The sequence below is a fragment of the Ostrea edulis genome, chromosome 10, assembly GCF_947568905.1.
Source record: "Ostrea edulis chromosome 10, xbOstEdul1.1, whole genome shotgun sequence".
NCBI lineage: Eukaryota > Metazoa > Mollusca > Bivalvia > Ostreida > Ostreidae > Ostrea > Ostrea edulis.
The window spans coordinates 24,355,169-24,427,257 of NC_079173.1; the positions used below are offsets into that span (position 1 = coordinate 24,355,169).

The 72,089-nt window shown below is 36.2% G+C and overlaps 2 protein-coding genes across 4 annotated transcripts; both read right to left on the bottom strand.

Annotated features, from left to right (window-relative positions):
• Window positions 1-1,276: 1,276 nt before the first annotated feature.
• LOC125665599 (uncharacterized) lies at window positions 1,277-45,575 on the bottom strand. 3 transcript variants are annotated; one of them, XM_048898312.2, is made up of 6 exons: window positions 45,319-45,575; window positions 35,464-35,540; window positions 30,655-30,772; window positions 29,232-29,306; window positions 9,544-9,883; window positions 1,277-6,247 (listed from the first exon to the last, which is right to left on the bottom strand). In XM_048898312.2, exons 5-6 carry the CDS (start codon window positions 9,836-9,838, stop codon window positions 5,484-5,486), a joined length of 1,059 nt encoding a protein of 352 aa, XP_048754269.1. In that variant the 5' UTR covers window positions 9,839-9,883; window positions 29,232-29,306; window positions 30,655-30,772; window positions 35,464-35,540; window positions 45,319-45,575; the 3' UTR covers window positions 1,277-5,483. The 3 variants fall into 3 exon arrangements, with proteins under 3 accessions (XP_048754269.1, XP_056008304.1, XP_056008305.1); XM_056152329.1 differs by lacking the exons at window positions 29,232-29,306; window positions 30,655-30,772; window positions 35,464-35,540; window positions 45,319-45,575 and adding an exon at window positions 24,262-24,448; XM_056152330.1 differs by lacking the exons at window positions 29,232-29,306; window positions 30,655-30,772; window positions 35,464-35,540; window positions 45,319-45,575 and adding an exon at window positions 14,235-14,345.
• Window positions 45,576-60,475: 14,900 nt separating this feature from the next.
• LOC125665305 (uncharacterized) lies at window positions 60,476-61,012 on the bottom strand. The gene has a single exon (XM_048897956.2). The coding sequence runs from the start codon at window positions 61,010-61,012 to the stop codon at window positions 60,476-60,478; it is 537 nt and encodes a 178-aa protein (XP_048753913.2).
• Window positions 61,013-72,089: the final 11,077 nt, after the last annotated feature.

Sequence of the window (72,089 nt, forward strand, 5' to 3'; positions counted from 1 at the left end):
TCTACTTTTTGGAGAAAACAGTTTTCCGGGCTTTTTTCATTATGGACACAAATATTGCCCAGATATTTAGTCATAGGCTTCCTCTAAGAGGAATACAAGTTCAGTTTGCATTTCAGCTGGATTGGTCCATCCTTGACCTACGTTTGGACTAAAAATAGGTCAGACAGTTTTCCGGGCTTTTTTTTCATTACGGATACAGATATTGGCCTGATATTCAGCCAAAGGCTTCCTCTCGGTTTAGTCACAGGTATTGCTCTGAAATTTAGTCACAACCTCCCTTTTAGAGAAATACATAATAAGTTCACATTTCAACCTAATTGGTGCACCATGACTTACTTTAGGGCTAAAAGTAGATCAAATGGTTTCCTGGACTTTTTATCATCATAGATAGATATTGCGCCAACAATTTGTTTCAACCTCACTCTCGGAGAAATACATAATCAGTTCACATGTCAGATGGATTTGTGCACCATGACCCACTTTTAAGGCTTTTTTATTCAGAATGTGTGTTGTATCAATTCAGAGTGCACAATATGCTTCCAGGTTGAATTTCATTGTCCGACGGGCGTATATTATACCGTTTGCGGTACTCTTGTTGCATAAATTTTGCTTCATATGAATATAAAACCAGGCCATCTAACAAAGGAGCGCAATTCGTGCCCATGGGGATTCCAACAGACTGTTGGAAGACCTGATCACCAAAGACCACGAAGATATTGTCAATGAGGAACTCCATATTTTTTATTTCAACTGCAGAGTCTAATATAGTGTTGTAAAAGACTAATCTCGGCTGAGATTCGGTTCGCCTGAATATTTTGACTGCCGCCTTCTAGGAATATCGGTATCTAGTGAAAGTTTATTTTATAGGATTTACATTCTGAGACGGTAACTAATGCAGCATTACATGTAATAGTGATAGACAGTTAGTTTAGCATTCAAATCACTTATTTTGAAGCAAACAGTAGTGTCACTTAAGTGCATAGTAATTGCTAGAGCCGGCCGAAGCTGAAAGTAAATTTCCAGACATGAATTATGAAGAACTGCTCCAAGATTCGGTGAAGGCGTCAGTCCAAACATTCAACCGAGCCGAGATGAGTGAAGGACGAGAAAGTGCCTGCAGTGAATGCATTATATAGCCAAAACATGTGATTCTTAATTTATACAATAACGGCAAAAGACCGCTTGAACTAAAGCAACAAAGACATATACTGTAAATATAACGCACTTGGGTTGTAGGAGTTGTCTTATTCAACAAGAACAACAGAAATTGAAGAAATGCTTTTAAAATCCATCATTTATTACTTGTACATCAGAAACAAAACAAATGTATCAACTAAACAATTACAAGTCCTCTTCCTGCTCAGTTATGTACGGGTTCATACATCTGATATCATTTTTGCAACGCTATATATACCGACCTCTATGTGTTTTGAGGTTGTTGGATTCAGTATACATAATGAAAGGTGATGCAGTGTTCCGTTATTCACATCAGGAGCTCTTAATTATAATCGTATGCTCCCTGAATTTTTTTCGTGGGAACATAGAGTCGCTGTTGTGACTGTCCGTCCGTCCGTCCGTCCCAGCTCATACATGTATCTTTTAAAACCTCTATCAGAAATTGATCACAATTATTCATTGGGACAGGGACTTTAGGGCCAAGGTCATTTTGGAAAAGTCAATGTCACGCAGACCACATACCTTTCTTGAACAGGTATTGATCATTTATCACGTAAACAGGTATCAGGCAAATGGTTTTCAGACAAAGGTCAAAGTCAATTTGTAACGATCAAGGTCACTCAGATGATATATCATATTTATAATCAATATTTCAACAGTTATTGACCATTGTGCGAGTCATTCGTCGTATGAAGTAGTTCATTTCTTAGATGCAGTTTGCAAAACATACATGTTTTGCTGATGTTCTTATAGTTTCAAAAATTCAAATATCAATGAACAGGGATGTGACTGAATTCTCCAGAAATCAGAGGGAAAACTGGTCAAAATGAGAGGAAAACACCTCACCCTACCTGGAAAAATATCATTTTCTGTCACTTAACATGAAACCCAGAATGTTACATTTTTTCAAAAATTGAGCAAATCAGAGGATTTCCTCTGAAAAGAGGAAAAATCACACCCCTGAATGATTGTTTGAACACAAAATCACGGAATTTAATTCAGACGAAATTTAATGTTTGATACTATACCATGACATACTATTTCCACGAAATTTAACCGTATAACAGGGTTTTTTCGCGGGCCTAAAATTTGGCGATTTGCTGAATCAAAGGTATGCTAATAATTTGAGCGGAATCAATTTTGGCGGATAGGGAAAACTATCTCTCTTACAAATACTGAAATCGTAATTGGGTGGATATTTGGCGAGTGAAATTTTGGCGGAAAGATCTCTAACCGCTAAAATAAGCCAAGTTTATCACCCCACGGAAAAAACCGCTATACGGTAAATATAGGATTTGAATGGTTGCCTCGGCTCATATCTATAAATGTAATTTTTTCATAAATCTCATCTCCCGATATCAAATGATGAAAAGTGAAGACAACGAACAGTGATCAATCTCATAACTCCTATAAGGAATACAAAATAAAGAGTTGGGCAAACACACACCCCTGGATACCAGAAGCGAGACCAGGTGTCTAGGAGGAGTAAGCATGCCCCGTCGACCAGTCACACCCGTCGTGAGCCTTATATATCTTAAACAGGTAAACGGAATAATCCCTAGTGAAATCAATGTGCCAAGAACGGCCTAACAATCGGTATGAAACTCGACAGGCAGCAATGACAGCGAAATTACCAGGCGCATGTTGGAAGCGAGATTCCTATTCTTTTAACCGTACTATTTCATTTAGCTTTTCTGATCGCTTAACTACACCTAATGGTGTGCATACTTTCGGAGAAAAGCAGAAGGTGAAATATTACATGCAAACGTTTGGCGGGGTTCTCCCAAAGTAAAGGAGAAGAGGCCATTCATGTCGAGGGAGATTTTAGACCTGCGTTATGTACATAATTCATCGGCTAATGGGAGTACACGAGAGACATACCGAACCCGGCCGATAAAGTACACTAGCAAGCACACCTCCCTTCTTCATAGTTTACCTTTCTTTAACTTTTTTACCATTAGACGAGCACCTTTTACTGATTAGTGGAGTTTCAGAAATTTACGACGAATATGAGAAACGAGATCGATCTAAATGATCACGTTACATTATCACTGTGTTGCATTGTTTAAGTTGAAATTATGTAAGATCAGGAATTTTGTCCATGTCACGAAAGTGAATAAAGCGTTCGTCAATGAGGATTTACCGATGAATTTGAAATCATGTTGATTTCATTAAAATGGTTTCCTTATTTGGCAATAAGTAATGATGCGCATGTGATTATGATAAACAGAAACAATATAATACGAACATGATATAAACTGAACAAATTTATACGCAGTACATAAGAGCATAATTACCCCTTGTTTTTGTTCCTTTTAAATGAAAAATGATGACCCCCCAATTACAAAAATATTTGTTACAGGTACCATGTACACAATTTTAATTTGTTGTAAAATTATGCTGACAAATTAAATTTAGATAGTCTCAATGAATGCAAAAATGTTGAATAATTACCTTTAATTTTATCTGATGTCTAATTAAATCAAGTACTAAACGGGTAAAATGACACAGACAAAAAATAGTTTATGCATTCAGAGCAAATTGTGTTTTTACCAAAATCATGTTTCCCTGTACAACAGGCCAGGAAAGATTGCGAAAATAAAGTATTGTAAAATATATATCTTTTACATTACAGAATATAAAACTGCAATGTGTTTGGTACACTTCGTCTCAATTCTATCCATCTTTCATTTTTGATGACCACCTTACTATTCAATGCATGCTTTTAGTGTCAACACCCTATCTTCTGAATTTTGTTTTTCTTTATTTTACGTCTCTTCAGATATCCTTGAAGACGTCTTCAACTGTAGATAAAGGGGCACAAATTTAGACCTATGCATGACGCAAGGGGCTGTAGCAGTGAGGTGGGTTTTTTTTTTTTTTTACAGTGCCAACACCTATCGGATTCGAGTTAAGGAAATACTAGTTGGAGCAAACATATAATAATCGCCATCTTGCGTATCATACATGTATATATATATATAGTATCACATAAAACAATTCCATTCATAAAATGGGTATATAATCATAAAATTCAGAAATTCTTCTGTAACAAATAATATCATTAGAATAACACCGGCAAACATTTCAATGTCAATAAATAATCGTGATGAATATCCCAAGAAGGATGTCTTTAAACATGACCTAAAACGATTTTCATAAAATAAAAGCTAACCTAATGAACGAATGCAACCTTTTAGCAATATATGATTTAAAAATCGTAATTGCATTTCCCAATCCATAGTAAGGATATGTTGTGAAACCTAAGCTAAGAAATTACGTTTCAGTGACTTTTAATGTAACGAAAGAGCTACGGCTTGGCGCCGTCAAACTGGAGAGTAATACAGACTTCGTGACAGTCATCATGGACGTTACATGGTGGTGCATTGATTGCGCATGTGCGTATACGTGTCAATAACCGATGTAATATCAACATCACATGTGCTTGCCATCGGATAAATGCCATTATCTTTATTTAATGCGTCACTTAAAACGAATTGTGGAATATTTTGCAAACATTTAGAAGGGCAGATAAGTTCGATTTAATTTTCAGAAAAGAATCGCCTTCCAAAGAGCAAACTGCGTGTGAAATTGTCCGTGAGAAATTAAAGTGTTTTTTCTTTTCTTTTTTGTGAGGTGTCTTTTAATCGTTTCCCACCAATAATAAAAGATTTTGTATCACAAGAGGTGACAGTCAGGTCTGGACCATGGGAAATATAAAGCAGTGGCCAACACCACGTTCTCTAGGACACATTGAATTCAACGTTTTGTGTTTGTAGAAAATAAACTTAATTAAAAGACGAACATTGCAAAAAAGATTGTGATTGACAAATAGATACCAGTCTATCAACTACAATGTGAAAACTAAATGAAAATTGTGTAAAATCATGATTATTCGGTAGAATAGCAATGAAGCTGAGTCATTGTATAAAAACTGTAAACACATTCCGTCACCTATCACAATAATACAGACGCACGAAATACAATAAAAATAGTACTTCACGTTGGCATACAGAATCTTAAAAAAATAGCAACATGTACACTTGGAGAACACTTTGAGCCAACAGTATATGTGTAACAAATGTAAAGTGACAGAGATAATTCGGTAGTTAATACAACAACTTTCACCTCGGGGAGATTCACTTCAAGTGCGTATGAACAACATTTAACATTTCAAGGCAACCGTCCAATCACAACATGTTATTTATCCGCGGACTCCAGAGAGTTCCACACACACAGACACACCCAAACAAACAATACTGTATATGCAATTACCCGTTAATGCAAACAAATCAAACTAATACTTATCATTGTATATGACACTGACATTTGGTTACTCTAGCGTTTGGTATAGCTAGAGTGAATTCTATGCCATCTTTATACTTTATATTCAGATTAAGAGGTTTCTTTTCCACTGAGTTACATGTAGTGGGATCATTTCCGGCACTGTAGCTCTGCAACATGACGTTATTTTTCTCACAGGTCTGTGTGCATTCTTCATAAGTGAAACCGTTGGGAAATGCAACTTCATGAGGTAACTGTAAACTACTAAATGGAACAAAACGGGCATGCTTACAGCATTTACAGTCATTCAACGTATGTCTGCGATTTCTCACAGAAGATTCTACTCTTTTGGAAAACAATAACAATCTTGGTCGATTTTTTCTCAATTTTCGTTTTCTCATTTTTCGACCACGTGACTTCTTCTTTCGTCTTCTCTTGGATCTTATTTTCAATGGAAACTCCACCCTCACCTTTCTGCACCGGATACAACGTATACACACTCTTAAAACCCTCATCCTCCTCCGCTGTATAGATTTGATTAAAACTGATGGGAGATGAATATTTTGCCATTCTGTTTTTCTCAGCTTAAATTTTCTACTGGCTATTACAGTTTGATTACTGCTGTCCTCAATGAGCGACACCTTTAGAGAAACCTTTCGTTTTCTCCTATTTTTTCGTTTCTTCACTTTTATGAAAACTTGAATATCTCCATCACCTAGTTTCACATTTGGGTCCAGATAATCGATTGGTATGGGGAACTGCATACAGCTAGTATCGTTTGTAAAATCTGGTGGGAAAAGAGACAAAATATCAACATCTAGTCTTCCTATTATTATGATCAGTGTACGAGAAGGAGGGAAAATATGTTACTAAATTAAAATGACCAATAACATACGTACACTTTACACAGCCTAATTATGTTCCCCAAATAAAGTTTGGGGAACATATTGCTTTTACTGTTTCTCATTATGTTGTTATTATTAAGGTCTTTCTCTTCCAACGCTTGGTAGGGCTCGAAAAAGTGCAGTAGACATAATTTGAACAGATATATAGGATAAAAGTTGTAGATAATGACAACACCTGTACAACGAATCGCAAGGTGTCAAAAGTATTGTATAAATATCTTTAAAACTAAAGAGAGTTGGTAAAACATTATTGAAGCAAAGTTGCTTGTGTTAGCGTTTTGCTGATGACAGCAAAATAATCACTGATTACGTAAACAAAAAAAACAAAAAAAGAATTTCGTAGGGAATGAATTGTGCGAAACGTTGATGTTTCTATCTCTCTTGTAAAGCATTATAGAAAATAATTTGACAGAATGTGACTCTCGAAATATGTCATCTTCAAATTTTATCTTGCGTGAAAAATGAAGATAAAGAAGAGCGATCAATCTCATAACTATACAAAATAGAGAGTTGGGCAAAGACGGAGCCCTGGATATAGCAGAGGTAGGATCAGGTGCCTAGGAGGCGTAATCATCCCCTGTCGATCGGTCACACCCGCCGTAAGCCCTATATCTTTATCAAGTAAACGAAATTACCTCTTCACCATCCACTTGTTTGTCAGTGGCCTGCTTCGATTAAAAAACTGACCATACGCAGAACAAGTTCTTGCGTATCGAATCAGTTGAGAGATGTAAACACCATATGCAGGTAATAATGGAATATTGCTACATAAATGTGGGAAGTTGACGATGGAGAAGTTGAAATCATCCCGTTTGTCATAAAGTTAAGTTGTTAGTTTGCCGTTGATATCTACTTTCAATAAAATCCATTTTAAGGAATGCTGGCGATGACTTGTAAAAGTGAATATCCAATGTATTTTGAGAACTAAACACTTTTTGTTAAACGTATAAGAAAAGTTGTAGAGGAGAAAGAGCTACTCCATGATATCAAGTTTTAGGGCCAGCCCCTTCAAAGAATCAAAAATACTTTCTAATTATCTCACAAACCAAAAATCCCGTGGGTATCCGGGTTGGAATAAGTCCTCAGTACCCCCTTTCTTGTCGTAGAGGCGTCTAAATGGGGCGGTCCTTCGGATGAGACCGAACAAACCGAGGTCCCGTGTCTCAGCAGGTGTGGCACGATAAAGATCCCTCCCTGCTCAATAGCCTTAAGCGCTGAGCATAGGCCTAAGTTTTGCAGCCCTTCACCGACAGTGGTGACGTCCTCATATGAGTGAAGTATTCTCGAGCACCCCGCTCAATATTCAATCAATCAAAAACCAAAAAGAATTTGTGAAATGTTATTAGAGCAAAAGTTGTTTGTTTTGACGTTTTGCAACTGCTGATGTAAGCAAAATGAACATCAATTGCGTAATAACTGATTATTATTAATAACTAATAATAATAAGGAATAATGAAAGAAACTTGGATGCTTTCTATCTTTTAAATGAAAAATATTTTGTGAAGTTTTATAGAACAAAAACTGCTCCGAATGTTATTCTAAACTAAATGACACTTTTATTTGTTTTCCTTGTGATTCCGGTGCCAGCTCTTTAAACTGAATATCCTAAGTTTTGTAGACTTGTTACTGGCTTTTAGTGTATAGCATGTTTTAAGGACCAGCCCATCATATAAGGGACCAGGAGGGGTCAAGAGTATGTCCTTTACATATCCCAAAATCTAAAACGAATTGGTTAAGCATTTTTAAAAGTAAAGTTGTTCGTTTTGATCTTCAATTCTGATATTATCACAAAGATCATTGATTACGTAATAAAAGATGCATTGTAATAGTGGAATAATGTTCGAAAGTTTAATGCTCTGCATCTCTTCAAAGAGGAATATTTTCCAAAGCATTATCGAGCAATAATTGTTCAGAATGCTATTATAAATGATAATATGCAAGCTTCAAACTTATTTTTGTTACTCCTTTAAAGGAATTATGGGGTCGGACCATAAGGTTGAATATCCAAATCATTTCGTGAAACGTAGAACAAACGCTATATTGATTGTATATTGATTGATTGTATATTGTTTAACGTCCGACCCGAAAAGTTTGCACTCATATGGAGACGCAAACATTGTAGATAATGACAAGACTTATTGGATAGAATGGTGGACGGCACCTCCACACCACCTTAAAGTTTACATTCAAGTTTCTTATTTATGTAGATGAGAGTACTACACTCATGAAAACATCTAGCATAATAATACAACAATGTAGCTAAAGTATTGCTGATCACCAACATTTTCCAGTTCATTGACTTGGTTAAAGACCTAACCCTAGTTATAAATTTGTCTTTTGTTCTGGTCTAGTCTTTGTATCTAAATTGTAGTTGATTTCCAACCATTTCTATCCTGGTTCCCCAATTTTCCCCTTTACCATAACTTACACAAGGAACTTTGGACATTGTTGCGGTCCATTGATTTTTACGACCGGTAGGGGACTATGTATTGCCATGCAATACTCTCAGAATGCTTGTTAAAGACTTAGATAAAATCAATGTTTGTGTACAGGTTTACAATATAATTGCCTAATGAATGGTGTGAACCAAAGATGCTAAATCAAATTTGCGTGTGCATGAATGCTCGTACATTGTTATTTTTAATTTCTTTTATCTGGTATTAATCTGTAATATTGCGAGATTTCAATGTGTGGCAGATTTCTAGTCAGTAGCAAAAATCACACATGCGCGTTCAATTTCGACGGCTAATTTTTAGATAAACTATAACTGAATGAGAAAAAAATGGAATGATATTGCAATCATAAGTACACTTTACAGAGTACAAGCAACTTGATTGTATGACGATTGATTGTACTGAAGCACAATGACACCACGTTTTTGGTTTTTTGTTGTTATTGAAATGGAGGACGTTTGGGGAACATCCTTAACGGTCTCCGGTACAATTAGAACTAGTTTCCGTTTTAGGATAAATTTACTCTTTTCGCTATGTACAGACCAAAAACCGTGAAATTTAAACTGCAGGGAATGTAACAAAATTACAGCAGATTATCGAATACAAATAAAAAAGCGAAGTTAATACTGCGTTAAAATTGTTTGAGAGAATTGTACAAATGACGAGTAGGAATTGTGAGGAAGTATTTCTTTATCGTGTTAATCTATTCTTAGAAATAAGGATACCTGCAGGCTCGGAGAGAATAGGATTATCAGCTATGTTGTCCTTCGGCACAGGCGGTTTCAGAGTTGAAGTTGGAGGAGGTGGTCCTGCTTTTGAGTTGCATTGCAATATATGACAGATCTGTCGCCTAATGTAGTCTTTCCTGCGCTCAGCTTCTAGAAAGTTGTGAATATTGACGGTATTGGAATGATTTGAGTTGGCTCTTCCGTCTTTCGTCAACCTGAACAATTGCTCGTGTTGTGATATTGCCAAAGAGCAGAGCTCCAGTATGCACCATAAAGGAACAAGTTTTCTCATTTCTTAATGAAGACAATCCTTACAGTTAGGTTAGGTTTTCTTTGCCTGCAAAAAAAAAATAATAAAAAGGAATCAGTATATATTCCTGTATGTGAAAATCAATGTACATAGAATGAACCAAGGACACCAGGATGAAATGTCATCCCAATATATTGTCATTTTGAATATCTTTTAACGACGACGAAAAGGAACAAGTGCATATTGTTTAACGTCCTTCCAGAGAATTTTTCACTCATATGGAAACGTCACCATTATCGGTGAAGGGCTGCAAAATTTAGGCCTATGATCGGTAAGTCTTTGAGCAGAGAGGGATCTTGATCGTGCCATACCTGCTGTAACACGGGACCTCGGTTTTTCCGGTCTCATCCGAAGGACCGCCCTATTTAGTTACCTCTTACGACAAGAAATGGGAACTGAGGACATATTCTAAACCGGGTCCCCACGGGATCCGAAGAAAAGGAAGCATGCACTAAATTCATTATAGATGTATACAAAAAGGTCGTGGATACAAGATATTTTTCTCTTTATCATCCGTTCCGTGTAGATCAGGGTTAAATAGGTCCTGAGGATGTTTACTACTCCTAGGCACCTTACCCTACCTCTGGCATATCCAGGGGTCCGTGTTTGCCCTACTTTACCTTCCTTACAAGAAAGGTGAAGGTAACGAACAGTGATCAATCTCATAACTCCTATAAGCAATACAAAATAGAGAGCTGGGCAAACACGGATCCCTGGACACACCAGAGGTGGGATCAGGTGTCTAGGAGAAGTAAGCATCTCCTGTCGACCGGTCACACCCGCCGCGAGCCCTATATCTTGATCAGGTAAATGGAGTTATACATAGTCAAAATCAGTGTGCCAAGAATGGTCTAATAATGGTGTGAATCTTGTCAGACAGCATTGACTCGATGAGAGGTTGTATTATATTATTATAACGACCATAGAATTTGCGGAATGCTGACTTTAAACGAGACTGTTGAAACCCCTGCACCATCAACTTGTTTGGCAGTAGCCTGCTTCGATTTAAAAACTGACCATACGCAGAACAAGCTCTTGCATATCGAATCAATTGAGAGATGTAAACACCATATGCAGGTGATAATGGAATATCGCTACATAAAAATGGAAAGTTGACCATGGAGAAGCGGAAATTATCCCGTTTGTCATAAAGTTGAGTTGTTAGTTTGCCGTTAGTATCTTCGTTTAATAAGATATCTAAGTATGAAGCAGAAGTGGACGACTCTGTCGTGTCTTATTTTGAGGTCACAGGGAGATATCGAATCGACATATGAATGAGAGTTATTATTGTTAATGGATACAACGACGTCGATATATCTAAATTAAAGGCAACAGCAAGATAGGTTTTTTTCTCATGTAGAAGTTTTTGAATAAATTCTGCTTGATAGGAATATAAAAACAAGGGAGGACACTTCGTGCCCATGGGAATTCCAACAGACTATTGAAAGACCTGATCACCAAAGACTACGAAGATATTAATCAGGGGCATGTCATTGGTACAAGTATTGCAGTCGTTAACTAAAGTGAACGTTGTCTGATACCTATTATACCAATTATTAAACCTTTAGTCATGAAATTGATCATTGTCTGTTATTTTGACCTTTTCATTCAAAATGACAAATCACTATCCACGAAGATTTTGAACAGTCTTCGTACAAAATTCCTGTACACGTACATTAGCATCTGCCGGCACATCGCAATTCGCTGATAGAGCAAACAACTGCTAACATAATTCAATAACAAGAAATATTCATCAATTCTTTATATCGATGGAATGTACATTGTATAGTACGTTTTATTTAATATAATTAGGTCACAAGGATCCATATGTGAACATTTGTGTACATGGGCACCTGATTCCAACTCCACTGTCCAAATGTCCGTGTTTGCCCTGTTTTAGATTTTGTATTATCTACAGGACTTGGGAGATTGATCACTGTTTGTTTTCTTCTTTTTTGTCATATTAGAAAATATTGTGTGTTGTTTCACACTGATTTTGAACCATGCAAGGCGAAGATAACGAAGAGTGATCAATCTCATAACTCCTATAAGCAATATAAAATAGATAGTTGGGCAAACACGGACCCCTGGACACACCAGAGGTGGGATCACGTGCCTAGGAGGAGTAAGCATTCCCTGTTGTTTGAGATTTTGGAATTCTTGTTGGAGTTGGCAATGAACAATATTGTTTTATGAAAACTACGCGCGCAGAAAAATACAGAAACTAAGTCTACTGTATCTCTATATAATGATTGGGTGTGTGTCATTCGAAGACATGTACATATATTAAAGTCGTTAACTAAAGTGAACGTTGTCTGATATATTTTATACCGATTGTTAGACCTTTCGTTTTGTACTGATTTTGAATAGGGATTACTCCGTTTACCTAATCAACACGAAGGACTCACAACAGGTGTGGCCGTTAAACTGGAAAGCTTACTCCTCTTAGGCCCCTGATCCAACCTCAGGTGATTCTAGAGTCCTTGTTAACCTTGTCCTCGATTCTGTATTCTCAATAATTATAAGATTTACAAGATTTATCACAGTTCGTCGTCTTGACGTTTTTCATACGTAATCGGTGATGATTCAGTCTTAAGATATATGCATACATTTCTGATACACAAAATTAAGTAGTAAAAACTTATCCACAAGTTTTGCATGCAATGCAAAAAACGTCGACCAGTGATGAAGTACTACTAGATGAATAAGAATTTATTGCATTCAATTTCACTACCGTTTAGATATATGTACAGAACATTGGTTATGTGAATCTTCGAACACAGAATAGAATATTTTTTGTTAAATAATGGTTAAAGTATGTTCCCAAAATGAAAGAAATGTCAAAACAGTTAGAAAAATGAATACTTTTCATATTAAAAAATCAGTGCAGCACAATAATCATTTGAAATAATATCAACAGCTGATATTATTTCAAATGATTATTGTTCCAATTCCGGTACCATTAATACTAATATTTTATGATTTGGAGTAAATATACAATGTAGCATTTATAAAGAATATATCACGTTTTCGAGAAGTATTACTTCTATTAGATACCATGCAGCTTTGATCAGTGATGTCACAGAACCACGCCCCTGTATTGCAGGTCAAGCAGTGCGCCTGCGTTTGCGAAAACCATCCAAACATTAAATAACCCATTAATAAATTGTGCAAACATTTAAACTAATCACGTGTGTGTTTAGGATATTAGACAAATCGTTAGGTAACTCCTGACGTATGATAGCAATATGTAGCAAACGTAATCAAACATTAAGTAAATGAACACGTGTGCACGAACTAAACATTAGGTATATCAACACGTGTGCATGAATCAAACATTAAGTAAATCAACACGTGCGGGTCATAGCAAACGAACTTGCCACTAAGTAAATCAGCACGTGCTGGTCATAGCAAACGAACTAACCACTAGGTAATTCAGTACGTGCGGGTCATAGCAAACGTGAGTTATCAAATATCACCCAGTGATAAAGTAATCCATGATGTTGGTTTTCAGCAAATAAACTGGTATTTCGTCACCTAAACACTGAAGCAAATTGTCCAAAGAGTATGTGCTCATCACATACAGGGTAGGTATTTAATTAATATACTAATATTAATATATATGTCTTTATAGTTTACACTGTGCAATATTGTATATTTTTATTTTTTATTTACAATACACAATGGAACGGAAAATGTTTTTTTTTTAAAATAGGCAAAATATATATGAATGCATATGCAAGACAATGCATCATTACCTATAGAACAATTTGACGATGTATATCTGAAACAGAAGTTTGAGCATAGTGAAATGACACATCATGCGAGATGTAAGATGTCTGTTTTCTAGTGGGGTGATGCGATTCTGAATCATTTGCTGTGGTTAGATTAGACCAAGGACATGTTATATCTCTCTCTCTCTCTCTCTCTCTCTCTCTCTCCATCACGGCGTAAATGTGCCACTTCTTATATTTCTTCTAATGCATGTATCTCGAACCCTAATAGAACTATAGCTTGTCTGAAATTGGGGGAGGGTCCTTTTGAAGTATATCAACAAAATATGTCCTAAACCAAATATTTTTTCTTTAAAAGCTAGGCTTTGGGTATATTGTAATAGTATTATTTTTCAAGCCAAAATCATCCACATATTTTCCAGGATTACAATAATGTGACTTCATTAAAACAGATTTATACGGTATCAGTATTGGCCTGTCCCTCCTCTCATTTTATCGAAATTACTTGAAATTTAATTTCCCTCTTTTACTAAGTATTCGCCATGATATACAAACAATTCAAAATGCTATTGCACATTTTAAACCACAGATAATTAATAGAAGTACAATATTCATGGTTACATACATGAATCTCTTAACCATACCTTTGATAGAATAAATCCAAATTACAAGAGCAATCCTACAATAGATCCCAGAATATAATTTTAAAAAACTTTCTCGTAAAATGTCTTGAAAATTCTTTTCGATCCATTATATAGCACGGCGATAGCTATAATCAATGCTGTAGTACTGGGGCTGAATTTTTATCAATGGACGTTAACCATAGTATCGATCCGTAGGCGTCCAAACCCGAAGGACCTTGAAAATTTAAGAACCAATCATCTCTTTCTTTCGCGACGATGACACTGCATCCCTTTCCCATCCAGTTTTAGTAGTATGGATCATTACTCTTTTATTCAATTTTAGTATTATTTAACTTTGGCTGTACAGTCAAATTGTTTAATTACCGCAACGCCTTTGTTTGCAGTCATTTATGGGAAGGAATATTTGCTAAATCCTTTTAATTCTTATGTAATCCGCACACTTAGATCAATCATTGCTGTGTACATAATTGTAAATTTGATACATCATTATACTTAAAATACTTTTACAATTAAAATGTGTATATATTATTTACATGTAGAACCAGAAATAATAAAATGCGATAATAAAGAATAAGGTAATGGAGCTATTTTAATTGAGCACAAATAATATATAAAATTTCATGTTTGTGGACTCCTCTTCAAAGTCAACATAATTTCATTCATAATTCTAAATTACGTGATCAATACATGGATTTTAGTGTTTAAGTTTACAACTCTACTGTTAAAATCTTTGGACGTGGCCTTTAAAATGACGGTGCTGAGTCACAGCGGACGCTGACTCGGCTGGGCGTCAATCAGGTCCAAACTTTGTGGTACTTCGGAGTAACAACTTCTCGAATATCAATAAACAACCCCACCCCACCCCACCCCCAAGAAAATAAATATTTACAGTCGTATATTTTCTGTGCTAGATTTGATTTGGCAGCATCGTCGACAAAAAATTACTCGCTATTAGATAAACGTGTACTAAATGTTATGCGAAGAAATAAAATACAGAATGTACATGTATGGAAAATTTAATGAAGAAAATGTCCTACAAAATTAAACAGTGACCTGGGGATTTCTGGCCCTGGATTTCGAACAGTCTCTCATTTCTCTGCAATGCAGTAATTTACACGGTGATACAGTGTACTTCGAAAACTGGATTCGACTCCTTATACGTAACAGTCCCATGGGGATCCGGGTTAGAATAGGTCCTCAGTACCCCCTTGCTTGTCATAAGAGGCGACTAAATGGGGCGGTCTTTCGCAAAATCCGAGGTCCTGTGTCACAGCAGGTGTGGCACGATAAAGATCCCTCCCTGCTCAATGGCCTTAAGCGCCGAGCATAGGCCTAAATTTTGCAGCCCTTCACCGGCAGTGGTGACGTCTCCATATGAGTGAAATATTTTCGAGAGGGACATTAAACAATATTCAATCAATCTTATAGGTAACATCACAAAGTCAGTATTTAAAGAAATGTAATATCAGTCATTGGAATAGAAACCACGAGTTACGTGTGCCGATCAAAATGTTCATAAAATTTAAGATATTGATATCTTCGCGATGCCGTGCGGCACAATGTCTTAGAATCTAAATCGTGGTTAAAGCTATAATCAGACCCGTAATTCTAACATCACATTGATGCAAAAACAAAATTATCATTATTTATGTAGTATTGAATTACCTTCAGGATTAGGCCCGAATTAGATTAGTCCTGATTCAGTTATGGCTAAAAGTCCATAAAGTACAACCCTGTGACTATACAAGTATATATTTTCTTTATAAATATCAATATAATGATAATGGATTTGATATAGGCCTCATCTTACAACAACTTTACTTGGTATACCAGTATTAACTCTGTCTTTATTTTAAGTGTAACTAAAGGTCAAATATGGTTCTCAACATACACATTGTCCTTTTTATTTTAATGTATCACTGCCGTCTCAGAATTCTTTCAATGTAATTTTGTGGATGTTGGAAATTCAATGTTGAAAATAGTTTGTTTTCAACTTGATCAATGAAATATTAATGTAACAAGGGACTACAAAATATTCGAATTTGACAAACGATTTTAGTTCTGCGTTTTTATACGAGATAATGCAGGAACTGCATAGGGATTGCGTTGAAAGTCTGTCTGTCTTTTTTTTTATTTTAGAGAAGTGCTTCGATCGTGCTCAGCTTCCATTTACTGATGAATTCTATATATTTTCATATAAGTACAAAAAATGAAGTTCTTTCTTTCTTTCAGACATGTCATAAAATTTTCATTAAACCTATGGTTATCTTGACATAGACCATAAGGCCCCATCGACAATTGTTCCTCTTTGTTATCAAATTAACTACATATTGTAAATGTATACTGAAAGTGTACATTTGGCGGTGCATTCTTTTTAGCGCCGTCGGTAAATGGAAACTTCCGCTCGATGAAGTGCTTTTGTAGTACTACATGTAAATGTACATGTAGGTGCATATGTATGGGAAAACATCTAAATGCGCACAGTAAATCGCCGGAAATCCGTTCTTCACCGAAATTTCAATTTATACACACTAAACCATTGCGATAGAGTACATGAGAAGTAAAATTTACTTACCGAGATATTTTTTTTTATCAAAAGATGTTCTTAAAGCAAACATTAATTATGGACAACGATCTTCCACAAATCAAAGAAAAGAGCTATTTCGTTCACTTGTACTAAATACACGATAATGTAAGTGCGACATCTCATGCTGTGAGATCTAATATCCTACCACAAATTCCGGACAATCCTGAACTTTAAAAAAACCCACCATTTTATTCGTATTTCACACCATACGTAAGTTAATGATGGATATAGCCGTAAAACGTCATTACATGTACACGCGATCCGGTATTTCAGCATTGATCTGTACTATTAACGTGCAGTGTACTAATAATCGCGCTGGATTAAAATGATGAATAGCGTTCAAATTATTTTTTCTTAAAAGCGTCCACATATACCGTATAACTGCATAGGAAATGTGATCCCAATGGGTAGGACCTAAATGGACTAGAGCTATTATCTGGGTGTTTTTAATGACTCCGGATTTTAAATATAGACTGTGTTTTTATTAAGCTTGCATCCTGCATTTTTATCTAGGGTTAGATTGCTACACTGATCTGATACATATCCTGTGAAATGATGGTGCCTACACGAGATAATGGTACTGTAGGCCCTTTGAAAAAAGGGATTTGAATGTCCATCTCCATGTTATGTAAAATGTTAATGGATTCAAAAAGCTTCTAAATTCTGTAATGGTTTTCATATTTTCTTGCCATCGATGTTATCATCATTCGATTAGTTTTGTAATTTTATTAAATTTTGGAAATCCTGGAAAACGTCACGTTTGTTATCACTAACCAATGATATTGAGACATTGCATATCGACACCGCTAAGTGGTCGCTGGGTTAGAAATGATTTGAATGATATCCGGTTTACGTCCTTTAATTACATAAAAACACCAATTTGTACTACTGATCTTTTATTTACTTGCGTTAATTCTGTTTATCGCACAGGTATCAACAGCATAAAATGTCAAAAACATGTAAGATTAATATACATGATTATTAAAAGTTTTTAAAATAGTTCACTAGGTCACCAGAGTGACTCTGGTGACCTACTTCTATTCATCTATATATCATGTAAAAGTTGGTTTTATTTGTTTAAACTGATTGATTGATTAATTAATTATGGTTTTACGCCGTTTTGGCAAAATTTCAGCCATTTTACGGCGGATAGTATATAAAAACTAAATGCATATTTAGGAGAAGAAAGGGATGTAACAAAATTGTGAATTTCGTAACCCCAGGGGTAGAGGTTACATGTCAGGGTAAATAGGGTATTTAACATTATTATTTCATAGTACCCAGGACCAGTGATTCCTTTAGCTAATATTCAGGTGACCGATAAGGCGTTTGAGCTTCTTGTTCCGTATCCCACTTATGTGCATGCATGTTTTGTCAAGGGAATGTACATTGTATGGGCTACATGTAATATTACTTCTTCGGTTTGATAAATATTTTATTATGTACCAAAAATGATTGAATAGCAGTACCAAAAATGATTGAATAGCACGACTATGAAAGGTGTAGACAACGAACAGCGATTAATCTCATAACTCATTTAAAGAATACAATTAGCTAAAGAGTTGGGCAAATACAGAACCCTGGATATACCAGAGGCGGGATTAGGTGTCCAGGAGGAGTAAGCATCCCCTGTCGACCAAACTATAAAAGGATTAAATAGCAGGATAGGATCTTATAAAAGGTTTGAATAACAAGTTATGAGCCTATGAAATATTGAATAACAGGGTATGTGCCTATCAAATGATTGAATAACAGTCTACGAACCTATATAAATGTATGAGTAGAAGTCTATAAATGGATTGGATAAACCGACACTGAGCCTATATACTAAGTACACTTACCTCTCAATACTACCAATATATCTTTAATACACAACATAAGGTTTAGCAATACATTTAAACAGTGGAAAGAAGACAAGTCCTATGAAAGAATGACATCGTAAACTTCAGATAACATAATCCTTTAGTTTTAGAACCATATAGCTATATAGTTTGATGTTGGAATTAAAGAATGCAAGGTGAAGATAACGAACAGTGATCAATCTCATAACTCCTACAAGCAATACAAAACAGATAGTTGGGCAAACACGGACCCCTGGACACACCAGAGGTGGGATCAGGTGCCTAGGAGGAGTAAGCATCCCCTGTTGACCGGTCACACCCGCCGTGAGCCCCATATCCTGATCAGGTAAACGGAGTTATCCGCAGTCAAAAACAGTGTGCCAAGAACGGCTTAACGATCGGTATGAAACACGTCAGACAGCATTTAACCCAATGCGAGGTTGTATTGACGAACTAGATCGTTATAACGACCATAGAATTTGCGAAATGCTGACTTCAATCGAGACTGTTGAAATCCCTGTACCATAAACTTGTTTGTCAGTAGCTTACCTCGATTTAAAAACTGATTATACCCAGAACAAGCTCTTGCATATCGAATCAGTTGAGATATATAAACACCATATGCAGGTGATAATGGAATATTGCTACATAAATGTGGGAAGGTGACGATGTAGAAGCTGAAATCATCCCGTTTGTCATACAGTTGAGTTGTTAGTTTGCCGTTAATGTCTACTTTCAATAAAATATCTAAGTATGAAGCAGAAGTGGACGACTCTGTGGTGTCCTTTATTTCGAGCTCACAGGGATATATCAAATCGACATATGAATGAAAACTATCATTGTTAATAGACAAAACGTCATCGATATATCTAAAAGTCGAATTGAAGGTCACAGCGAGAGATTGTTATCTTAGTTCTGAGCATGCTGTAGTTGGCTTTCCACATATTGCAATCATGTAGGTCGAGACCCACTATTTGAAGATGTAGATGATGAGAAGGTGAAGGCATAACTCAGACAAGGAATATAAAATAGAGAGTAGGACAAACACGGACCCCTGGATATACCAGAGGTGGGAACAGGTGCCTAGAAGGAGTAAGCATACCCTGTCGACCGGTCACACCCACCGTGAGCCTTATACCTTGATCAGGTAAACGGAGTTACCCGTAGTCAAGATCAGTCTGCCAAGAACGGCCTAACAATGGGTATGAAACCCGTCAGACAGCATGTGATGAACATGTTTTTGTCCATTCTACGCCAGATATGGTTCAGCAAACAGCTATCAAAATTTAAAGTAGATATCTACTGTTATCATTTACTATTTGTTAAGAAACATTCGTTTTAGTTCAGTTAGTAATTTGAAAAGGTAAAGATAACGCATATCTCCTACAGGAATACAAAATTAAGAGTCGGGCAAACACAGATCCCTGGACTTACCAGAGGTGGGATCAGGTGCCTAAGAGTAAGCATCTCCTGTCGACCGGTTCCTCACAGCCAGAAGAGATACGTTTGAGAAAAAAAGAGGTGGGATTGTCTTAAATACCTTAAAGCTGTATGACCCGATGTCCATGTTGTTGTTTTTTTGTACATAATTACTTTAAAGCAGATTAATTACTTTATAAAGTTATTAACTTTCCCTTAACTACATGCTTGAAAACATCTGCATGTAAAAGAAAACAGTGCGAATATTATTTAAAAAGTAAATATAGTGGCTACATACATAAATCATTCCATAATAGGCGTCTATAAATAGACCCACGCGCGTCAGGGGAATCCCAACATGATGTATTAACTCATACGCAACTGTCTAGTTTTAAGGCTGAAAGACCGCAAAACAACGAATTACTAAGAGGTATTTGATATTTTTATTTCTATTAAACTTATGGTACGGTACTGTTATAACAAAATACACAGCTTTACACAGATAAGACCACCGATGATCTGAAAGTTTGAACTGGTCACGTGACTGTCACTTGAAATGGCAGAGTGACGCGGTTATTTGTAAACATCGATTTAAAATCAAATTATTTGGGTTAAAACAGGTGAAATAATTTATGATATGTCGTACAGTCTCATAACTACATACGTGCGATGATTTAATAGCGTTTTTACGAGATGGAAAAAAATATTGTAATTCGGACCATACAGCTTTAAAGTATCATACAGGTAATTTTCTACAATTTCATACTTAACCAACGAACTGTCGGACATATGAGTATCTTCTAACCATTTAGTTCAAACTAATTTACATTCTAATGATACTGATTTCAGCATCATTTTTCTAATGTCTTACACAGAAACCTTACAGCGCCGCAGTAATTAGTCATTTTGCAGTTAATGGGCCGTACCGCTCACAGGGAAGGTGCCTTCTCGCTGGTGTGGTTTTATTTATATTTGCAGACTGAATATCTACACCCAGTTCTTTTACAAATCCGCTTGTCTTTATACCACTTTTAAAAAAATATATCGATTAATTTTAAGCATTTTCGTGTACATTGCATGAAATACAATAGCAACCTTTTAGTGATCTAATTTATAAATCATAAATATGTTTTTTGCTTGTAGATCGATTCTACGTTTCTTATTTTTCCTTGCTCTCAGATTTAATGAATTGATTTATTCATTATATACACTGTACATTTTACCATGAGCAAGCCCATCCAGACGAAACGTACAGAACTTTGAAAAAATAACACCATAGTTGTGTTCGAAAACAACCTTTAAAAAGAATCCTCTATTTGTGATCTCAGCTTTTTAAAAGCCCTACGGTCATTTGGATCCTTGCAATAACCTGACATTTTATAGGGACGTTAACACTAGATCCAGAATACCTTACCGTCTATCAAATTGTTCCTGGGTAAGATGGCATTGACTGTACCGTATATTCGATATGTCCCTGATTTTACACCTGAAAAATCGACTTGGGGAACAATACGAAATAAGTATCGTGCAACCATACCATATACATGTATGATATGAATACAGTTCGACCGGATTTAACGTTTATTTTGCTTGTTTCCAATGCTTTACGATTTCAGTCGCTTGTAGCGTGTGAGGATTGAAATTTACACGTGCAGTGAATGCCAGGTGCACTTAGCGACAATTCAGAGTGCTCGTGTCAATTTCAGTAATGCCAAGGTCAACTCATCACAACAAGGTCAACCATCACAATGAGCCATCAAAAACGTAACACTAAATCCGGAAGTGCAATGCATTCAGATTTATATTTTGTACGCTGTGGACTTCATTTGCATCCATCAGATTTGTTCCTGATTGAAAACAATTAAATGTAACGAAGACGAGGTGTAGATGTAACTAAATGAAAGAATGAAAGTCTAATTTCACAATATGGGGTGTCGGATGGTTCATTAGGGCTCGATAGTATGAAAAGTTGACGGTGGATGGTGAAGTTTGGAGAGAGTAGATTCACTGCCAAAATTAAACCACCTGGCATATGGAAATGAGGGGGCTATTTCAATTTACATTATTGATGTGATATTTCTGATATCTGTTAGTCATATGAACCCAGATGTAGAGTAACTGGAAAATAAAATTCCACACAATGCTATGTCTACAAATGTCCACCATCTCCACACATTGAAGTGGGAATAATTAATGTATATATGTGAAAAGTAGAACAAAATTATATAAGTGCAAGGTATGACCCAGGTAATTATTAAACTCATGCTTTGTTGCGATTCTATTGTATGAAGTATAATCGAAACAATGACAGTTTGGGTGATTAAAATGAAGTCAAAGTCCATAGCTTTTAGCCAACCATTATATATGCCGTCGAAGGCAGAATAGCACAAGCAAAGTATACAATGAGTGTGATATAGACTTTACAAAGACCGATACCTTGTGTAACAAGTACCAGATATGGTGATTTATATATATATATATATATATATTTAACCACTTGATGGAGTTGATGTTTTGGTTTGATTTTATACTGTTTAATGTCCCTCTCGAGATTTTTTTTATTCGTAGGGAGACGTCACCATTGCCGAAGAAGGGCTGCAAAATTTAGGACTATATTCGGTGCTTACGGCCGTAATCTTTATTAGGGAGGGCTCTTTATCGTGCCACACCTGCTGTGACACGGGGCATCGGTTTTTGCGGTCTCATCCGAAGGACCGGCCCATTTAGTCGCCCTTTACGACAAGCAATGGGGTACTGAGGACGTATTCTAACCCGGATCCCCACGAGAGTTGAATAATCAGAATAATTGTATAACCCAATGTTTATATTATCAATCAGTAACACTGTAAACAATACATATCGTAGTGATGACAAGCATCACGAAAGGGAATCGCTTTGGGGCGTTATTTAAGGGAGACTCAAAATTGATATGTAACCCATTGGCATATATAAAGTTTCTATTCAATGTAATAAAAGTAAAAAAAATTAAATACGCGGACACACACACTGCGGCCGCAGACTGCCTGATCAGCATAGGACCCAAATTAGTTCACAAGAGGGTCCGGATGTTTTAATTAAAATTTGGTGTAGTCTACACAAAGTTTCTAAATTTTTCACTTTGCAGTTTTATTTGTTGAAGTAGCATTTCCAGCTTCATTCTGCGCGATTCCCCCATCTGGTTTGAAGACAGGACAGCACCATTAATTATTTTGTAAAATTACAACACCGTCATACAGCCTTACATGCCCTGATCATGACCGAGTGCAGGTTGCATAAAAATTCCAGGAGTTTGAATGTAAGGTCTTAACTATGATTGAAATTGACCCCGCTCCTACATGACGAAGTTAAGCAAACTGAATATTGAACTGAATTGTCTACCGCCAAGGTGTCTCCATAGCGGGGAATAGTGGGTTCGAGTTCCGTTCACACCTTCTCCATACTCTAACACCCATGGTCATCATTTTACATTACGCTATTCATTACACCGTGTTTGGAGAGTGGGAGTAAAGGAGCGGGACCGTGGGATTGGAACTTGTGTTAAGTACGTCAGCATAAAGTGCGTGGTATATTTATACAGGTAGATTGTTTGAACACTGGCTGATATACTAATACATGTATATAATTCAACGGACCCGATTAAATTTCATGTCAAAATTGATCAATAAATAAATTAATGACATGGTTAATCCCGGCTTAATTAACAGGGACAGTGTACATCTTCCTTTGGTACACACATACATCAACATCAGCAAGGAGTTTGTATGTAGCTTGAAAAAAAGTTCAATCACCAAAAGGAAAAAAAAACATAATTCATATCATACATGTATAATATATTCATCATTAAATTCTATAAAATGGCAGTGTGTGTGTGTGTATGCGAGCTCTGATGATTATTGCTGCAGTGAATTATTGCTGTATAATGCTTTTAGCATCTGTAAGAAAGAGTTTAATATCATGAACTATATAATAATGAACTTTTATGGACTTCCCAAGGCTATTGTTCTTAAGCACGGGAAGTTCCGTTTCAGCTACCTTCTCTGTGTGAATCTGTTAATATTTCATCTGTGATTGTTTTAAATGCCCCCTCAAAGCTTATGATCCTAATCATGTAACGCGATCCTTGTGTCACAATATATTACAATAAAAATGCTAACTGGAAGATCAATACGACCGGACCTACCCTGTGATATACTTCCTTGTATGATCGAATCCCAATGTATCACCACAAAGCTAAAGTTCAATACACAAGAAAACAAACTTATTGTTTTGGTTTCAAATGTATCCGTATGTTTGTGAAGTTGATGGACGGGGCTTATCTCTAAGTCTGGTTGTCGTAGTCCAAATTCCGTCTGGATAGCTTCATCAGCCATATACACAGACGATGGCAATCACCATCGAGACCAATCAGTATGAATTGCACTGGTTATTGTTCAATAATCATTTCTCCAGTTTTCAATGTCATGAACAATCGATATAGAAAAATATCGCAATTAGCCGACAACTGTCGGTCATATTGACCTTGGAAGATAACGAGAGAATGAGGAATTATATTATGATATTGGTCGTTTATATCTACAGTCACGTAGCTGAATTACTGGCCAATAAATCTCAGCAAGCCTTTCCTCTTAAAGGACCTAGATAAAGAAGGCACAATCCGATGAAATCAAACTATTTGAACACAGCATGAGCCGAACATGAAGTACAAAATATTTCACCTATCTTTAAGTACTCGGTGCAGGAAGGTTACACTGTGCGTGTCAGCACTTTGCCTTTCGGTGCTTCGAACTTTTCATCCAAGATATGAAATGAACATATTTCAATAAAGGGTAACAAGGCATGCTAGAGAACTTTAATTTGATATTACACTGCTAATTTGATATATCTAGCGAAATTACTGTCAGATGATAAAAAGGTACACTTAGCGAGGACTACCGTTTACAGCTTCTACGAAAAGGACGACCATATTCCGCTTAGAGGACGTTTTATTTCCTTTTATAACCGAGCCAAATGATTTAGGCTATTCTACATGACGTAAACGCGAACTTTAGCCTCGTTTTACACTTACGGTTTTCTTTAGTTTTAACTGCAAAACAATTGAACGATGGACACTCACAGTGTAAGCATGCCCAGGTAATGTTTTTAAAGGTAGCATCACTCGAGTTGGCCACGATTTGTTGTTCCAACAAATGTCACGAGGATTAAATTAACTAGACAGACGTTATATATTGTGGGGGTGCGTGTTTAAAGAAAATCAATGATTAAATTGTCATTACGTTAAAAGAAATCATTTCGCAACGTTTTAGACTCCTCAACACTACATGTATATTAAAGTTTGTCACGAAAACACTTTTTTCTACCAGTACATGTATTACATGTAATTTACAGTTTTATGTCTGAAAATACCTTATACATTTCCATGATTATACGATCCTTCGAAAATTGACAAGACTTTTTAAAAATATACAATTATATTTCCAATATTTTTCCCCCTTTGACATCTTTACAAATTGTAATGATAGTCATTTTCTCATGAATGCGCTACAGCTGTAAACGATGCGCGTATGAAGACTGAAATAGGTTTTCCAATTGTAATGAATACTATGACCTTGGCCTTTGACCTTGAAAAACAATAGGCATATTCCTCTCATCATGGTAATCAAATGTACCACGTTACCTGTAGCGTATGGTTCATTTTGCCAACAAGGTCCGGACGGACGGACGACGCCATACCATTGTACGGTCCCGTATTTGACGGACTGTGTATAAAAAGGTGTGTAAAGTATTAAAATGAGTACTGATTGTACTTTAAGTGGCCGTAAATTGTTTCGACCTGATTTCTTCTTCTCCAAATAGAAAGGAAGGTGATTCACGACATTGTATGTCAGAAGGTCAATCTAACTTCTATTACGAGACAAAAAGAATGAATGTATATTTTACATAAATAACCATATTGCATAAGGGTAGTACGAATTTCTACCATGTGATTTACCCATTACAAATGTAACTTGGTTTAATGAGTGGCACGGCCTCCGACACTCACGGGGGGGGGGGGGGGGGGGGTGCAGGGGCGGATCCAGGAATTCGCCACTGGTGGTGTATTCGTTCGATCGGGTAGAGAACTACACGAGTGATCCTGCTCGTTTGCTGTTCGAAGATCTCCAGTAGTAGATCTCTTCCGTCTACTTCTCAAATAGTTAGCTATAGTAGAGGCTGGGTATATACTGGCAATATACCCTGGACCAGTTCTGGAGATGGGAAAGAAACCTTACCCTTTGGCTGTCCCTACTTCAGCGAAAGTGGGTCATTTTTATACGCCCGTCTTAGGACGGGACGTATTATGTTATGGCCTTCATGTCCGTCCGTCCGTCTGTTAGCTTTTTCGTGTCCGGCTCATAACTTAAGTACTATGAGGCCTAGAATAATCAAACTTTGTCAGATGATGCATCTTGGGTAGAAGGTGTGTCACACATTAAAACCAGGTCGCTGTGACTTTTAATTAAGAAGATATGACCAAATATGGCAAAACCCTGTCCGACTCATAACTTGAAAACTATGAAACCTAGAATCACCAAACTTGGTCAAATAATGCATCTTAGGTAGAACGTGTGTCACACCCTACTTTAGGGTCAATGTGACATCTAATTAAGGTGATTTGTTTTTAAAAAGTGTATGTTTTAATGGGTACAATCCCTTCTGATCTAATGGTTTTTGAGTAACCTTATTCAAAAATGTTACATCAAGAAAATACATATTTTTAAAGATATACTGTACAGTTTTTTAAGCCTTTATAATGTTTCGTTTGTTTCTAACAGTAACAAGAGAAATTCCACTTGTCCCATGGGGGTAGCATGCAAAGGGCATTTTCATAAGATTAATTAATGGGTTTAGTGTAAGAAGACTGTCTTAATCACTTCTGGTAGAGCATCTCTGATCAAGCAGGTATTATCTATACCTCTAGGGAATTGGGCAGAAGGAATCTAAGCCTCTTAATTAGTAGTGATCTGTCTTGGTGGCTAGCCTTTATTTTCAAAATGAAGTTATCAAAATTAATTTGACATTGTACAATATAATTTTTTATTTTTTTTTCTCTTAGCAACCAACATGCAGAGTGTCATTTCTGAGTAAGATGAACAGATGGTTGCAATATGTATATAGGCATATTTTAATGATAAGTAATTTGATGTTTTATCAAGATGTGGCAATAAAAAGATATACAATGAGCAAAGCTGCAGATTTGGCATTTGTTTAAATCCAAAACTATCAGTTGAAAAAATATATAAATGCACTATTTGTTTTCATTAAAAAACTACAGCAGAGAGAAGTACATTTAGCATTATGAATGGAAAAATCATTTTAGATCTTTTTACTATTAAAGTTTGACATGATTTTCTTTCATCCACTCTTCTCTGTTTTGTGATAAGTAAATAATGATTGACGGGCATATCATGTGCTGTGGCGATGCACTTTTTTTTTTACCTGTTGACTCTACGTCAGTATATCTCCATCGGTCCGTTCGTTTGTCTGTCAAATTGATTTCCGAATGTTATCCCATATACTGCTGAGGAAATTTTGTACTTTCAGTATGGATCCCGACAAAAAGCGTGAAAAATTGTAAGTTAAACAATAAGTGCACTTAATTAAAAACATTATTGAAAGGTGAAGATAACGAACAGTGATCAATCTCATAACTCCTAGAAGCAATACAAAATAGATAGTTGGGCAAACACGGACCCCTGGACACACCAGAGGTGGGGTCAGGTTCCTAGGAGGAGTAAGCATCCACTGTCGAGCGGTCACACCCGCCGTGAGCCCCATATCCTGTTCAGGTAAACGGAGTCATCCGTAGTCAAAATCAGCGTGCCAAGAACGTCCTAACAATCGGTATGAAACACGTCAGACAGCATTTGACCCAATGATATGTTGTATTGACGAACAACAACCATAGCATTTGCGAAATGCTGACTTCAGTCGAGATTGTTGAAACCCCTGTACCATCAACTTGTTTGCCAGTAGCTTGCCTCGATTTAAAAACTGACTATACAGAGAACAAGGTCTTGCATATCGAATCAGTTGAGAGATATAAACACTAACACTAATTGTACTGCTTGATTGAGATCTGTGACCTAGGCAAGATTCTAGATGTTCTAATTTTAGAAAGATGTAATACCCGTTTATCTCCATTATACATTATTTACAATAAGGGATTGTTAGGAAGTTTACTTTAGTATAAATAGACTGTAACTTTTGCGATAATAAGCACTCTATCTTTTGCTTCTGGGGACTGAATATTGGAATCAATGGCTGATTTATGGCAAATTATTCTCATGTGTGAATTCATCTCGGCGATAAACAAACATTGGCCACTTTTTGTGAACTTTGATTTAGTCATTTTTATGAGTATATTTTTCTGTAAATAATTGTAAAAGTAAATATGACGGCCAGGGATCATTCCATAACTCCTGTAAAGAGTTCGGCAAATACGGACCTCTTGTTCAGTTGTCTAGGAGTAAGCATCCCTTATCGACCGGTCACACCCACCGTAAACCCTGTATCTCAAACAGGTAAAAGTAGTAATCCGTAGTCAAAAGATATGTAAAGAACAGCGTAACAATGTACCAGTATGAAGCATGTCATACAGCATTTGAGCCAATGATAGGTTATAATATATAAACGAGACTGTTCAAACCCCTGTAACATCAACTTATTTGACAGCCTGTCTCGATATAAAAACTGATCATATGCAGAACGCGCTCTAGCGCATAGAATCAGTTGAGAGATATAAACACCATATGCAGGTGATAATGGACCATTGCTACATAAATATGGGAAGTTGGTGATGGAGAAGCTGAAGTCATCCAGTTTGCCATAAAGTTAAAGTCTTAGTTTGCCGTTAACGTCTATGTTCAATAGGATATCTAAGAATGAAGCAGATGTGGAAGACTTTGTGGAGTATTTAATTTCAAGTTCACTGAGATATATTGAATCGACATAAGAATGAAAATTATTGTTCGTAATAGATAAAACATCGTAGACATATAAAAATGTCGAGTTGAAGTTGCAAAAAAAAAATTGATAAATCTTTAAATTGTTTGTGATTGGTATCTGCTGGTTTTCGGATTAATTCTGACCAATAAAAGAATAGAGACATACCTTAACTTCCGGAGTTCAGCAAATGTCACCTGGCCCCTGTCTTCACTGAGACACATTCATCTGTTCCTTTCATATCTGTCCATATCAAGTAAGAAACATTTATTGCCAATTCTGCAGCATTGATGAAGGACTAGATTCGACAACAACTTCCCCGAACTTGAATATTAGACACTCTGTGATTCTCTGTAATGCACTGTGAAACGAAATCTAAATTCTGTCATGAAATAAGTGATGTCCATTTTCCTCGAAAATTGTGTTAAACGATGTAAAATTATCAGCAATTCATCGAATAGAACCCATGAATCGCACATTTTGAGCAAGTCCATTTTCATTTACACATTATATATATTATTGAGATAAGATAATTAGATACATTAATTCACACTTTTAGAAGCAAAGTAACTTTGCAAATTGGCATTTTTATGTCATGTGCTAGAAAATGGCGGGAAATGCACTACTTATACTTTGTAATTCGTCATAGTAAATTCATTGGTGGCTACTAAAATTGTAATTTCTTTCGTATATTCGAGATGCATGACAACATATTTATATACACCCTTCTGTTATTAAGTTAGTTTGTATTTCGGTCAGCATTAGAGTGAACTAAACTGCTAGTGAAGCTAATTCCTTCAGGGGGGGGGGGGGTCACAGTTTTTCATCATGAGCTCATTTGAATATATAATAAAAACAAATTTCTAGAGAATAGCCCAAATTTAATTAATAGCCTTACGTAGATAAGGATACAAACATTTTCAATTCAATTACAATAAATTCTACAGCCCAGTAGCTAAGTACTTCGCTACTAGCTTGAAAATACGGATGTATATTTAATTGCTGTTATAAAATTTAGAAATTCATTTCAAAATTAGGATTATCTCCCTCATGCATATCTCTTATCCTTGGACGAATTTGGCTCCACTTTTTTTGGCACGCTGTTTTTGGCTATCTTTAGCTCTAAAACTTCATAGTTATTTCGGATTTCAAACATTTCGGTTGAGCATCACTGAAGAGACATTATTTGTCGAAATGAGCATCTGGTGCATCAAAATTGGTACCGTATAAGTTTTACATAGTATACACGTGGTGATGAATGAAAAGCATTTTCTATTGCCTTAATCATAACATTAATTAAATATTTAAATTAACTGAAGTACAATTTACATAATGTCAAGAAGGATTGAAGATGCATATATTTTCTTAAAGCTTCAAATTACAAAGTACCCTAATTACAATTAATGTATTAGTGTAGTATTGAAGAGACAAGTATTTTCTTTAGATTACCTTGATTACAATAACGATACGAATGTAATTAAAGATTGGGGATACACATACTAATTAATATTTTCTTTAAATTACAAAGTATCTTGTTACAATTAATGCATTTCTTTAGATAAGAATTGCACAAACATTTTCTTTAAGTTACCTTAATTACAAACACCCAGATGTTTGTTTTCTTCCTATCAATCACAAAATGGCCACGGCTACCCCTAGTGTGGACTGGAAACAGACAACCTCCAGCGCGTAAAGCAGTCCCATACAACCTACGTACAAAAAACAGATTGTTGTTAACGATATGAGTATTGTATTATAGCAGTGGTTTGAGTGAAACAGTCTCCGCTAATGTGTAATGTCTACGTGTTCGTGGTTAAAGTGTTCTTATATTACATATTTTTCTTCATGGTTGTCTTTTTGTTATATATTGCTGTTCATGATTGACGTGTTTCAATTTTGTTGTATTAAATGAAAGATTAAGATAACGAAAAGCGATCAATCTCATAACTGCTATAAGGAATACAAAACAAAGGGTTGGGCAAACACGTACCCTTACACATACCAGAGGTGGGATCAGGTACATAGGAGGAGTAAGCATCCCCTGTCGACCGATCACATCCGTCGTGAGCCCTATAACTTGACCAGGTAAATGGAGCAACCCGTAGTCAAAATTAATTTGTCAAGAACGGCCTAACAATCGGTATAAATTACATCAGACAGATTTGACCCAATAATAGATCGCATTAGCTAACTAGATCATTATAACAGTCAAATAATTTGGGAAATGTTGACTTCAAATGAGACTGTTGAAACCCTTCTAACATCGACTTTTTGTCAGTAGCCTCCCTCAATTTAAAAACTGATCATACGTAGAACAAGCTCTTGTGTATCGAGTCAGTTGAGAGATATAAACACCATATGCAGGCGATACCGGAATATTATTACATAAAGATAGGAAGTTGGCGATGGAAAACCTAAAAGCATCCAGTTTGTTATAAACTGCAGTTGTTAGTTTGCCTTTAATATAAATTTTCAATAAAATATCCAAGTACCAAACGGATGTGGAGGACTCCGTGGTGTCTTTTTGTCTCGAGTTTACGGGGATATATCGAATCGACATATGAATGAAAATGATTTTTTGTTATGGGCGAGATCAAAAGTTCAATGTTTGACAAAAACTAGATTTACAGTTTTCACCCCCACCCCCTTTAAAACTAAATATGATGAATGTTGAAACTAATCGATTAACAAGTAAAAACATACAATTATAAATGACACTCTGTATACCTTTTCTACTGTTTATTCATAAGTAAAAGTTAAAACTATTAAATGTTCATTAAAATGTTATCTTATTGTAATATTATTGTGTGGTTTTTACAGTCGCGTATTTTTTCCCCACTAACGAGTAAATGATTTCGGATGACAGAAACGTACGGGAAATTTTATCCCCCTCCCCCTAAATATTTGAAATTATATTTTTATCTGACCTCGATATTTTGATCTCGCCCCTAAATAAAGCGACGTCAATATATCTAAATGTCGAGTTGAAGGCCACAGCTAGAAATGTTTTCCTCTCATGTAGAAGTCTCTGAATAAACTCTGCTTCATTAGAATATTAAGAACAGATAAGTTAACAAAGGAGCATAATTCGTACCCATAGAATTCCAACAGACTGTTGGAAGATCTCATCACGAAAGACTACGAAGATATTGTCAATGATGAACTACATGATATTTTGAATATAACTTCAGAGTACTTGCTGGTGGAATCAGTATGGTGTTTTATAAAGTAATTCTTTGGATGACTGATCACCATATATGAATATTTCCGTTTCCATCTTTGTTGATGAAGCAACTAACTGTCTATGATGTGAAAAAGTTTAATCTTTAATATATTGTGAGGAATGGTCCTGTAAAGTATTGAAAAGTCATACCTTTCGATGTTGATTTGAGAAACGTTTTGTGATTTCAAATTTACTAAATGTTCTTAAGAATTTTTTTTGGAATCCACATTTGATTTTCACTTCTGGCATATGTAGTCACACAGTACGTTTGAAATTTCTCCTTCACAGCTGTTAATGTATTCGCGAGGAACAAGGATAGAGGCTTGGTAGAATATTTACTCGATCATTGAATTGATTAGCCATGTCGCCATATATATTGTTCATGCATAGCTCTTATCCTTGGACGAATTTGGCTCCACTTTTTTGGGACGCTGGTTTTGGCTATATTTAGCTCTAAAGCTTCATAGTTATTTCGGATTTCAAACATTTCGGTTGAGCATCACTGAAGAGACATTATTTGTCGAAATGCGCATCTGGTGCATCAAAATTGGTACCGTATAAGTTTTATATTATGTAAATCATTTAAATATCACCGTCTTTGATGACATTGCTACTAATTCAAATTAAATAAATATTTAGAAGGAACAGATATTCCTTTACTAAAAGTGTAAATTTCAGGATTCCAGAAGAAGGGGTTATCACTTATCACTCCAAGTGCCTTTTAGTGATCGTCGTTCTTTATCATTTGAAAGAAATTTTTTTAAATTTACAAATGTTGCAATCCCAGGACGCTGTCTTTGGTTGATAAACTCAATTATTTAACTTGACAGATGACCTTTCGCGGTAGCTCATAGTAGAGCGTTCGCTTCGTGACTGGGAGGTCGTGAGTTCGGACCTCGCTAATGCCATAGCCGCGTCAAACCTAAGACGCAAACATAGTAGTGAATGCTTTGCCAAAGACTCGGGATTTAGAAGTTACGTCAAAGAACCCTCCCTGCTATAGCCGTGAGCGCTAAGAATACATGTCTACATTTGTGGTACTTCACTAGCAACTGGTGATGTCTCAATATGAGTGACGTAAAACAAGCAATCAACCAAACAACTTTGCAGAACACCAATGATTTTCGAGTATTTAAACTCGATGGTTTTACAGAATCTGATCGGATAATCTCAATGATTATACATATACTGTGGAGTCATCTTATTTCGTAGGGGCCAAAATTTTGCTGGTTCGTGGAGACGGGGTAAGCGAAACGATGTCACAAGGAGAGATAACTCTATTTGGTTTAAAAAATGTTGGAGGACACGTAAATTCGTAGGTAAGAGTGACGCACGAAATCCACGAATATTAATCCCCCACGAACAATGATGATTCCCCAATAGTTAATAAGCTGAACTGACTTTTCAGTGTAGTGTTGCTAGTAAACCCTACGGCTCTAATAAATTTTAAGAAACTCGATAATTTCACAGTATGTACATGGTTTATTAATAAACTCAGGTCCTCAGTACACCTTGCTTGTTGTAAGAGGTGAATAGATGGGGCGATCCTTCGGATGAGAGCGTAAAACCGAGGCGCGTGTCTCAGCTGGTGTGGCACGAGAGAGAATCCGCCCTGCTCGAAGTTTGTAAGCGCCGCGCTTAGGCCTAATACAGCCCTTCGCTGGCGATGTTTTTATACACGAAAAACGTCAGAGACAATGTGATGTATGTTATGTATTCATTCTCATCTTTGTGTTAAATGATATACAACCAACCGACCAACTGTTGATTAATTGATTGACGTATTGGTCATGTGCTGTTTTACGCTGAGTTGGCGATCTTTCATGTAATAAGTACTCTCATTACACACTCGCGTGCGCATGCGTTGTAGAGTTACCTGTTTGAACCCCATGCTGTCACATGACTAACACATCTATGTTACATGTACATTGGTATGCTCAATAGTTCATTGGCATCACCAATGGAACAGCACATTTTCTGCCACACATCGATATGTATACATGTATACCATCTTCATATTGCAATTCATTATCTGTATGGATAAAGATATAATTTGAATTGCCTCCATGAGTATAATGGAATGCAGTTGCTGATATAATTTGAATTGCCTCCATTAGCATTATGGAATGCAGTTGTGACAACACTTAATATATGGAAATAATCAAGGGGAAATATAATTATACAATTGCCTCAAAGAAACAGCTAAGAATAAATTAAATGTAACTTATTCTCGGTTCCAAAAGCTTTTAAGGTGGCTCAATACACCCTGAAATAGTTTCTCAAATCAGTATGAATTGATTTAATGATAAAAGATATGATGATATATAATAAGTATATATGCCAAATAGGCAGAAAATATGCAAAGGATAAAAACATGATTTTCAAAAAAGTTAATTTATCACATGTGAACAAAAGACTATGGCGGATTTGAACTCGATATCTGCGGTTCACCGGCCCAATGCTTTATCCACTGAGCTACGATGATAGACAAACGAATCAATCGATACAAATAATTGTCCCACACCGCAACGCGGAAGGGGACATAGAAATACCGGCGTCCGTGTGTCCGTCAGTCCCACTTCACGCAACTCCTCAGAAACCGCTCAACGGATTTTGTTCAAATTTTGTAGGATTGTTAGTCACCATATGTAGTTGAACATATTGCGCCGTCATTTTGATTCGACAAATTTTAGTACATGAGTTATGGGACTTTTGTGCTTCAACTTTTTTGTGGCGGTGGGGGACATGGCTACGTGTAGCAATCTTGTTTCACAAAACATTTAAATCGCCATCTTGTGACGTAGTGTCATAAAAGGTATATTAAGTTTTAGTGTAGTAAGCCACCTTAAAGGGCAAATCAAAACTTGAGACACTGTTCAGTTTGCTATTCAAAGGTGCACGGCTGTCCCACAAACAGTTGACAATTCATAATTGAAATCTAACAGTTTAATTATATTAACCAAATAATGCGAAAAGGGACTTAAGCTAAAAGCGACATCGATCCATACTCCGGGGCTATTCACCATGCGTTATAAAATGCTTGAAATATGAACTGTCAATATTTTCAGCTCGGAGTTGAGCATCTCTTTTATCAATATATGACACCGGAAGTAAGATACTATAGTGATCTTCCATGATTTGTTCTATGAAACATACATTTAGAATATAGAGGTTTACCTCCAGTGTTTCGTCACTCCATATCGTCAAATTGCACCATTTCTTTTATATTGAATGTTGTTTGACTGCAGTCCAAACTACAATAGTAACCAAATCAAACACATTAAATTAAATTATGAATTTCTGTAAGCGTCTATAAATCCAATCTCAGCAGCTCCATTACCGTTGATCATATTTAATTTTTCTTAAGTTTGAACTGTTGAATCTTAGATTGGTTTTGACAATTGAAATAAAATTGAAATTCGTATGTTGAATCAAGATAGATCATAGTGGTTAGAGTGTGCGGGTTTGGCGTCCTAATTAATGTCTCGATTTGATGTTGCATGTCCTCCCCCGCACGGATATTCGTTACATGACGTTTGGAGTTTCGTACAGAGACGTCACGAGATCCAAGTGCTATAAAAAATTTGACACATAGCTAAGAGCTTTAGGACATTCTTTATCCTAACAACGTCTGACGTAACAAAGAGCCTCAATTTTAGAAATCAAAGTACAGAAAGTACTTCTGAGAGTGGAGCTTTTCAAACATTTAAAGAAAAAAATTAAATGTATTACATGTAATATCAAATTAACTCCGCTGTTGTTTAATTTAATATTGATTTATTTTCGCTAATTTTTGCGCAGTCAACAGCAGTTCTATAAATTTATATCCTATTAATTATTTACTATATATTCAGGTATTCGGGCTGTTATGTAGAATGCGTTTACCTTTAATCAGCGATGAAGCCGTCCATATAGTGCCTAGCAAGCAATTTAAAACGTGGAAATACGGGTGATACGGAGAATTTTTATCCGGGACGATCCCGGATTGGCTCGACCAAGCCGGATGCATATACGGTTGAACACGGTGATGACGGAATGTAACGGACCTTCACGGATTGACGATTCGGGATGACCCGGCGTCTTATCCGCGAATATGTGAAAGGGTTTTATGTTTAGCGCTCAGTGCCGTAGCAGTGAGGGTTCTTTAACGTGTCAACGACCGTTGCCAACCTTAAGCCATATCCGGAAGATATAAGTTATTCTCACTTATAAATCCCGAGCGCTAGGTAAAGGAGCAATCACTATATATTTACGTCTTAGATTTGACACAGTCATAGCACGAGCGGGACACGAACTCACGACCTCTCGGTCACGAGTTGACCGCTCTACCACTGAGCCACCTCAACGATTCTTGGTGGCATAACAGTCACTGTCTTTTAAAATACTTGGCTTGATTTATTGTACAATTTCTCAGCCAAGTTTTAAATCATCTGCATCATGTCTGTACGTGTAATATAATATTTATGAAAAATGCTGTCTTTATTTCGTAAACATAGAAAACAAAGTCAACTGGTTGAAGGGCTATGGACACGATTTGAGCTGAAAATGTTCAATCTTATTTTTCCAGTTTTATTGATTACAGTGCTTAACAAGGGTATTTCTATCGGTCAGTAAAATTTAAATGTCATTTATCGAGTTGCAAAAAATATACAGAGTTCGCAATTCTTTGTTATGTAAACAAGGATCGTGTCATGTTTTTGTTTACATAGGTTAAATATACATTAAAGCAGAATCTCACCCCTCAATTTATCAGTTGATTTGGAGCACAATTAAACATTTTCTAGTGTTTGTCATATCTCATTTGGTTTTAAACACGATATTTTTCATTAAGCAGTCCATATACAAACAAAATCATAGCACGAGCCTTGTTTACATAAGAGACTTATTGTACCTCAACAACTTACATTCTATGCTGTACATGTAACTTCTGTTTAATAAAACATATCTAAAACTGACCGCTTTTTATACAAATGAATTTTTCTTTAAATATAAATAAAGGGTATTTTAAACCATACATATTTAAGTAAAATGAAAAGCAAAATATCTCCTTTTAAAATGGCATTTGTTTATTGTTTAAATATTTGTATCTTCCTTCATGTAGCAACCCCCGTTTGAGATATCCTTTACTTCTACATGTATGTTAAACAGATTTCATTATTTGCGTCGTAAAACATCTAGGAATATCATTCCGTTCTGTGGAAGTTTGGGTTTTGTTTGTACAATTACATGTATCATTAATTACGGTAGATTCCTTATTTTACGCGAGTACTTATTGCGAAATGACTTAATGGACGTCAAATCGCGAGAAAATAAATTCGCGAGTGCTCTGTTGATGAAGTGTTTTTGCATGTATTTTAGCAATATAAAAATAAAAAGGAGAAATATGTTTTAGTGAGTAATGTTTCTCGCGAAATTACGCAATAATAAATTCTTTGCGTACATTTAGGAATTAACAGTATTGGGATTGAAGTCGGGGCAAGTGGTAGTTTTTGTATTCAAGAAATGTATATATATGCATGTATAACGCATGATATCGACAGCTGAGAGTGAAAATCAAATGAGAAAAACTTCAACCAGAGAAAAGGGTGAAGATAACGCACAGTGATCAATCTCATTCATATTTCCTACAATTAATACAAAATTAAGAGTTGGGCAAAGATGGACCCCTAGAAACACCATGGTGGGATCAAATATCTAGGAAGAGAAGCACCCACTGTCGACTGGTCACACTCGTCGTGAGCATTTCGAAAATTATATGGTCATTATAATGATTTAGGTTGCCAATACAACCTATCATTGCGTCAAATGCTGTCTGACGTGTTTCATACAGAATACTGGGCATTCGTAGCACACTGATTTTGACTACAGATTACCCTATTTTCCTGATCAAGACATAGGGCTCACGGCGAGTGTGACCGGTCAATAGGGAATGCTTAATCCTCCTAGGCATCTGATCCCAATTGTGGTATGTCAAGGGGTCCGTGTATGTTCAATTCATTATTTTCCTTGTGGGAGTTATTAGATTGATCACTGTTCGTTATATTTACCTTCCCTGTACCTTGATCAGGTAAACGGAGTAACCGATAGTCAAAATCAGTGTACAAAGACAGGACTAACAATCGGTAGGAAACACGTCAGACAACATTTGACCCAGTGAGAGGTTGTATTGGCAATGTATATCGTTATAATGACCATATGATTTGCGAAATGCTGAATTTAAACGAGACTGTTGAAACCCCTGTAACTTCAACTTATTGTCAGTGGTCTGTCTCGGTTTAAAAACTGATTATACACAGAACAAGCTCTTGGGTATCGAATCAGTTGAGAGATGTAAACACCATATGCTTCATACTTAGATATTTTATTGAAAGTAGACATTAACGGCAAACTGACAACTCAACTATATGACAAACGGGATGATTTCAGCTTCTCCATCGTCAACTTCCCACATTTATGTAGCAATATTCCATTATCACCTGCATATGGTGTTTATATATCTCAACTGATTCGATATGCAAGAGCTTGTTCTGGGTATAGTCAGTTTTTAAATCGAGGTAAGCTACTGACAAACAAGTTGATGGTACAGGGATTTCAACAGTCTCGATTGAAGTCAGCATTTCGCAAATTCTATGGTCGTTATAACGATCTAGTTCGTCAATACAACCTCGAATTGGGTCAAATGCTGTCTGACGTGTTTCATACCGATTGTTAAGCCGTTCTTGGCACATTGATTTGACTGCGGATAACTCCGTTTACCTGATGAGGATATGGGGCTCACGGCGGGTGTGACCGGTCAACAGGGGATGCTAACTCCTCCTAGGCACCTGATCCCACCTCTGGTGTGTCCAGGGGTCCGTGTTTGCCCAACTATCTATTTTGTATTGCTTGTAGGAGTTATGAGATTGATCACTGTTCGTTATCTTCACCTTGCATGCAGGTGATAATGGTGTATTGCTACATAAATATGGGAAGTTGACGATGGATAAGCTGAAATCATCCCGTTTGTCATAAGGTTGAGTTGTTATTTGGCCATCAACATTTATGTTCAATAAAATACCTCATTAAGAAGCAGATGTGAAAGACTCTGTAGTGTCTTTGTTTCGAGTTCACTGGGATATATCAAATCGACATATGAATGAAAATGATTATTGTTAATAGATACAATGTCGTCGATATATCTAAATGTCGAGTTGAAGGTCACATAGAGAGATTACCTTCTCATTTAGAATCTTTTGAATTCATTTTGCCTCATAAGAATATAAAAGCAGGTCAGCTAATAAAGGAGCACAATTCATGTCCATTGTATTTTCAACAGACTGTTGAAAGGCCTGATAACCAAAATCCACGAAGATTACAGTTTTATCTTTGTATGTATAAATGTGTTTAAAACACAAAAATAAAACATAAAAAAAATCTACGAAGATATTGTCAATGAGAGACACCAGGATATTTTTACATGCATATCTACTTAAAGAGTAATTGTGCGTAGAATCAGAGTGGTACCTAACAAATAAATTTTTAAATGACTGATCGCTAGTCTAAGATATGAATATTTCCTTCTTTTTTTTCATTTTATTGAAGAAGCAACTGTCTATGGTGTCAAAAGGCTAGTCTTTGATTTATCGTGAGGGAAGGTGTAAAATGTTGAAAAGTAATACGTTTTGATGTTGTTGATTTGAGAAGTTTTGTGGCTTCTTTAGAATCCACATTTGATTTACACCACTTCTTACATATGATGTGGGACAATGCGTTTAAAGTTTCCCCTTCACAGTTGTTAATATTTTAGAAGCAAAGATAGGAGCTTGGTAGAACATGCACTGGATACAACAATGTATCTTCGTAAGAGTTTTGGTGAAGTTTAGGAATCCGGTATAGGTACGAAAACTCGTATTCATCTGTTCCAGTGACTGTCTTTAAACGAGACTGTTAAAACCCTTGTAACATCAACTTGTTTGTCAGTGGCCGATTTCGATTTTAAAATAATCATACGCAGAATAAGCTCTTGTGTATCGAGTAAGTTGATAGATATAAACACCATATGCAGGTGATAATGGAATATTTCTACAGAAATATGGGAAGTTAACGACAGATTAGCTGAAAGCATCCCATTTGTCATAAAGTTGAGTACTGAAGATCGATTCTAATTAAAGGCAAATAATACGCATATGATTATACTTATAAGTAAACATAGTACCCAATCTATTTCATCTACTAGATACTAAATTCATTTCTTATATGCTGCTGGGGGTTTTTCTTCAAAATTCTTAAGATTTTCAACGATTAGACGCTGTGCGGACCAGTTACACTGTCTTGACTTCTACATAAATGAAGAACGGGTACCACTCCACGGAGCTAGTTTTGCGTATCAAGTGGGTCGTTATGAGTAACAACAGACCGACATTTGGTGACCGTATTTAAGGGCGAGCGAAATATTTTAATAAACAGGTATATACCATGAACAATGACTGCTACCCGATTTGGCTAATATCTGGGTATTTTTAGCGAGCGTTCGTAAAGGTCACTGATTGATCAATGAAATTCCCGTTAAATATAACCGAACATGATATCCAGATACCCGTGCACGTGTTTAAGAGCAGAGGGCGAATTTCAGTGAACGATATTTTTCATTCAGGTTAACGACTTTAATATTTAAACAGACAACGCGTAAACACGATAACAAGTCGACGATGATACCACATTCCAATTTCAGTGCAATACCGGCCTAAGGAACGCGAATTATGTGTTTAAAACCATAAGACGTAGCTGTCCATATATCCAAACACGTTGAAAATTACAAAATGTATTAGCGTTCCATATCAAAGAAAATATTAAAAGTCGACTGGAACACCAACTATTTTACATATGCTAGTTTTGTATCGCTTTACTCGTGCTTGTGTTCGCCTGCCACACTCAAGAACGCTGTGAATGCCAAAGAGATGGCTATGAGCATGCGTGTTTCTTTTGTGAAGGTCATTTAATAGATATACAATGATCATTGATGCCCTTGCATTCTGAGGTTCTCGCAATTGACACATGTTGTTGGTAGCATTCTAAGGTTAAGTTTCTTAAGTTTGCAACTATGCAATTAAAGAAATCATTACGGAGTGCGAAAGGTATATAGTGCCCATTGCGGGTGTGACTGGTCGACAGGGGATGCTTACTCCTCCTAGGCACCTGATCCCACCTCTGTTATGTCCAGCGGTCCGTGTTTGCCCAACTCTCTATTTTGTATTGCGTGTAGGAGTTATGAGATTGATCACTTAAATTGTTCGTTATCTTCACCTTTCATGTAAACACCTGAACGTGGGGGATGGGGTATATGTTAGCTATAACATGTAAACACTGAACATTTGGGGTCGGTGGGTGGGGGTATAAGGAAGGAAGTGTGAAAAATATGTTAGTTGTTGAACCCTAAACAATGGGAGGGGGTGTAAGGTACATGTATATATTAGTTAAGAAACCCAGAACATTCGGAGGCAATTGTGAAAGGTATATTTTAACTCTTAAACCTCGAGGAAATTATGAGATCGGGGTGAGGAGCGTGAAAGGAAATGTTACCCACTAACCCTGAACATTCGGAGGAAAGTGAACGCTTAACGATACAGTGGTTTGACGTATTAATACAATGGTTGTGTGACAAATTTAGACTGATTTATATTTTAGTGGATTATTAACATGCCAGTGTGTGTTTGTTTAATGTAATGTATACAATTAACAGCACAAGTGTTATTCTAATTTTCATCATGGTATCAGGTTTTTACAAGCTTGTGAAAATGAAATAAAACTATTGCATCTAATATACATGTACATGACAGTTGTGCTTTGGTTTTTCTGATAATAAGCAAGTAATACAATTTAGCTACATTTTCACACACACAAATAAGAATTGCACGTTTGGTTAATTAACCTATGATTTACACGTGTAGTTAATTAACCTATAATTTACACCTTGACAATCTTTAAGGGGGTACATCCTCCGGTAGTCACCAGTATTATTTCCAACCGTTCGGACATCTGATATCATCAAGCGTTCTATTTACCTGTTTTGCATTTCACACAACCTCAGAAATATTTAGAGTGCATTTAAAATCGTCTAACTTAGGTGGTCTATCTTAATCAGCTAACATTTCACAGACAGTTTTTATCACGTAACAATAACTACAGACAATCTTATAACTCAAGTCTGCAGCTTTAATTGCTGGGATTAAACTGCACAATTTCCTTTTTTTTTTTGTGAATATATGTCACTCTTGCAGTCAATGTCCATTTAAATATGCAAAAAACCTGCGGTATTTGGTTATTTAATATCGTGTAGAGTACTTGTGAATGATCGAAAGCTATTTCAAGGTCGGACTGATAATGGAAGCTATTGCTCAAATATATGACAGTGTGTGACCCAGATTTTTAATTATTTCACTGTAAGAAGTTCAATTAAAAAAGCGTCAAATCAAATTCAGTTATTCTCTATTAAATTCATTTATTATAACATCGATTTTTGGTAATTTGTACTTTTAATGAAAAATAAATGGCCAGAAAGAGAAATGAAACCCCGCGTCATCTTCAGAATTGTGAATTTGTTTTACATTTGTGCAACAAACTGACTAAACCTCAAAGTCATTAAAACGTTTTCTTGATGGCAAAATACTCGAGGAGCATTAAATATTACCGTTGACTTAGCGATGCGTTGGTACCGCACGCGAATACACGGTATGCATTTTTAATGCCCGATAATGTGAAGGCTTTATATGAAGAACTGTCCTAAACCTATAAGCATTATGAGAATATCTTGATTTATTACAGAGGGAGATTTTCGATAGGTGTTGTTTCTTATATATGTGTATGGAAAAATTGAAGAAACGGTGAGATATTTGAAGGAGAACTCATCTTTCTAAAAATAGATACTGGCATATTAGGAAAGTAATACCTATAAAGAATCGAAGAGGGGGTCTCATTCAATCTTTTTAAAATTTGACTTTAATCATACTGTTTAAAGCTGGATATTCATCAAATCGTTCTGGAGCACTCGTTTTCGACATTATCTGAGAAATCGGCATGGATAACGATCGTAGCGAAGAGGGAGAAAATGTTAATAGGTCTTGGTTTATTCAATGTAGTTTTGAATTCTTTCAATATATAGTAGTAAAAAAAATTTAAAAAATTGTGTAAGGCTTTGGATTAAATTAAGAAAGGGGGTGAAATTAAATATGACCTAATGTGGGTGTAATGGTGCCCATTGGGATGATAAAAGTTGTCATACACAGATAATGATAGGTGGCAGTGAGGCTTGCTAAGCCATACAAGGTATGCCGAATGGTCATAAAACTTCACCACCAGTCTGTTATGTAATTTGTTACCTGATAACACATCGTCTATCTCAACATACCAGGATTTTATGCAAGACTTCAAAGATGCTGAAATTGGTCACAGATTAGAGACTTTATAGGTCATGAACAGACACAAAAGTCCCTCTGCTGACAAAAAGGTCAAATCATCCAGTAATGTGGGGTACCCTGCATTACGATGTGTTTACTAAATGTTCAGAACACATCATGGTTTTTTCCGCTGTTATAGTGATACATCTGATAGATTCAAAATTCCATAGTAGCAACGCAAGTTTGCGATATCGAATACTTATGAAATATAGTTTGGTGAATTGCCATTCTAGCATATCTTAAATCCATAGCCTTATTTAGATGTAAAAATTCGCTACTGGTAAAAAAAAAAACCACATTGAGTAAAAAATAAATACTACTACAATATTCAAAAGTATGCTGAAATTAATGTCTTTAAATCTAATTTTAATCTTCTTCGATTTATTTAACATGTTATCTTTCCTCGAGAAGTCGCTGGATTTTAGCGGAAGCCGAGTTGACTTTTATTGACAAGAGGTTTAAGTGCATTACGGTGCAACCTGTAATACATGTGTACAATGTGATAAAGAAATGAATTGAAATTTGGCTGTTTATCAAGTTTACAATTTACCTTCATTCAATCATCTACAATCCAACGATTTAAGTGAAAACCGATTTAATGAATTAAATGAGAGAGCGAGAGAGAGAAAAATCCTATAAAGGGTAATTAAATCAAGTATTGCCTGGTTGTTTTTTTTATCATATACATCATGTATTTTGTTACAAAGAGACATGTAATTTATGGAGCATTTTTATTTCACAAGCAGAGAGGATAACTAGCAAAAATATTTGAATTTGTAAATCTATTCAAGTAATTCATGATAATTTGAAAAGAGATGATAGGTTATGCTATTAAACCAGAAGACTTTAAATACTTTATCTACGACCAGCCTTCTATAAATGACTGCTAAATGGGCATATATTTGTTTACACCCTTCTTGTTAGTTTATCCAGATTGAGCGAGTAAAATGTTTAAACGATCATTTATCACATTCATCCATTCCAGTGCAAATATAAGAGAGCTAAATATCCACTGTGTTTGTCAAAAGAAACATTGCTTTAATTGCTATCATAAATTGCCGTCGTATCATGTCATGAAATCGAGTTCTATTTTTATAATTCTTTAATTTTATTTTGTTATTATGTGTGAAAATACAATTAAAGTCTATGAAGTTTGCGTTTACAAAATGTTTTCATGCAGTTCAGCATCACGTAGCACTAAATTTTACAGTTTCGTTATCATGTCAAAAGACATCCGAATATGGTACAGATGCCATTACGCTGTGTTAGGTTTTACAGACACACTGATTTATCATCTATATCAAATGAAACAGTTACAATTTTCTATGAATTTCTCTTTTCTTTCTTTAAAAAAAAAAAAACAACCCAAAAATAAAAAAGAAGCAAATAAAACATCTTGTTTACAAGTTTTTAACAACATTTTTAGAAATATGTTAAGAAAACTACGTTAAATACAAACGATAAACTGCAGCGATCAAATCCACACAGGTGGACGATTCTATTCTATGTGCACAGATAATCTGACCCGTCCGCTTGACACACACAGCGTGACTTTAAAAAGACAATCATAACTTTTATCTATAAATAAAAATTCGCTTACCTGGGCAAATGTGTACAGCTAATATCCTAATACTTAACGAGAAATCCAGCAACTGCTTCCCTGAGCAGATGGTAGACGGTATTCATTGTTGACTAAATCGCTTTTGTTAAATGGGGGATTTTAACAAATTTAAATACCACTTCCAATCCCTCCGCTGTCCATCATTAACGAACGTATATTTCGCAGGTGATATAAACCATCGGTACAGGGCGACCCATCAACTTCCGTTCTAAAATAAGAAGTTCACACACACACACACACCAGTCCACTTACATTCTGAATATTGAAGCTAAATGCATGACTTGGAACCGTGTTAGCTTCCCTTCTGTACCTTCTAAGGTAAAAGTTCGATGTACAAAATGAACATGCACTCTAAATTTTGAGTTTCATTTTGAATACAAATACACTAATCTCTAGTTATTGTATGGAAGATCAGAATAACCTTTCGCAGACTTGCTTGCAAAACTGGGTCATGAAAAAGAACGTTTTTTTTAATATTGTATAAATTCGGACAATCATTTCGTAGCTAGGTTGTGCATCTTAGGGAAGTGGCCATCACAAGATATAGTTGATATACAATTAGATATATATCGACGATGGTTTACTAATTTTCATTCATATCTTGATTCGATATATCCTAGTAAATTCGAAATAAACGACACCACAGAGTCTTCCACATCTGTTTCGTACTTGAACATTTTATTGAACGTAGATGCTAACGGTAAGCAAACAACTCAACTTTATGATAAACGGGGTGACTCAAGCTTCCCCACCGTCAATTTCCTATACTTTGGCAATATTCCATTGTCACCTGCATATGGTGTTTATATCTCTCAACTTGAATGTTCTGCATATGGTCAGGTTTGAAATCGAGGCAGGTTACTGACAAATGCGTCTATGTTACATGTATAGAGGTATTAACAGCCTAGTTTAAAGGCAGTGTTTTGCAAATGCTACGGTCATTATACCGATGCAATTTACAAATACAACCTGGCATTAGGTAGAATGTTGTCCGACGTGTTTCATACTAATAATTAGGCCGTTATACTACTTTTGACTACGGATTACCCTGTTTACCTGATCAAGGCGGGTGTGATCGGTCAATAAGGATGCTTATTCCTCAAAGGCACATGATCTCACTTCTAATATTTCCAGTGACACACACTTGCCCTACTCTTAATTTTGTATTTGTTAAAGGAATTTTGAGATTGATCACCCGTTACTTTCACCTTTTCTTGCATGAAACAAATAGAGAATAAAACAGATGTTCGTTTTTATATTAATATGTTGATGGAGCTACTGTTGGTGCGAGCAAGCACACCTATGAATATGAGCGGATCCAGAAAGTTTCCCCAAATCTAATTAAAGTTAGTTGTTTTGAATCCAAAATTTAAAACAGCTAATTAGATTTTCAATCCCGTGGGGATCCGGGTTAGAATAGGTCCTGAGTACCCCTTGCTTGTCGTAAGAGGCGACTAAATGGGACGGTCCTTCAGATGAGACCACAAAAACCGAGGCCCCGTGTCACAGCAGGTGTGGCACGATAAAGATCCCTCCCTGCTCAGAGGACATAAGCGCCGAGCATGGGCCTAACTTTTGCAGCCCTTAACCGACAATTGTGACCTCTCCATATGAGTGAAATATTCTCGAGAGGGACGTTAAACAATAAAACAATTAGATTTTCGGATTCAAAACAACTAATTTAATTAAATTGATTTTCCCCAGGATAGTGGTTTCCACACTGCTTTTTCACAGGTCCAATTGAAACTGTGGACTAATTTAGCATTTTACAAGTCGAAATGCATACAAATTGGCAGATATATTTATTTTCTACCTAGCGCAGGGGTGGTGGGTTCGAACCTCTATGTATGCGTTCCTAGCATATCCTCTACCATTGGAATAAAGACATGATTTGATAGAAAACGGGAAAACTCTTTACTGTACTGAATGAAGTTGAATATAACGAACAAGTGATCAATCTCATAACTTGTATAAGCAATAGAAAATGGAGAGTTGGGCAAACACGGACCCCTGAATATACCAGAGATGGGATCAGATGCCTGGGAGGAGAAAGCATCCCATTTCGACCACTCACACCCGTGTCACACAATAAGATAGTTAAAATCATCAACTATCTCTAATAAAAAGGCGATGATTTTTCCTGAAATTGATTGCCGAGTAGCAACAACGTATTTTAATTTGAGACAATATTGAAATATTTCGGCATTCGTTTTTATAGTAAATACATGTACATTTCTACGAGATACCTGGTTACTAGTCTAAGGTATTTACTAAACATTCCTCACTGAATGGAAATATAGACCAGCTGAAGGTGTATTCTTCTCATTGGGACTTCATTTAACTGGTCGTCTTGTTTTCGATACATTAAATATCCAGCAGTGAGACTTGAAGTCACGTGATTAGCAGGTTGTCTTGTGTTCTCTTTTCCTTATTTTCAATTGTTCCTAAACTTGCATTGTTATTACAACACGCGAAACACCTACAATATGTACATAATCAATATCACCGTTCTGGTGCCTAATTGTTTAAGTATTTCATGTCATTTTACACAGAATGGGGTCAGGGTTTTTGTTTAAGTATTTGCCAGCTGATGTCACTTTTTTCAATGAACACTTGTGCAAATAGAAATAAAACATTAAACATTACAAAGCAATTATATTTTGGTATGTCATGATACATATCCCGTTTTTTCCCGCATATATAGGTCGCCAGGTGTACGTAATCTACAATCGTTTCAACAACGAATGAATTTGAATTACAGTGTATATCTTCCAGAAGGTTATATATTGAACATAAATTGGCCCCTAAATTGACTTGAAGTTAATCCCCTTTATTCTGCAGCGGTAGACTAACGTTTTGCCCCTTATCTTATACTTGTCCTGTTAGAGATTCGCTAGTCCAGCAACCAAAGGAAGGGGCTGAGAGATTCGCAAGTCCAGCAACCAAAGGAAGGGGCTGATTGAGAAATTGTCCAGAATTTTGATACTAAAGGTATCAATCCCACATTCTGGCTTTATCTAAGAGTAGAATTATGCTAATTTATATTTGCATATACACAGAAATATTTGTTTATTTTTTTTTTTAAATTCACATTTTTCATTTTGTTTTGCAAAAATAAGTACATACATGTCAAGAGTTATTTTATTCATTTAAGAAATTATGTTTATATTAGTAACTCGTAATCTTTTGAGACTGTATACCCTTTTCTTCAGAGTCAAAATTAGTAACTCGTAATCTTTTGAGTCTGTATACCCTTTTCTTCAGAGTCAAAATTAGTAACTCGTTATCTTTTGAGACTGTATACCTTTTTCTTCAGAGTCAAAATTAGTAACTCGTAATCTTTTGAGACTGTATACCCTTTTCTTCAGAGTCAAAATTAGTAACTCGTAATCTTTGGAGACTGTATACCTTTTTCTTCAGAGTCAAAATTAGTAACTCGTAATCTTTTGAGACTGTATACCTTTTTCTTCAGAGCCAAATTAGTAACTCGTAATCTTTTGAGACTGTATACCTTTTTCTTCAGAGTCAAAATTAGTAACTCGTAATCTTTTGAGACTGTATACCTTTTTCTTCAGAGTCAAAATCAATGGCTCAATTAGGGTATACGGACAAGTAGTTCTGGCTTCTTATTTTCACACGCGATAGATTAATTGGCAATGATAGAAATGTTTATTTATTGCCTGTAAAATTAAAGTAAAAAATGTGCAATGTGGTAGAGAAGGAGACAGATCAACATAATTACAAACTAGATCACCCTCCTTTACATATCCTCATTTCCACAATATCAGAATCCACGATGGAAGCTTCATTGTTAGGCTTCAAATCAGCTCCTTACTGAAGAGTTTGTATGGGTCTCTGTTACATCTAGAAAACTGAGACGGCCAGCACTGGCCCGCAGAGGATCATTAGAGGAAAGTGACATCTGTTTTTGATATAGCAATGTTTGGGACTGGTACATATTAGAATTAATAATATTCAAAGATACATTGGAATGAAAATTTATGAAAAAGAATTCATGAAGAATAAAGCATATTCATAAGAGACTGATGCAAATGTAAATTTTGTTTGGCACACTCATCCACTCAAATACAACATAGTGAAACTAAATCCCATTATAAGGGGAATCAAAATGGATAACTGTTACAAAATGTGGTACATACCATTCGAAAAATTCGGAAAAGGATTATGAATTTGACATATTGATGTCTAGGAAAAGGAAATTCTGACATTGGGGATCTAAAAGTTTTCAAACACATTTGATAGAAGTGCTCTACATTTATAAAAATAGACTATGTCTTTACATACATACATGGGTGCGGCAGTTTTCCTTATTCCTAGCAGAAACATAACATGTATGCTCTTAAAAATTCATAAGCAAATATCAAAATACTCAGGTACGAAATGTGGACTTTTCCGTTAACTAGCAGTGAAACACGCCATTTCAAGATTTTCAAAAGTTTGATAACATTAATAAATAAGGTATACTCATTTTGTATCTATTTTGTGACTTTCTTCATTAAAAGGAACAGTTCACTAAGGTGCCATGTGCAATTAGTACATAATTCAATGAAGCAGTTACGTTTGAACGTACATGTACCTCCACTTTGCAACCGGATTTCAGAAATTTAATTTCGTATTCCGATCCCGATCGAGAGTTGTTGACTTGGAATGACGTACATTTAATCAATATACATGTAACTCCAAGCATTTTTATATAATATTCAAAGACCAAAATATACATATACACATACACAATGTTGTAGAGTTATTATTTTTGTAAATTTTCTATATCAATACAATATATCATAATTCAAATAAAATTATCTCCCTTAGACACTGGTAAATAGATAGTCATAAGATGATGAGATACATATAGACAGACAAAGTGACATGACCCCAAAATCTATAGGTGTCTTCCTCTTATTGTAAATTATTGATGTACAAAATTTGAAAACTGTACAATCAAACTGTTTGAGTGCCACAATTTGTACATAGTCACTTATTTTGTCCCTAATTGTGCGCCATAACCTGTATGAGAGAGTAACTATATTTAGGCGAGAGTGAGGTCACGTGTGTTTGTAAAACCAGTTCTTTAGGGTGCGTTAGTTCAGCACGAGTCGTCGAGAAGGTGTGTCCTTCAAACGAGAGTGCTTAAGCCTTGTCTGTGTGGTCACATAAATGACCTGTGTGGTCATAGAACTGTCCTGTGTGGTGGTACCGTTCTATGTGTTGGTGGTGCCGTTTATTCTGTGTGGTTATAGAACTGTCCTGTGTGGTGGTGCTATTCTAGGTGTTGATGGTACCGTTTTTTCTGTGTGAAAACCTGTGTGGAATGACAGTGACCTCTGATGTGTACTCATTGAGGCGAATCACGTAAACCATGTACTGGTTCTGTCTACTTGTACTGCATGTGAGTGTTCCTGTATTACTAGCAATGCCAAACTCTACTTCTACATGTACCAGCGTATTATACCTGGATGAGGCATAATGAGAAATTTCTTAAATGCGTGTTACAACAACGGATACCAAGTGGTGACATAAACAACATGTGCAAGTATCCTTACCATGTGTGCGCATCGCATTGTGAACCAATGAACCATTGAACGTTCTATTTACCTGTATACTAGTCGGGGTTTTCATGAAATAGACTGTCTATCTTAAAGCGAAATACATTGTTATATTGTCATATGTTATGTAATTTGGGTGTGGGAATTTTAAGTGCTAGTGAGCGTGTAGTGTGAATAAAGTTATTTCTTATTTGTGTTTCTTTTCCATATGTCAATGTTCAGTTTGAAGACGAGGAGTTTTTCCTATCTCAAGTCAAAATTGTGACATTGGGTTATCATGTCACAAAGAAAGTGTTGACGGACAGACGGACAATGTGATTATTATAGAGCTTCCCGTATTTCATGCGGGGTCCTAAATATCAAATACTATTTGGAAGAAAATGTTAGTTTTCAGAAGAAAAAATGAAAGTATTTTAATTCGTATAACAATTTCACATTCATGTCATCCTTGTACAAGGGTCCTCTGCTTCTTTCCCCAGAAGTCAACCATAAATTCATGCTAGGTGGAAGTGTTGGGTCAACGAAGTCACCATCCTCGTTTTGACACCATTATGTCAAAACGCTTTGGTGATGCGCGCCTCACTAGCATGGACCAAACAGAACAGATTTAGAGTATTGATTGTACTCTCCGAACCTTTACCCTTTCTGGGCGTTTCCTGTTAACGGATTCGGATTTACGACATATTATTGAAAATTTCTTTTTATCGATTTATGTAATTTTGTTTCCTGATGACATATATCATTTCAGCTGCTCTGCAGGGCAAGCTTGATCACTGGGTTTGTTCCCGGACTAACGGGCTACCGTTAGTGTCGACCTCTGGAGTTTCAGCACAGCTTTCCGGTCAATATCATGCATTGGATATTGGTGATCATAACATGAACTGGACCGAGTCAACTTCGACGAAAACGTGCGAATTTTATAACGTTTTTCTTTCCCAACAAGAGAGGACGCATTGGAAAACATGCAATGTTACTGCATTTGTAAATGGTAAAACACAGTCCAGTTCTCCAATGCGATTGATGTTTCTGGAAATACAAAAGTACTAAAAGTGATGTATTCATTGTCAAGAAGGAAGAAGGACAATGAAATCATACTTCATTTCTAATATCAACTGTTAAGAAATGTTCAGTTCGATCCCCGCTCGTGCCATGGCCGCGTCAAACCTAAGATGTTAAAATAGGTAGTGATTGCTCCTTCGCCAAACGCTCGGAACCTAGAAATGAGAATCACGGGTCTTTCGGATAAGACCTTAAAAACTGAGGTCCCATATCGCGGCAGTCTTTGGTACGTTAAAGAACCCTCACTGCTACGACCCTGTTTGTTAAGCATAGGTCTACATTTTAGGTTGAGTGGAAAATTCTCGACGGGACGTAAGAGCAAACAAACAACAAGAAATGGTGCGACTCTGGTCGTAAATATCACTATCATTTTATCACTGTTGTTATCTGAAGAATATCACCATGAAGAGTGCTAGCGGGGATATAACTTGTTGTAAATCTAAATATACCAAGGATGTTGGTCGTTATCGGTTAATATTATCTTTGGTATTAAAATATAATTGAATAAATGCACAAATGATTCTGAAAATGTAATTTTGAATTGTGCAAGTAATTTTCATTACAATTGCAATGAAAGGTGAAGATAACGAACAGTGATCAATCTCATAACTCCTTTAAGCAATACAAAATATATAGTTGGGCAAACACGGACCTCTGGGCACATCAGAGGTGGGATCTGGTGCCTAGGAGGAGTAAGCCAATCCAACTTATATTCCAAGTTCCTTTTCAAACAACTATATTCTTCAAAAGCACGAGTGGTTAGAGCATTGCGCTCAAAATCACACGGTCTATCACCTCTGTCGGCGTGGGTTCGAATCCCGCTCGCGCCGGTAAGTGAGAAAGTTTCCCAGTTTACCTTCGGAAGGTCGGTGGTCTCTTCCCAGATACATTGTATCTGGGTTCTCTCTGTCACCAATAAAAACTGGGCGCCACCAGATAACTGAAAAATTGTTGAGTGTGGCGGAAAACATTAATTAATCAATCAAAAGCACACCTCCGTTTTAAACACATTTAATATCCTAGTCAATGGGATGGGTGCATATGAGTTACAGTGCCTATACTGGCTTCCAAAATTTCACAAACCTCATTACAGAGATGCATTTTTGGATCCAGTAAATGTTCTACCAAGCCCCTATATTTGCTCCTCACAAAAATATTAGGTGTTGTAAATATATGCTAGATGTGGTAAAATTCAAATTTGAAAATGTTGTGATCAGTGATCACAAAACTACTTTGTTAAATGCCACTCGGATTCCACATACAATAACTCTGAACTTAATATAAAAATATGCTGGAGTTCTTCATTGACAATATTTACGTAGTCTTTGGTGATCAGGTCTCCCAACAGTCTGTTGGAATTCACATGGACACAAAGTGTGCGCCTTTATTAACTGACATATTTTTTGTATTTTCATGAGGCAGAATTTATTTTAAAAAAAACCGCCTACATGAGAAAAATGTATTTTGCTGAAGCCTTCCACTCGATTGATTAATTGATTGAAGTCAAATAAGCTATTAGGTCGGTTGGATGTGTGTTGTTTAACATCCCTCTCGAGAATATTTCACTAATATGGAAACCAATGCCGGTGAAGGGCTGCAAAGTGTAGGTCTATGATCGGCGTTTATGGCCTCTGAGCAATGAGGAATTTTTATTGTGGCACACCTGATGTGACACTGGACATCAGTTTTTGCGGTCTCATCCGAAGGACCGCCCCATTTTGTCGCCTTTTACGACAAGCAAGGGGTACTGAGGACCTATTCTAATCCGGATCCCCATGGGATTCAACTCGACATTTAAATATATTGACGACGTGTTATCTATTAGAAATACTCACTTTTATTCATATGTTGATTCGAACTCACAATAAAAGACACCAGATTCTTCCATATCTGCTTCATATTTGGATATTTTATGTTAATGGCAAAGTAACGACTCAACTTAATGACAAACGGGATAACTGCAGCTTCTCCATTGCGAACTTCCCATATTTTAGTAGTAATATTTCATTATCACCTACCTGCATATGATGTTTATCAATTATGTATCTCAACTGATTCGATATCCGAAAGCATGTTCTGCATATGATCAATTTTGAAATGAAGACAGGTTACTGACAAATAAGTTGATCTTATTGGGGTTTCATTCAACACTCTCGTTTAAAGTCAGCATTTCGCATGATCTATGGTCGTTATAATGATCTCATTAACAAATCCAATCTGTCATTAAGTCGATTGCTGTCTGACTTATTTTATACACATTTTAAGCCATTCTTTTACATACTGATTTTGGCTACGGATTACTCCGTTTATCTGATCAAGACATGGGGCTCACGGCAGGTGTGACCGGTCAACATAGAACGTTTACTCCACCTAGGCACTTAAGCACACCTCTGGTGTATGTAGGGGTGCATGTTTGTCCAACTCTTAATTTTGTATTCTTTCTAATATTAAATAGACTGATCACTGTTCGTTATGTAACATCTTAAAGGGGCATTGGCACGATTTGAAATGAAAAATTTCCAATTTCATTTGTCCATTTTTATTGATTATAATGCTTAACGAAAGTATTTATAATTGTTAACTAAAATTAGAATATCAGTTATAGAGTTACAAGAGGATACAGCACTCACAATTCCTTGTTACGTAAACAAGGCTCGTGTCACGTTTTTGTTGACATATAGATTACTTAATAGAAAATAGCATATTCTAAACAGAATGAGATTTGACAAAGACTAGAAACTGTATAATTGTGTTTAGAATTAACTTGTAAATTGGATTGATTGATTGTATATAGTTTAACGTCTCTCTCGAGAATATTTCACTCATATGGAGACGTCACCATGGCCGGTGAAGGTCTGCAAATTTAGGCCTATGCTCGGCGCTTATGGCCATTGAACAGGGAGGGATCTTTATTGTGCCACACCTGCTGCGACATGGGACCTCGGGTTTTGCAGTCTCATCTGAAGGACCGCCCCATTTAATCGCTTCTTACGACAAGCAAGGGGTATTGAGGACCCATTCTAACCCGGATCCCCACGGAATGTAAATTGGAAAAAAACTGCTTTAAACGAAGCGTTACTAATATATTTACCCTATGTAAACAAAACTATGACACGAGCCTTGTTCGCGTCACAAAGATCTGTATCTCCCATGTACTTTGACAACTAACATTCAATTTTTTTTTACCATTAGAAATACCTTTGGTTAAATATTTTCAGCATTAAAAATGGAAAAATAAAATTTGAAAAGGTTTTGCTCAAATCGTGTCCATGACTCATCAAGGCAATGGAACCAAATTGAACGTTTTGTATTATTTTGCTAAGAATTTCGATAAATGCTCATCATAATTTTTGTGTCCTTGTTTTGTAATAATATTACACCATCAAAGTTTTATATATATGTTTAACAGTTTTATCTAAAGTGCTTCTACATATAAATTCACTTACATTACAGGAATAGCATTATTAAATAAGGTTATCTGCTTTGCACTTAAAAAATCCATAAAATTTCCAGCACAATGTTTGGAACCTGTGTAGAAATAGTAAACAAATTTTTATTCATACTTTGACAAATTTCAAAATTACCAACAATACATTTAAATATTATATTTTACACGAATAGCCTGTACATAATCATATCTAGCGATCATTCATCCAAAATAATTACTTTGTTAACACCACTCTGATTCCACGCACAAGTACTTTGAAGTTAAAATAAAACATATGCTGAAGTTTCTCATTCACCATAACCTCATAGTCTTGAGGTGATCAGGTCTTTCAACAGTCTGTTGGAATTCTCATGGGCACGAATTGTGTTCCTTTGTTAGCTGACCTGTTTTTTGTATTCGTATGAAGCAGAATCTATTCAAAAACTTCTATGTGGGAAGAAAAAATATCTTGCTGTGGCCTTCAATTCGACACTTAGATATATGGACGACATATTATCTATTAACAATGATAATTCTCTTTATATTTCAATTCGATATATCTCTGTGAACACGAAATAAAAGACATCATAGAGTCGTCCACCTCTGTTTCATTCTTAGATATTTTATTGAAAATAGATGTTAACGGCAAACTAACAACTCAACTTTATGACAAACGAGATGATTTCAGCTTCTCCATCGTCAACTTCCCATATTTATGTAGCAATACTCCATTATCACCTGGATATGGTGATAATATCTCTCAACTGATTCGATACGCAAGAGCTTATTCTGCGTATGGTCAGTTTTTAAATCGAAGCAGGCTACTAACAAACAAGTTGATGGTGCAGGGGTTTCAAAAGTCGCGTTTAAAGTCAGCATTTCGCAAATGTTATGGTCGCTATAACGATATAGTTTGCCAATACAACCTATCGTTGGGTCAAATGCTGTCTGACGTGTTTCATACCGCTTGTTATACTATTCTTGGCACACTGATTTTTACTATGGATACCTCCGTTTACCTGATCAAGATATAGGGCTCACGGCGGGTGTGACCGGTCGACAGGAAATTCTTACTCTTCCTAAGCATCTGACTTCACCTCTGGTGTATCCAGGAGTCCGTGTTTGCCGAACTCTATTTTGTATTGCTTGTAGGAGTTATGAGATTGGTGACAGTTCGTTATCTTCACCTTTCATCAATTGTTTATGATAATTTTATCAGGTATATAGTATAAAAATGAAGCACAAACAACACAAACAGTAGACATGTAACACGATGGTTTCTAAAAACCAAAAATGTGTAACTCAGGTGACCGTTAAGGCCCATAGACCTCTTTCAATTTTTCGATATTTTTGTACTTGCCAATGTTAGATTCAATCAGGCTATTTATATAAAAGTGTATGACACCACATTTGATGTCCACGAACATCGCGGACAGCCTTCCTACATATGTTTATTTGCAGGATATGTGTGTAGCTTGGTAGTGCACTCCTACACAATGATGTTAAATACGATTTAAACACGACATTTGTACGCTTAAAAGATTATGAACGTTGTTGTCCTCACCCTTGGTAATACGTTAAATTTGAACATCAGACACTCCCGTTTCTACGCGACTATCTGAAAAACACTAACACCCACGCAATTAGGCAAGTTATCCCCCTTAGGCATCACATGGGATTTCCTATTTCAATTCACAATGGAAAAACACTAATGTCCGAGATGCAGTTTGCAGATATATCACAAAGATACTCATTTGAATCTGTGAATAAAAGCATTTCAGGGTAATAAAGTTAAAACGGAATAAAGTTCCACCAGATAGCGCAAGCTGTGAAAAGGAACATAAACAAGAACGTAGTAAAGAAGAGATAATGATATATAACATGATTAAAGATGGATGTGGCAGGGGAGGGGAAAACCTCCTTACATGTACATCTTTACATCATAAACTCAATAGTATTATTGTTAAATAGAGAGTAAATTGTTACGTAATCGCGGCATATCTATCTATCTATCTATATATATATATATATATATATCACTATTCGTTAATTTTCACTATTTGTTAATTATCTTTTAGGTATGTTATTCTCTCTGAAGTCGAAATATTTATGGATTGACCGAATAAGGGTTACATTTGTTATATCATTCTAAAACGAATTAATGACAACATTATAGATATACCAGAATAAGTAGTGTTTGAAATTGATCGTGAAATTTCTAATCATTGGACAGAAGAGAACACTGCATTTGATCAAGCTGTATTATTTTTCACAGTCTGTTGAAATACTTTTTTATTCACATCAAATCAACCACCACGTCCATATAACTCAGATCTTTCAACACTTTTTTTTGAGAGTCGGTGATTGGAAGCAAACTACATGTAAAATTGAGTCTTTCTCTGATTTCATCCCTGATAGTTTTCGACATAATTCACTTTGTTTTCTCATCCGTCCTCCCTGAATAAGTCTTCGGTGAGCTCTCCACTTTGTGTCACGTGACTGATCGGTAATTCGGCAGCATAAAGAACGCTTATATGTACAGTTGTGACACTACAGGAATGGTTGAGGGTAAATGGTTGATTTTTCGGATATTTTACTAATATCTTTTGATAAAATTTCCAAGTGCATCATGATTGATTGACTGTATCTTGTTTAACGTCTCTATAAGTGCATTATGACCAAATGGGATATTATTGTAATGAATACATATATCATCCTTACGAATAGCTCTCGGTTGTTGAAAGAAGCGTAGGCAGTTCGCGAAATGCTAACTTTAGACGAGACTGTTGAAACCCCTGTAACAAAAACTTCTTTTTCAGTAGCCTGCCTCGATTTAAAAAACCCTGATCATACACAGAACAAACTCTTGCGTATCGAATCATTTGAGAATATTAACACCATATACAGGTGATAATGGAATATTGATATACATGTGCATGTATATATATTATATAAATTAGTTAGTTTGCCGTTATTTTGAGAAAATAGCTGCATATTCATTATACAATTAAAGGAATGCTTGACGTTAAAACACCTGTGACATCCTGGTGTCCTAGTAAACTAAAGGACATGGTGGTAAGTATTATACTGGATAACCCATTACTTAACTTGCTCCGACTTCCGATGTCAATTAAGCAAATACATGTATAACTCAGACAATGACAGATTTAACGGTCCTGTCACGGGTCAGTTACAAACTATTGAAAAACTTCTTCCTATAATCCTTTGTGTTCACTTACCTCATTAACAACATTTTCGTTTGAGACGGATGTGTAATTTGGAGTAAAATATCACGCTCCTTTGACGTCAAAATTCAGGAAATAATTAATAATTCAAAGCCTGAAAATGTATGTGTTTAAATATTAAAACGTACTTCTCCAGTTAGCTTTGAACAACTAATGCAATATATACATCTGGGATTTCATGTACATATTAAAAAAAAATAGTCTGATAGTTGCTAAAACACAAGACACACAGTCTACACGAACACCGATATCGTAGTTAAAGAAAGAAAATTAAAGTAGGCACAGAGCAAATATAACGATTTGATCCGAGATTTATTTTTGTATTTTCAGTTAAAAAAAACTGCTACTTTTTTAATCCTTGTGCTACATAGTATTTTTGAATGACTTTTTTTTCACCATTGATAAAATTAAACAACACAATGCATTTTACGGGGAAAAAATGATTACCGCTCAATTCGTCGCTATGGCAATCGGTTTTACTACTTATTCGGAAAAAAGATAATTCTCTAATTCAAATGGATACCTCTTATTCTGAAGATATGCCTATGTATCTATTTACTATATAGATCTAGGTGTGTCTGTAAGTTACAAATATCTCTTAACTTGGAAACAACGTCTCCATATGAGTGAAAAATTCTCAAGAGGGACGTTAAACAAGATACAATCAACCAATCACTGACCAAACATATACACATGTATTTCTTTTCACTTGGAGAATGTAGTTTTCATTTGGAGATATATGTATCTATTACATTGAGATATCTCTTTCATGTACAGTGCAATATATTTTCCTCAGAGACATATCTCGTTAAGTTAAACATGTACCATTATCAGAATTTGATTAAAAGACATTTCTCACAAATAAAAGATGGAAAGTGAAGATAACGAACAGTGATTAATCTCATAAATCCTCAAAAGAATACAAATTAAGAGTAGGACAAAACGCTAGACACACCAGGGGTGGGATCAGGTGTCTAAGAGGATTAAGCAGTCGCTTTTGACAGGTCACACCCGCCGTGGGCCTAATCTTTATCAGGTAAACAGAGTAATCCATAGTCGAATTCAGTAGGTAAAGAACGGTCTGTAATTTATATGAAACACCTCAGATCGCATTCCACTTAACAACAGATCATATTCATAAGTTAAATCGAGGCAGGCTACTGACAAACAAGTTGATGCAAAGTGAAGATAACGAACAGTGATCAATCTCATAACTCCTACAAGCAATACAAAATAGATAGTTGGGCAAACACGGACCCCTGGACACACCAGAGGTGGGATCAGGTGCCTAGGAGGAGTAAGCATCCCCTGTTACAAGGTTCTCAACAGTTTCGTTTAAAGTCAGCATTTCGCAAACCGTAACGATCTACTTTGCCAATACAGTCTATCATTAGGTTAAATACTGTCTGACGTGTATATTACCGATTGTTAGGCCGTTCATTACACACATATTTTTACTACGGATGACTCTGTTTACCCGATTAAGATATGGGCTCACGGCGTGTGTGACCGTTCGGCAAGGAAAGCTTACTCGTCTTAGACGCCCGATCCAACCTCTGATATATCAATATATTTCACGTTTGATTCACTTTTACCTTACGTCAACAGAAACTTAGGCCCACATCATTATCGCACAAAACTCTACTCTGCTCCATTGAGAGTTGTACATAATGATAATAATAAATTTATTTTGTAAAGCGTAAAATCTATATTGCTCTAAACGTTATTCGAATAACAATAAAATAAGTTGTATAAGAACAAATGACTAATAGAGGAAGATAAGGAGTCCGTTATGAATGCACAACATAGTAATCTTGTAAGTAGATCATCTGCACAGACTAGTTGTAATGAATTGCATACAGATGAGTCTTTAGTTTAGAATTAAAGATACAGAGACTAGCAGCAGTTCTGATATCATATGGTAGAGCATTCCAAAGTTTAGGGCTAGCCACACTAAAAGCTCGAGTTTGAATCACAGCTGAGGTGGTAAATGGCACTTGTAGGCTCTGATCACTGGATCGCAGAGTCCTGGAGTGAGCATAGGGTGTTATGAGTTCCTGCAGATGGAGGATGGAGCCATATTGTTGACTTTTGTACACTAACACCAATGTCTTGAAGATGACTCTTTGCTGAACTGGCAGCCAATGGAGGGAGCGTAGTACTGGTGTACTGCTGTCATATTTGTGGATGTGTGAGATGATTCTGGCTGCAGCGTTTTGGATGGATTGGAGCCGCTGGATCTGCTTTGATGGTAAGCCGTAGTAGAGAGAGTTGCAGTAGTCCAGCTTTGTTGTTTTGAAGGCATGGACAACAAATTCCAGCGATTCCCTGTCCAGATATCCCCTCAGCTTACAGACATTATTTGAGGAAACCATAATTGGATTTTTCAACACCTGAATATAGCCTGAACTCTATGATTATGAATGTTGCCATATCGTTATAACGATCTAGTTTGCCAATGCAACCTATCATTGGGTCAAATGTGGTCTGACGTGTTTCACAACGATTGCTAGGCCGTTCTTGGCACACTGATATTGACTACTGATAACTCTGTTTACCTGATCAATATATAGGACTCGCGGTGGGTGTGACCGGTCGACAGGGGATGCTTACCCCTCTTAGGCATTTGATCCCACCCCTGGTGTGTCCAGAGGTCCGTGTTTGCCAAATCTCTATTTGTTATTGCTTGTAGGAGTTATGAGATTGATCATTGTTCGTTATCTTCACCTTTCATATCCAGGGATCCATGTTTTTCATATGCTGACATACACTTCTGTTTATGTATATCCGACATCTTTAAATAGGCGACAACATACCTATATTCGTTAATTAACTGTATCATTGAAATTACAATACTAGTGTAATAGTTTTCTATTTAATCACATGATGGTAGAGTTACCTTAAAACGACTTGCCATACCTCACCATCGGTATCCTTTTGCCATTATGGCGTTTTGCAAGTCATGTAAGTTATTCTGACGTCATATGTCTTGGGTATAGGAGGTAATCATAATCAAAAGTATTCTGATATGGGAGCTCAGAATTTCGCGGTCTCATACGAGGGACCGCCCCAATTAGTCGCCTTTTCCGACAAGCAAAAGGTACTGGGGACCTATTCTAACCCGGTTCCCAAGGGATAAACCCACACTTTTTGAAATTATTTGATCGTCACATGGCGGCTCGTAATACTACTACCAGGGGCTGATCCAAGAATTGCGATTAGGGAGCGCAACTCTATGAGGCAGAGGGTATGGGGCCGCCCGCAGTGGCCCCTGGTGGGAGTTCAGGGGTGACGCTCCTGGATTTTACAGATTTTATAGGGCTTGAAATATGTTTATATGTATTTTTACCATTGTCTGCTATTTTTGATAAGGTGCAATTAATAAAATGGCGCAAATTTAAAGGGTTGATAGGAAAATGTAAGGTCTCCTAATAAAAGTAATTCAGTAAATCAAAAGATTTTGTCTTTTATTTCTCCGAATTTGGAAGAAATTATTGCTTCTTCTATCGTTTACATTTTTCTAAACAAGAGACAATGATTTACTTTAAATTTGAAAATTTTAGGGGGGGGCTGCTGTGCCCTTTTTAAATCCGCCACTGACTACTATTTAATCGAACAACTTGACGACGGTCTTTTCCAAGCCAGAACGTCTGGGATCCCTGGCGCAGTACATCCATTTTACGTCCAATACGACTTACCACACCATTCTTGAAAAACAATAGACAAGTAAAAAGCAATTGTCAAATTTTGATTCAGTTTACACATCCCTTTATCAATCATATGTAAGATGTATGGTCTCCGTGAATGTCACTTGCCTTGAGTTGGTAAAGCGAGGCTACTACCTCATCAAAACAAGAGAAAGAATCCATCAGAAATTGCTCTTGGTAACTCTACATTTCTTTCATTTCCAAGTTGACATTTTGATATTTGAATAAACAATTTTATCTAGAAGAAAACGTCCACTTTCGTGTGTTTTTGAATTGCGATTTTTATAGAATTAAATATTTATATTTTGACAAGCATTGTGCTATCGGGAGCAGCTGGTATGGAAATTACAAACAAAATAAAACACATTATAAACATTTATTAGCACGGCAGCTGTTGTTATTTGCACAAAAGATGTCAAATAATAAATCTTTTGTATCTATATCATTGTTTAAAAAATCCTTGTAATTTCCCATTTCACTACGATTACCCGTGCTTTTCAATCAACAAGGAGAAAATGATTTGGAAATGCCATAGCTAGTCAGTGAAAATGAAAGTAATTTGCCGGATTGGCAGTGATGTTAAATGTAACGTCATAGGTTAGATTGGTATAGTGATGTGAAATGTAACGTTATTGATTAGATTGGTATAGTGATGTGAAATGTAACGTTATTGATTAGATTGGTATAGTGATGTGAAATGTAACGTTATTGATTAGATTGGTATAGTGATGTGAAATGTAACGTTATTCATTAGATTGGTATAGTGATGTGAAATGTAACGTTATTCATTAGATTGGCATAGTCATGTTAAATGTAACGTTATTGGTTAGATTGGTATAGTGATGTGAAATGTAACGTTATTGATTAAATTGGTATAGTGATGTGAAATGTAACGTTATTGATTAGATTGACATAGTGATGTGAAATGTAACGTTATTGATTAGATTGGTATAGTGATGTGAAATGTAACGTTATTGGTACATTGGCATAATGATGTTATATGTAACGTTATTGGTTAGATTGGTATAGTGATGTGAAATGTAACATTATTGATTAGATTGGTATAGTGATGTGAAATGTAACATTATTGGTTAGATTGGTATAGTGATGTGAAATGTAACGTTATTGGTTAGATTGGCATAATCATGTTAAAAAATGTAACGTTATTGATTAGATTGACATATTGATGTTATATGTAACGTTATTGATTAGATTGGCATAGTGATGTTAAATATAACGTTATTGGTACATTGACATAGTGATGTTAAATGTAACGTTATTGGTCAGATTGACATAGTGATGTGAAATGTAACGTTATTGGTTAGATTGGCATAGTCATGTTAAAAAATGTAACGTTATTGATTAGATTGGTATAGTGATGTGAAATGTAACGTTATTGGTTAGATTGACATATTGATGTTATATGTAACGTTATTGATTAGATTGGCATAGTCATGTTAAATGTAACGTTATTGGTCAGATTGACATAGTGATGTTAAATGTAACGTTATTGGCACATTGTCATAGTGATGTGAAATGTAACGTTATTGGTTAGATTGACATAGTCATGTTAAAAAATGTAACGTTATTGATTAGATTGACATAGTGATGTTATATGTAACGTTATTGGTTAGATTGGCATAGTGATGTGAAATGTAACGTTATTGGTCAGATTGACATAGTGATGTTAAATGTAACGTTATTGGCACATTGTCATAGTGATGTGAAATGTAACGTTATTGGTTAGATTGACATAGTGATGTTATATGTAACGTTATTGGTTAGATTGACATAGTGATGTGAAATGTAACGTTATTGGTTAGATTGGTATAGTGATGTGAAATGTAACGTTATTGGTTAGATTGGCATAGTGATGTGAAACTGGCATAGTTATAGGTGTCTCACGCTTACTTAATGTTCTCCTATACCACTTTCCAGATATTTACAAGTTTTATTTATAGCGAATTGTAAAACTGTTTTTCAAAACGTTATTGATTAGATTGGCATAGTCATGTTAAATATAACGTTCTTGGTTAGAGTGGTATAGTGATGTGAAATGTAACGTTATTGATTAGATTGGTATAGTGATGTGAAATGTAACGTTATTCATTAGATTGGCATAGTCATGTTAAATGTAACGTTATTGGTTAGATTGGATAACTCCGTTTACCTGATCAGGATATGGGGCTCACGGCGGGTGTGACCGGTCAACAGGGGATGCTTACTCCTCCTAGGCACCTGATCCCACCTCTGGTGTGTCCAGGGTCCGTGTTTGCCCAACTATCTATTTTGTATTGCTTGTAGGAGTTGTGAGATTGATCACTGTTCGTTATCTTCACCTTGCATTGGTATAGTGATGTGAAATGTAACGTTATTGATTAGATTGGTATAGTGATGTGAAATGTAACGTTATTGGTTAGATTGACATAGTGATGTGAAATGTGTTATTGGCACATTGACATAGTGATGTTAAATGTAACGTTATTGGTTAGATTGACATAGTGATGTGAAATGTAACGTTATTGGTTAGATTGACACAGTGATGTGAAATGTAACGTTATTGGCACATTGACATAGTGATATTAAATGTAACGTTATTGGTTAGATTGGCATAGTGATGTGAAATGTAACGTTATTGGTTAGATTGGCATAGTGATGTGAAATGTAACGTTATTGGTTAGATTGGTATAGTGATGTGAAATGTAACGTTATTGGTTAGATTGGTATAGTGATGTGAAATGTAACGTTATTGATTAGATTGGTATAGTGATGTGAAATGTGTTATTGGCACATTGTCATAGTGATGTGAAATGTAACGTTATTGGTTAGATTGACATATTGATGCTATATGTAACGTTATTGGTTAGATTGGCATAGTGATGTGAAATGTAACGTTATTGGTACATTATCATAGTGATGTTAAATATAACGTTATTGGTATATTGACATAGTGATGTTAAATGTAACGTTATTGGTTAAATTGGCATAGTGATGTGAAATGTAACGTTATTGGTCAGATTGACATAGTGATGTTAAATGTAACTTTATTGGTACATTGGCATAGTGATGTTATATGTAACGTTATTGGTCAGATTGGTATAGTGATGTGAAATGTAACGTTATTGGTATATTGATATAGTGATGTTAAATATAACGTTATTGGTATATTGACATAGTGATGTTAAATGTAACGTTATTGGTACATTGGCATAGTGATGTTATATGTAACGTTATTGGTTAGATTGGCATAGTCATGTGAAATGTAACGTTATTGGTCAGATTGACATAGTGATGTTAAATGTAACTTTATTGGTACATTGGCATAGTGATGTTATATGTAACGTTATTGGTCAGATTGGTATAGTGATGTGAAATGTAACGTTATTGGTATATTGACATAGTGATGTTAAATATAACGTTATTGGTATATTGACATAGTGATGTTAAATGTAACGTTATTGGTACATTGGCATAGTGATGTTATATGTAACGTTATTGGTTAGATTGGCATAGTGATGTGAAATGTAAAGTTATTGGTCAGATTGACATAGTGATGTTAAATGTAACGTTATTGGCACATTGTCATAGTGATGTGAAATGTAACGTTATTGGTTAAATTGACATAGTGATGTGATGTGAAATGTAACGTTATTGGTTAGATTGGCATAGTGATGTTATATGTAACGTTATTGGTTAGATTGGCATAGTGATGTGAAATTGGCATAGTTATAGGTGTCTCACGCTTACTTAGTGTTCTCCTATACCACTCTCCAGATATTTACAAGTTTTATTTATAGCGAATTGTAAAACTGTTTTTCACTGAAATCGATAAGTCACTTGCATTCATACCTATGAATTGTTTTAGCGTGATTTTCGTAGAAAAAGATGTAATTTATTTCCAAAAGTACATAATGACCAAAAACCCCTAGGAATTCACCATACATGTCGTTTTTAGATTGATTACCACCTTCTGAGAAAACGTCTTCCTAACTAAAATTTCCTCAAACATAATTAATGAAACCATTCATTATTTACATTTGTTACGTGTTCTCAGAATTTTTGACCGGCCAAACAAGCCTTAAAATGCGTCCTCACTATAAAACGGCTTTTGCTAATATGACCTTTAACACTCTTTCTAATTCGAAGACCTCAAAACACAGTCTCACCGCCGGTCTGGTTTTAAAATTTATCTTCTATGTAACTGGGCCCACATTTCATATCAGTGTTGTTCGGCTGGACTTATTGATAAGGAATTCCCTTACTCCAAAAATAAATCATTGTTTTGAAATTAGAGAACATTAATTTCCGATGTTTGAAAAAACTGTCAGTTGCGTAACTATAAATGTTTCATTCAAGGACAATCGAATGCACTCGCTAACTGTACCAAGTTAACCTAAGCTTTGTGGTATTCTAAGGGCTGAAACCAGTATTTAACAAACTTGAAACTTTTTTCACAATTTATTTTTATCCAAAATGCCTGTAATACTTATTTGTCAAATGCTATCTGATGCGTTTCATATCAATTGTCAGGCCGTACTTTACACATTGATTTTGACTATGGATTACTCCGTTTATCTGATCAACATATAGGGGTCACGGCAGGTGTGACCGGTCGACAGGAGATGCTTCCTTACTCATCCTAGACACCTGATCCCACCTCTGGTATGTCCAGGGGTCCGTGTTTGTCCAACTCTTAGTTTTGTATCCTTTACACATGTAGGAGTTATGAGATTGATCACACATCGTCATCGTAAACTTTTCATTAGTCCCGTACCGGTTAAACAAGATGCCTTTTATTGAATAGCCATTATTGGTCAGTGATATTGATTGATTGATTTTATATTGTTTAACGTCCTTCTCGAGAATATTTCACTCATATGGAGACGTCACCATGGCCGGAGAAGGACTGCAAAATTAGGCCAATGTTCGGCGCATACGGCCTTTGAGCAGGGAGGGATCTTTATCGTACCACACCTGCTGTGACATGGAGCCTCGGTTTTTGCGGTCTCATCTGAAGGATCGCCCCCATTTAGTCGCCGCTTACGACAAGCAAGGAGTACTGAGGACCTATTCTAACCTGGATCCCCACAGGGTCAGTGATAAGATAAATGGAGGGCAAAATGAAATACTATTTTCATTTATTTTTATTACAAGTGCTATTTTTATTATTCATTGCAGTTGTAATTGTACTGTTGCAGTATCCTGATTATGTGAAAGTCAGGCGGGGGGGGGGGGGGGGGGGGGGGTAACATGATAAATGGAAGTGTGGAGACCGCTTAAGATCCTTAGCGGGTCCAGGGCAGGAATCTGGAAGGGGGTCCAGAGGCCGTAGCCTCTCTACCGAAAACGGATTTAAGCATTCTGAAATGCCATAAGATGGCTGATGTATCTTCATATTGATTCAGACTTGCCGGAACGTTTTAAAGGGAAAGGCAACCCAAAAGATTTTTACATGATAAATGATAGGATTAATTATATGATTAAGATTTGTCATACTATTATGTTGATATACCGTCTAGATAAGCTTCAGTACCAATTTGAAAACATTAAAAATTTAAATTCCCGTTATCTATAGAGGCTGCCATGATGTGGAACTCTTTTGTATTCAAGACCACAAAAATCAATAATTTTGACGTCACACCGTCTGTTCCGGTTTCGATGAGATTCTAAAATCATCAAAGATGTGCATGTGGTAGATCTTACGAATAAATAGGCTGATGCCTTCCTGTCAAGCAGTTAATCACACTATTGCGAAGGAGAGATGTGAAAAAAGTTTTTTGTTTTTTTCGAAATTCACGACCCAATCAATTCATTTGAAAAGAAAAGACTACGTAAACTGTGGATCCATCTTTTACGTAATGACAAGTTTAGGTTCGATACATTTGAAGAAACGTGTACTATCTGTCTGGTCTGCGACTCGACTGAACGTTTTCTTTTCTTAATTATACCCCACGAACGAAGTTAGGGGGTATATAGGAATCACTCTGTCTGTCCGTCTGTCTGTCTGTGCAGATTCGTGTCCGGGCCATAACTTCTTTGTTCTTTGACTTAGGCATACCATATTTGGCACACAGGTGGATCACCATGAGACGATGTGTCGAATACCTTCATGACCTCTATATGACCTTGACTTCAAGGTCAAAATTAAAGGTTTTTTACAATGGATTCGTGTCCGGGCCATAACTTTGTTCTTTGACATAGGCATACCATATTTGACACATGAGTGTATCACCATGAGACGATGTGTCATGTACCTTCATGACTTCCATATGATCTTGACCTCAAGGTAAAAATTAAAGGTTTTTACAATGGATTCGTGTCAGGGCCATGACTTCTTTGTTCTTTGACATAGGCATACCATATTTGACACATGAGTGTATCACCATGAGACGATGTGTCGGGTACCCTCAAGACCTCTATATGACCTTGAACTTTGACCTCAAGGTCAAAATTGATTATAGGGTTTTGACAGTCATACCATAAGACATGGGTGTATCATCTTGAGACAATGTGTCATGTACATTCATGACCTCTTTATGACCTTGACCTTTGATCTCAAGGTCAAAATTATAGGTTTATGCCATGGATTTCACTATATCTTCCATTTTCTTCTACAAAGGCATACCATATTTTTACACTCGGGAAAGAGGTAATTTATACCTATTAACAACACCCTTTGGGAGATTGGGGTAAGCGGGGGGTATTCTTGGTGAGCATTGCTCAGAGTACCTCTTGTTTCTTCTTGCGAAAGAACGTGCTCAAATCTAAACGGCTCTAAACTTAACTGTTCGTGACTTGTCATGTTTACAGTTCTACTGATGAAATAAACCGGAACAGACGGTGCGACGTCATAAATTAAACATCAATGGCCACTCTCTTAGCGGCGGGTAATTCAAAATACATGATAGATTAATATTGATTTAATTGTTAAGCAAGGATTTTTGTTGTTAAAGACTGTCATTTACAGTATCAGCAAGTAATACTTTATTCATAAAAGCAACAATGTGGTTAGGCTGTCTTTCCCTCTAAATCCCCCTGATTTTAGCCTACTCTTCGAAAATTTCAAATTAAGATTAAAGCCAGGATGTAGAAAATGTTGAATATGTATGAACCATAATTGAATTTTTTATTGGGGCTCTGTATCCTTACCTACATGTAGATGTTATGTATAATTTGCCGTTTATTGAAGAACCATGGGTCGATATGGGTTTTTTTATTTGGTCCTGATGAGTCCACACCAATTGAGCAACTTTTGAAGGACAAATATGTTACTTTTTGCCTATTTTGTTGATTTTGGTTTCCGTTTAAAATGTACCTCTTTTAAAGAGAGATCAACAAATGCCGGAAACTCGAAGGATGCCACCTACATGTAGTACATGGGTCACCATCATGGCTTTGGTTTATTTGGTCCAGACAAAAGATGCAACCTAGTACCTATGATGAATGGAAATAGCATACCAAAGTGACCCTAACCAGAAAGTGTGGAAATAGGCATAGACAACGTATTGTGTTTTAAGCATATACAACTTAATCTTAGTGTGAAAATTATGTGTAGGCCCGGACTTGTGTGTTACCGGTATGTGTAGGCCCGGGCTTGTGTGCTACCGTTATGTGTAGGCCCGGGTTTGTGTGCTACTGTTATGTGTAGGCCCGGGCTTGTGTGCTACTGTTATGTGTAGGCCCGGGCTTGTTTGCTACCGTTATGTGTAGGCCCGGGCTTGTGTGCTACCGTTATGTGTAGGCCCGGGCTTGTGTGCTACTGTTATGTGTAGGCCCGGGCTTGTGTGCTACTGTTATGTGTAGGCCCGGGCTTGTGTGCTACCGTTATGTGTAGGCCCGGGCTTGTGTGCTACTGTTGTGTGTAGGCCCGGGCTTGTGTGCTACCGTTATGTGTAGGCCCGGGCTTGTGTGCTACCGTTATGTGTAGGCCCGGGCTTGTGTGCTACTGTTATGTGTAGGCCCGGGCTTGTGTGCTACCGTTATGTGTAGGCCCGGGCTTGTGTGCTACCGTTATGTGTAGGCCCGGGCTTGTGTGCTACCGTTGATGTTACTCCTCTGGAAGTCACTTTTGATTTTTACCCTGATATATGAACTATGTTTTAATGTTAATTCTAGATTGATTGTTTGTAAATTATACCCACCATCGTCCTTATGCCACCCGGATTGAAGCGCCTCTCGTAGGTGTTGGCGGCAAAATTTGTCAAAAGTTCGTTTTGGACAACTTGAGGAATATTGTATATGCCACCTTCATTGTTACATAACTTTGGTTTTCACACTCTGACATTGTTTTTGAATATTTTGTATATCCGTTACCTGCTGATCTTCCGTTGGTTTGAGGCGTTCAGTAACATGATTTAATACATGTGCGTTCTTATGTAATCTTGTCCGTCTTACATTTTAGGTTTGTATATTGTTTAACGTTCCGCTCGAGAATTTTTCACTCACATGGATACGTCACCATTGCCGATGAAGGGCTGCAAAATTTAGGTCTATGTTCGGCGCTTACGGCCTTTGACCAGGGAGAGATCTTTATCGAACCACACCTGCTGTGACACGGGGTCTCGGTCTTTGCGGTCTCATCCGAATGGCCGCAATATATGGTCGCCTCTTATGACCAGCAAGTTGTACTGATGACCTATTCTAATCCGGATCCAAACGGGATAAATTATAAGGAGATCCCGCGGTATATGTGACTCCATTTGCTCAATAAGTCATTTTGTATGTTTGTCTCCCTATTAGTTGATTATTAATAGTTCAGGTTCTTTTAATTATCGTCATCAAAGCAGATACAGTTGTTGTTGTTGTTGTTTTTTAAGAAATAAAAATCAACAAATCTGCGGGTCAAAGATGGATCTGAAATAACATGTGTTTTAGTGTATCTGCTTTAGTGGTCAGCCGTATAATAAACGGAGAGCTTAATTTTCTTCTCTGCATATTTTTCATTTTCCTCCAAGTTATTACGAAAGATGAAAGGCGAACATTGCGAACAGTGATCAATCTTTTAACTCCAATAGAGAGTTGGGCAAAAACGGAGCCCTGGATATAGCAGAGGTAACCATCATTAACGACAATCATCGCAATCTGTATAAAGTTGTCAACACATCAGCTGATAGTCCGTAAAAGTAATACATAACCTACATATTTTAAAGTAAAAATCTTTGAATACCAGTTTCGTTGTGTTATAACATACTGGTGAAAGGTGAAGATAACGAACAGTGATCAACCTCATAACGGACCCCTGGACACACCAGAGGTGGAATCGGGTACCTAGGTCCAGGAGTAAGCATACCCTGGTGCATATATTAAATTTTTTATCATACAACTGTCTATTAGAAGAATAATTATCCATTGTTTGTTTGTTTGTTCCTTCTTCATTTCTCTGGTCCCGTGGGGATCCAGGTTAGAATAGGTCCTCAGTACCCCTTGCTTGTCGTAAGAGGCGACTAAATGGGGCGGCCTTTCGGATGAGACCGCAAAAATCGAGGTGACTTTTAATTAAGAAGATATGACCAAATATGGCAAAACCCTGTCCGACTCATAACTTGAAAACTATGAAATCTAGAATCACCAAACTTGGTCAAATAATGCATCTTAGGTAGAAGGTGTGTCACACCCTACTTTGGGGTCACTGTGACGTTTAATTAAGGTGATTTCTTTTAAAAGTGTATGTTTTAATGGGTACAATCCCTTCTGATCTAATGGTTTTTTAGTAACCTTATTCAAAAATGTTACATCAAGAAAATAC

What these genes read in the sequence shown, in the direction of transcription:
- LOC125665599 (XM_048898312.2), bottom strand. Translation starts at nt 9,838, where the DNA reads ATGAGAAAACTTGTTCCTTTATGGTGCATACTGGAGCTCTGCTCTTTG. An exon ending in TATTCTCTCCGAGCCTGCAG is followed by an intron (nt 6,248 to 9,543) that starts GTATCCTTATTT and finishes TTTTCCCACCAG; the next exon opens with ATTTTACAAACGATACTAGC.
- LOC125665305 (XM_048897956.2), bottom strand. Translation starts at nt 61,012, where the DNA reads ATGGTTTCCTCAAATAATGTCTGTAAGCTGAGGGGATATCTGGACAGG.